This window comes from Physella acuta, unplaced genomic scaffold (assembly GCF_028476545.2).
Source record: "Physella acuta isolate Inbredline_101_S28 unplaced genomic scaffold, ASM2847654v3 ptg000007l, whole genome shotgun sequence".
NCBI classification, from domain to species: domain Eukaryota; kingdom Metazoa; phylum Mollusca; class Gastropoda; family Physidae; genus Physella; species Physella acuta.
The window spans coordinates 1437752-1509840 of NW_026731527.1; the positions used below are offsets into that span (position 1 = coordinate 1437752).

The 72089-nt window shown below is 34.0% G+C and overlaps 1 protein-coding gene and 3 long non-coding RNA genes across 4 annotated transcripts in view; all 4 read right to left on the reverse strand.

The window, feature by feature from the left end:
* Positions 1-33685: 33685 nt before the first annotated feature.
* LOC131946051 (fibrillin-1-like) lies at positions 33686-41685 on the reverse strand. Its single transcript, XM_059306723.1, has 8 exons — positions 41667-41685; positions 40837-40962; positions 40598-40723; positions 39402-39460; positions 38120-38267; positions 36239-36297; positions 34015-34162; positions 33686-33812 (listed from the first exon to the last, which is right to left on the reverse strand). Coding segments are annotated over exons 1-8 (687 nt in total). The 3' UTR covers positions 33686-33810.
* Positions 41686-41873: 188 nt separating this feature from the next.
* On the reverse strand, positions 41874-46090 carry LOC131949040 (uncharacterized). The gene is made up of 3 exons (XR_009388116.1): positions 46059-46090; positions 44067-44162; positions 41874-41964 (listed from the first exon to the last, which is right to left on the reverse strand). It is a non-coding gene; the product is annotated as an uncharacterized LOC131949040 (long non-coding RNA).
* A 10149-nt stretch (positions 46091-56239) lies between these two features.
* LOC131948932 (uncharacterized) overlaps positions 56240-72089 on the reverse strand; it is an 18799-nt gene continuing 2949 nt past the window's right edge. The window contains exon 3 of the long non-coding RNA XR_009388097.1: positions 56240-56299. This is a non-coding gene — a long non-coding RNA (uncharacterized LOC131948932). The remainder of the gene's footprint in view (positions 56300-72089) is intronic.
* Positions 69393-71370, reverse strand: LOC131948978 (uncharacterized). The gene is made up of 2 exons (XR_009388103.1): positions 71312-71370; positions 69393-69543 (listed from the first exon to the last, which is right to left on the reverse strand). It is a non-coding gene; the product is annotated as an uncharacterized LOC131948978 (long non-coding RNA).

Here is a 72089-nt window from a genome sequence, read left to right on the forward strand (position 1 = left end):
CCACAGCCACACTACAACTTCACATCCAGATCTCAACCCCCCACGTTCCACGTTCCACGTCCACAGCCACACTACAACTAACTTATTCACACACTAGCACACGCTCTGACACCCGTCACCTGACACACCTCACGTGAACACCTCTCGCTCCATGTAAACACACTCAACCAAGGGATACAACTATACACCAAAGGGAGGGTACCTGTCGTTCCAGCACACAACACACACACACACAAGCAGGGGACATGTAAGGGACGTAACAGTTATATAATTGTATTTTAAATTATGGCCGTAATTTTTATTCTGTTATTAAGCGTAGTGGCTATATTAAGCGCTTTTGTTGTTTTCAGTATTGCCCATAGAGTTTGCCTACCTTTTTTTTAGCGTTGTGCCATCCAGATATAGGCCTATATGTCTTTCTGTTTCGTGTATGTAGGCCTACTGCTTACATACTTGACATGTTGTATTGAAGTGTGTGTTTGTTATGTTGTTCCTAGTGATAGGTGTCGTGTTGTTAATTAGTCTGTATCCTATTTCTCTTACTTTTTTGTGATCTTTTTATTGTGAAGGTTTCTAATTGTATCGCTAATGTCTATAGTGTTGAAATCTCTGGTCCATTTTATCCTGCTATGTAAAGGTATTATTTTGTTTGTGTTTTACCCTGTAATGTTTCTGTCTGTTTTAAAACGTCTCGCTAGAAGCTACCTATATCTGTCCATCAGTAATGTTGTGTCATATTGTTTGTCTTTAGAATGGTGTTTATGCTATGGCCTATATCAGGGGTCCCCAAACTACGGTCCTCATATGCGGCCCACGGAGCTCTGTATGTCCACGAAAGAATCAATGTTTGTTTGAGGTAGCTGAGGAACTTTGCCCATAAAATTCTAAACAATTTGAAAATGTTGCTTTGTTTCAAATACCTTTGCCCGCTGTGTCGCAGACATTTGTGAAGATGGTGAATTTAATAAGGTCACATGGGCTCAGAGACATGTTCAAAGATACAAACAAGGTTTCAGTAGTGAGATTCTTTCGAAACTCATTTGAAGCAAATGAACTGCAGCTGGAGGTCGTTGAATTGCAAGCAAATTACCTACTTAGAGACACATTCAAAGAACGTCGGTGGGTCTTTAAAAGTTTTTGCCCAAAAGATTTTCCTAATATTAAAACTTTTGCATCAAAGTACCATTCAAATTTCGGAACAACATCCCTGTGTGAACAAACATTTTTAAGATTGAAATACGTGAAGAACAATTTGAGAACAAATTTGGACCTCGAGTGTGTTGTCAGCCCCCGACAATGTTTCTTTCAGATTTGTTTTTCTCCGGGGAGGGACACTTGAAATTCGTATATATTCTACATAATTATATTTCGTCGGGGGGTGGGGGGTAGACGCTCTTCGGGGGAAGGGGGGGGGGCTCAACCACCTCAAAGACATGTCTGTTAGAAGCTCTGGCCCCCGAACTGATATTTGATAGTTAATGCGGCCCTTGGGCTGAAAAGTTTGGAGACCCCTGGCCTATATAGTACTGTGCTAGTGGGCGGTAGTGCGGTTCTATTATAACTCCAAATCTTTTAGTCTGAAGGCGTTGTTTTCGTGTTAATATCGTGTAAAACTATCACCCCGATTTGTTTATTCTGTATCATGATTTGGTTGCCAATAATCCTGATTGTGTTTTTGAAAATGAACTCCTTAATATTTTTGTTAGTTTTTTTCTCTTGAACTTAGCAGGTAGCCTATTGTGTTTTTGTGGCTAAAAAAATGATCTGGGGTAATGATGCACGTATGAACTAAGGCTGCTCAAGAGAAAATCGTAGTGTTGTAATTTTTATAATTGTTTAGTTTGTGCGTAATTTTTCCCGTTTTTTTTTTTTTTTTTTTTTTTTTTATTTGTGAATTTTTTAATTTTAGTGGGATTTTTAGAATGTATTTTATAATTTGAAATCTACAAAGTGTCTTATCGAGAGATGTTTAACTTATTCATACGATTGGTACTCCGAACAGGCGTGTAGGTTAGTGCAATTCACACTAAAATGTTCAGTGGTCAGAACTATCCCCAGCCACCTTTGTTTCCCATATGTGTGTCACACACTTACTTTTATACTTTTGTATGTACCTACCTTTCAGGCTGAATTGTTGGTCTTGGTCTATTACTTTTTTTATAACAGGCTCAATCTTCTTCACTAATGTTTTTGTCAGTAGTTTAATAAGAGAGAGATGGGTCTGTAGCTAATTACTTTATTTTTGTCTAAGTCGGATTTTAAATAACTTTTAAATAACGTGGAATAAACAAATTCAAAGAAAATGTATCATCTTTCACAAACATTTTAAAAGTGTACAAATTACTTAACTTTTGTTTCATTTATTGCCGATTATTTCCCTTGATAAATCAGAACAAAATGTTTTACTTGCCTTTAAATAGAAACCTTAGATCGGGTAAAAAAAATTTTTTTAGATTGTTTTGTGGTTGGAAAAAAATAGTTATACAATCAGCGTGTATTGATAAAGTGCAGGGGGGTTGGCGTGTTCGAGTCGGTAAAGCTCATTGTTGCTAAACCGAAAAGTCTAGAGGTCGAACCCTCGGGCTGATGAGACTCGTTAGCTGGGGACAGCCACTCTTTTAGGAGAGAAAACTCCAAAATCAAACAACTGCTGCCTTGTAGTTTGTTCTTGGTTGGATAAAGGCTATGGAAACAAATCCAAAAGGAAAAGCAGGCTGAAATCGGTGTCAATGGCCTAATTGGCGCATAGCCAGTTCACACATATCCTTAATTGTGATGGAGGCTTGGTCGAGTCGACAAAAAGCCGAACATTGTCTGAAGACAACGGAAGTAAGCTAAGCGCAATCAAGTTCTTCATAACAGAATAAAAAGGCAATGTTAGCGCTGGTAAATACTCTCTAATAAAACAAAGCGAACATCTAAGCAAGCAAATGTGCTGTGCACATATTTAGCTTTGAAAGCTTTACTGATGTATTAAAATAAATCAGTACTTACATTTCACCATTAACCCAGTTGAAGTCGCAAACCAGCTGAAACTAAAATGTATTATAACTAACAAAATTAAATCACTCAATATGACAAAAAAAAAAAATAAAATGTATGAGTATTGGCCAAACATTCAGATAACATTACAATTACGTATTCTGCTGTTAAATAATTTATTCAAACAAATTAATTTAACATACTCTGTGACGTAATGTCTCATTTAGGAAAACAATATGGTGATCAAATGTCACCAATTCAAAGTTAAATACACCAAGATATTATGGTATTGAAGTATATTTTTTTTTTATCCAGCACTAATGTTTGACTCCCCAAATATTAGCTATAACATAATAATAATATCACCTGCATCAGGTGTTGGAGGATTAAACATACTAATGTAAGGTAATCACCTTTCTGATCAGACAACTGGCACACCCAATAATGTTATAGAAAAAAGTTTTGCTACAATAACTAAAGAAAAGTATGAAGAGGCGGAGAAATAGTAACATCTGTATCTGCCCATGGACATGCACATGCACTTATACAAGCACATGCCCATACAAATGCACATGCACAGCAAATACACATACACATACACATACACATACACATCCACATCCATCTGCATCTGCACCTGCACACGCACACGCACTTACACGTACACGTACACATGCACATACGTATTCACATGCACATGCACATGCATATATCCATGTACATGCACATCTATATGTACCTGCACACACACATGCACATACACATGAACATGCACATGCATACGAACATGAATATGTACATGCGCATGCCCTTAATCTTAAACTTACACTCACATTCACATTCACACACACACACACTAACACTCATACTCACACATAGATTCACTTTCACACACTCACACTCACACCCATTTTTATGCTATTACTTACACTCACACTCACAATCAAAATCGCAATCGCAATCACATTTACATTCACAATCACATTCATACTCACACTCACACTTACACACACACTTAAAATGATACTCATACTCACATTCACACTGTCACACACACATACACACTCACACTCTCAACCTAAACACACTTACACTTTTCTTCTAAGTGGTATTAATTGGTTTCTATCTCGAGTTATTTAATAGCCGTCGAAAAACAATTTTGTTTTTGAACTATTAAAAATAAACAATAAATGTCTCTAAAATGTCGCACTTTGTCACCTTGTCAGTCAGGGCACAAAGGCAAATTTTACAGCAGTTATTTTTTTTTACTTACACCTTTATAAAAAATAGTTTACTTTTAGTTATATAGGAATATTTATTTGATTGATCGAAATAGTTTTTAATATACAGAATGTTTTGTTTATTAAAAAGTTTGTTTCATAATTTTCGTTTCTATTTAAGTGAATAATGGGGAGAAGGGTGTTTACATTTTTGATACAGTTACATCCCTTTATAAAGCTGAACTGTAGAGCAGGATACAAATAGTAATAGCGATCGAGCGGGTCGATTTTAAACCCCTTAATATAACAAAATAGTTAATCAGCTAACTTGCTAGGTGTGTGCGTGTCCCTTAGTTTTTGTCACGTTTTAGTTTATCCATTTAATTCATGCAGTTTAAAAACTGTATATTTTATTAGCGGTTAGTCGTGGTCAGATTTTTATAATGTTTACATGAGTTTTAATATTTTAAGCTGTTTTGAACTCTTATCTGATGGTTTAAGAGTAAAATCTTTCCTCTAGCTTCATATTGACGTCAAAAACGCCTGGAGTTTCCCGATCTAATTTAGAATATGTTATTACATTCCAAAATCATACATTATTATACATTTTGTAGTGTTAATACGACTTGTAACGAGAAAAGGTGCTCCGTCAAAACGGACCATGACAAAACGACTCCTACAATGGACCCATTGTCAAAATTACCCTAGCACCATGTTCTTTGAAAAAAAGGGTTACAGAATTTAAAAAAAAAAAGAGAGTTACGACAAACTTGTTCAAGAAAGTTTGGTTCCAGAAACTAATGAGTAAAATACAGTACAGCTCAAAACTTAAAACAAAGAACAATTATAGGCCCCTTATTGTTATGATATTTGTTTGATCAAGCATGTTTGTGCAAAAAATATAATGAACGCATTAATTATAGACGCGGTACGCAAGAATTTGAAATTTCAGTGTAGGTTCGTTGTTGCCGGAAAGAAGTTTAGGGAGTCTTGTGTCGTGTTGTGTTAGGGTGAGGTCGTGAATGTAATCAAGTCTTAGTATCGTTTGTTCAAGTCGTCATGTGTAGTTATATAGTGCAATTAATAGTGACGTTAAATAATATCCTGTTGAATTATTGTTATGCGTTGATGTCGTCGTGCTTTAAGTCGAAACTCGAAACTCTAGGATGAATTACTGAATGATTTGAGAGGAACATGATGGTAGTATAAACCTTCTCACTGCTTAAATGCTGGATATATAGTCCCCAGCTATAACACGTATATGCTATACGCCCCTTTGGAGTTTAGCGTACTGTGCGAGTGCTATGCCGAAGGAGCGTATTGTGTTCTAAGCAATTTTTGGTCGGGTAGTAATGCGCGGAAGCAGCTTAATGTATAGAAAACATAATGTACAAGTAAAGTGCTTTTTTCTTTAAAAGTGAAATGTCAAAGAAGAGGGTACTCAGGACTGGCGGCGGGCGCACAATGAAATACAAAATCTTACTTTATGGCAGAAGCTAAACTTCTAGAAATTTATTCTGTCGAATCTTTCAAGAAATCGTGAGTTAACAGTTTTTATACAATTCAAGTTTAATGAACTGCGTGATTGTTTTGAAATCATTTGTTCAGTCACCTCTGTGACCTATATTGAAACGGCAAAGATACATTTTAATACCATAACTCTCTCTGTCCTCTCTCTCTCTGTCTGTCCCCCACTCTCTATCTGTCCCTCTCTGTCTCTCTGTCTCTCTCTATGTATCTCTCTCTCTCTCTCTCTCTCTCATACGACCACTACCTGCTCTAGCTAATTAGCCAAACAGACCTTAGTAAGGTTTAAATATTTGACATGTTACTTATGATCCATACCCAGGTGCATGCACGAATGAAGTGTAGCTCGTCTGTAGAGGGGGAGGGGGGAATAATGTCACGAATTTCAAACTTGGGTTTGGCAAGCAACCAGGCCATCACCATCTGTATGTAGAGCAGGGGTAATATATTTTTTATGTACTACTTACACCAGTTTAACATTGTTTTTGCCAATTTATTGATGTATTGATTGAAAAGACGCTTCAATTCAAATTTACTATGTTATGATTGACACATGTCCACTACTCTCTCTAGTTAATGCGCTGGATTTGACTTTTTATAGCCTCTCTAATGGTTTGAGTCTTGACAACATAACCTACTTTTTACAAGTTGCAACATTTTGGTCTTATGCACTTATCAAAAATACGTTTTCATTAACTATTGGAGCTTTAATAATCAAGTATAATTATATTAATTTTGAAAATGTATAATTTATATTTAAAAAGCAACACAAATTACGAAATGAACAAAAAAAGTCCAAATATTTTTTTAAAATTAAAAGCAGTTAGGTGAAGAAAAATAAATACTCTTTACAAGTGCACATTTATAATGCCTTTTATCTGCATATTCAGTTAAGTGACTCTTAATATCTTATCTATATATATATAAAGCAATGTATGTTTGTGTGTGTGTCTGTCTGTGTGTCTGTGTGTCTGTGTGTCTGTGTGTCTGTGTGTCTGTGTGTCTGTGTGTCTGTGTGTCTGTGTGTCTGTGTGTCTGTGTGTCTGTGTGTCTGTGTGTCTGTGTGTCTGTGTGTCTGTGTGTCTGTGTGTCTGTGTGTCTGTGTGTCTGTGTGTCTGTGTGTCTGTGTGTCTGTGTGTCTGTGTGTCTGTGTGTCTGTGTGTCTGTGTGTCTGTGTGTCTGTGTGTCTGTGTGTCTGTGTGTCTGTGTGTCTGTGTGTCTGTGTGTCTGTGTGTCTGTGTGTCTGTGTGTCTGTGTGTCTGTGTGTCTGTGTGTCTGTCTGTCTGTCTGTCTGTCTGTCTGTCTGTCTGTCTGTCTGTCTGTCTGTCTGTCTGTCTGTCTGTCTGTCTGTCTGTCTGTCTGTCTGTCTGTCTGTCTGTCTGTCTGTCTGTCTGTCTGTCTGTCTGTCTGTCTGTCTGTCTGTCTGTCTGTCTGTCTGTCTGTCTGTCTGTCTGTCTGTCTGTCTGTCTGTCTGTCTGTCTGTCTGTCTGTCTGTCTGTCTGTCTGTCTGTCTGTCTGTCTGTCTGTCTGTCTGTCTGTCTGTCTGTCTGTCTGTCTGTCTGTCTGTCTGTCTGTCTGTCTGTCTGTCTGTCTGTCTGTCTGTCTGTCTGTCTGTCTGTCTGTCTGTCTGTCTGTCTGTCTGTCTGTCTGTCTGTCTGTCTGTCTGTCTGTCTGTCTGTCTGTCTGTCTGTCTGTCTGTCTGTCTGTCTGTCTGTCTGTCTGTCTGTCTGTCTGTCTGTCTGTCTGTCCTTTATGCATTACTACACCTCTCATCACATCGCCGTGAAACTTTGGGAAGTTGTTGAGGTTGCTGCGAAAAAAAAATATTTCAAATTCGCGGGGGTGGCGCCCCTACAGGGCGCGATTTGTTTTTTTTATATACGTTATATAAAAATAAAAGTCGATTTTTGTTTGGCATCGTTTATCCGATAGCCATAAGACTTTGGGGAGTTCATTATACCCCTTTAGGGAAGGGTTCTGTAAAAAAATAATTTTTAATTTGATCATAATCTATCTAGGGTCAAATTTCTAAAACGTTGAACAGCCCATTGTTTTTTTTAGTTTAAAATTTAGTTTTGTTGGCAGTGAAGAAGAACAAAGAGGTCAGGTATAATTGTATTGCCTTCAATTTTATTATTCATAATGTGGGAAATATAATTTATACGATGTATTTTAAAAACGAAATCAATTTGATAAGGTTACTATAGGACGTGTTGTTCCCTTGACTTCATGCCCAGCATCTGACTAAATTTACGATCTACAGTAGTGCCTAAGCAGCACAATACGAGAAAAATACAATAGCTCATAACATTTTCAAATTATTTTATTTATTTATTTAAGTGCGATATGCAAAAGACTTGGGCTTCAGTCACGGACAGAGGCTCACGTGAAAACTGCGAACATTTTAATGTCACATCCAGCCATACCAGAGTTTCTTCCAGGCATCTCTTCGGGGGCGGGGGGGGTGGAGCCACCCGAATAAGGTCTACCGCCCCCCCCCCGAACGAAATTAAATATATATATATATATATATATATATATATATATATATATATATATATATATATATATATATATATATATATATATATATATAACATACTTTTAACAGTGTCCGCCCCTCCCCCCCCCGAAAATTTCAAGTGCCCCCCTCCCCGGAGAAAAAAGTCTGGAAGAAACACAGAGCCAGACTAGTGATACATCTACGCAGTGGCTTCATAAGAAGAGTGTCACCCGGTGGGGTAGCAATGTGTGTCATCTCACCCCCACTCCTACCAAAACATTAGCATTTTCAATTTGGTGACTAAACCCTGCACCTTTGTTTTATAATTTTAACATATTAAACGTAGCGTTTAAAATAAATTTTACGATTATTGGAATTGGTGTCACCCCTTGCGGATCATACCCACACCCCCCCCCCTCATCCGCGATCTGATACTAGTAGGTCTAAGCAAGACATATATAAATCGGTTCAAACAGTGAAACTAGATAAGATTTCATCATTACAAGAATTTTCCGCGACGCTTACATTGTGTAGTGGGTCAGCAGAAGTGACATCATTAACACAACACCTCATGCATATTTTTACAACTCTACAGTCACCTGTATTAAACCAAGCTTAACATTTACAAGAACTCATCTACTGCCCCTGCAGTTGAGAGAGACACGAATTTAAAATTTATAAATAAAATATAAATTCCTTCTCACATTTGCTTCGGAATTTTCAAATGTCCAACCCGCTCGAAAAGGAAAATATATCTGAAAGAAAACGTGCTTAAATTGACATTATTTACTTCACAAACTATATTATATTTAAAGCCGATTGTTACTCCGAATCCCCACATCAGCACATGCTGAATAATATCATAGGGTTAGGGTTAGGGTTAGGGTTAGGATTAGGGCTAGGGCTAGGGCTAGGGCTAAGGCTAGGGCTAGGGCTAGGGCTAGGGCTAGGGCTAGGGCTAGGGCTAGGGCTAGGGCTAGGGCTAGGGCTAGGGCTAGGGCTAGGGCTAGGGCTAGGGCTAGGGCTAGGGCTAGGGCTAGGGCTAGGGCTAGGGCTAGGGCTAGGGCTAGGGCTAGGGCTAGGGCTAGGGCTAGGGCTAGGGCTAGGGCTAGGGCTAGGGCTAGGGCTAGGGCTAGGGCTAGGGCTAGGGCTAGGGCTAGGGCTAGGGCTAGGGCTAGGGCTAGGGCTAGGGCTAGGGCTAGGGCTAGGGCTAGGGCTAGGGCTAGGGCTAGGGCTAGGGCTAGGGCTAGGGCTAGGGCTAGGGCTAGGGCTAGGGCTAGGGCTAGGGCTAGGGCTAGGGCTAGGGCTAGGGCTTGGATTGGATTGGATTGGGTTAGGGATATGGCGTAATAATTGTTCTCTTAAATACCCAATTAGAGTAGTATTAGTGCTACAATTTTTAACCGGCATCAGGGTTGAACATATATATATATATATATATATATATATATATATATATATATATATATATATATATATATATATATATATATATATATATATATATATATATATATATATATATATATATATATATATATATATATATATATCGTGTTTATTCTACGATTTGGATTTCTATCTTCTTACAACCAGCAAGACAGCTTGATGTAGATTTTATTGTTTATATATATAGTTTAAACCAAAAATAAGTATTATAGAAACTTACAATAATTTTAAATATACCGTTAATGCTAAACTATTATTTTTTCACTGAAATTAAAATTTTAAACATTGTTTACTATATGCGCATAAGTGACAATATAAACTAATTCTATTGTCTTTGACGAGGTAAAGCAAATACTATTTGAGAATCAATGAAATATTGTATACCCTGTGCACTTGCAGTACTTATTAGTGCAAAAATGTAGGTTGAGCTCAGGTTTATTTTTTTTACGATTATGAATTAATCTTCCAAATAAAATGTCCAGACATAGTGGCTTTTCGATTTGACTTGTAACTCATCGCTTGATGTTTGAAAGTGTAGACAATTAAATGTCATTATGAACGTCACAACTCAATCGTGTTTAGTAACGCTCATTTGACATACAATTGTTTGATAAAGTGAATAATACGAAGACCGCTATTTATTTAAAATGAACCCTATGTATATAAAGTATTGTTATACATTGTGTAAGATGGTATGTTTAAGGCAGTATATAAGTAAAATTTGGGAGAGGGAAGGCAGGAGGAGGGGAGGGGGAGCGAATGTAGTTATCACTTAGTTTAGCTGATAAGTTAAAAGATCCACTCTCCGAAATTTTTGGGAATATTTCTGAGAAAGCTTATTATTCTCCATCATTTAAAATACAAATGTCGGCATAAACACCTAGGATAAATAAACATATACATATACATATATATATATATATATATATATATATATATATATATATATATATATATATATATATATATGTATATATATATATATATATATATATATATATATATATATATATATATATATGGGTGTGTGTGTACATTAATTATTATTTATCCTGGGTGTATATGCCGACATTTGTATTTAAAATGATGGAGAATAATAAGCTTTCTCAGAAATATTCCCAAAAACCTATAAACCTATCTGTATATGAACATGGCTTGTGTGTTTGTTAAGCAGCATATACCAGGAATTACTTTTCGATTTAACCCAACCATAATTAACAAAAACCAAAACACACCAAAAAGACGCAAACATAACGCAAGCACAAACACAAACACAAATGAAAATACAAACACAAACGTAAACACAAACACAAACACAAGCGCAAACGCAAAAAAATCAAAAGCAATGACAAACACAAACGCAAACGCAAACACAAACACGAACAAAAATATAACCACAAACACAAACGCAAACACAAAGCCAAACACAAAATAAAAGAAAACTTTTAGTTAGCTTTCTTATCCATAGTTTCAATTTTAACAAGCGGCCAACGCTTTTATTCATAGTGATATAAATAGTAGTGCGTTAATATATTTAAAGAACGTAATTTTTTTAATATATTTAAAGTAATCGCAGATTTATTATATTTTTGAAAATTATTTTATATTTTATAACAATTGTATTATTTTCTTCTTTTTAGTGCATTTAAAAAAGCTTGTAATTTTAAACGTTTTTATGTATTTATTATAATTATGGAAACGATTGTTCTTACTTTAATTGTTTTACTCTCTTTGGCCATTCCGATTGACTTCAAGAGAAGTTGAGGGCAGTTTTTGAAAATATTTAAATTGATTAATCAAATTATAAACGGCTTTTCAACGGCTTATATTTGATACAAAAAAAATACAAATGAGTGTAATCGATGGTTCCCAAATATAAATATAAATATCATTGTTTTGTAGTTAGCTTAGTCCCCACCAAAAGTCCATCAGTAATATTGAAATCCATTGAATTGATATAATCTTTACAATAGCAAAATTGAAATGTAGAAAGGCGGTATCTACAACTACAACTACGGCGACCACTACAAATACGACTACGTTTAGGACTGAGACTGAGACAGACTGAGACAGACTGAGACAGACTGAATGAGACTGAGACTGAGACTGAGACCGAGACTGAGACAGAATGAGACTGAGACTGAGACAGAATGAGACTGAGACTGAGACAGAATGAGACTGAGACTGAGACAGAATGAGACTGAGACAGAATGAGACTGAAACTGAGAATAAGACTAAGACTAAGACTAAGACTAAGACTAAGACTAAGACTAAGACTAAGACTAAGACTAAGACTAAGACTAAGACTAAGACTAAGACTAAGACTAAGACTAAGACTAAGACTAAGACTAAGACTAAGACTAAGACTAAGACTAAGACTAAGACTAAGACTAAGACTAAGACTAAGACTAAGACTAAGACTAAGACTAAGACTAAGACTAAGACTAAGACTAAGACTAAGACTAAGACTAAGACTAAGACTAAGACTAAGACTAAGACTAAGACTAAGACTAAGACTAAGACTAAGACTAAGACTAAGACTAAGACTAAGACTAAGACTAAGACTAAGACTAAGACTAAGACTAAGACTAAGACTAAGACTAAGACTAAGACTAAGACTAAGACTAAGACTAAGACTAAGACTAAGACTAAGACTAAGACTAAGACTAAGACTAAGACTAAGACTAAGACTAAGACTAAGACTAAGACTAAGACTAAGACTAAGACTAAGACTAAGACTAAGACTAAGACTAAGACTAAGACTAAGACTAAGACTAAGACTAAGACTAAGACTAAGACTAAGACTAAGACTAAGACTAAGACTAAGACTAAGACTAAGACTAAGACTAAGTCTAAGACTAAGACTAAGACTAAGACTAAGACTAAGACTAAGACTAAGACTAAGACTAAGACTAAGACTAAGACTAAGACTAAGACTAAGACTAAGACTAAGACTAAGACTAAGACTAAGACTAAGACTAAGACTAAGACTAAGACTAAGACTAAGACTAAGACTAAGACTAAGACTAAGACTAAGACTAAGACTAAGACTAAGACTAAGACTAAGACTAAGACTAAGACTAAGACTAAGACTAAGACTAAGACTAAGACTAAGACTAAGACTAAGACTAAGACTAAGACTAAGACTAAGACTAAGACTAAGACTAAGACTAAGACTAAGACTAAGACTAAGACTAAGACTAAGACTAAGACTAAGACTAAGACTAAGACTAAGACTAAGACTAAGACTAAGACTAAGACTAAGACTAAGACTAAGACTAAGACTAAGACTAAGACTAAGACTAAGACTAAGACTAAGACTAAGACTAAGACTAAGACTAAGACTAAGACTAAGACTAAGACTAAGACTAAGACTAAGACTAAGACTAAGACTAAGACTAAGACTAAGACTAAGACTAAGACTAAGACTACGAATATAACTACAACAAACCTACACCTACACCTACACCTACACCTACACCTACATCTACACCTACACCTACACCTACACCTACACCTACACCTACACCTACACCTACACCTACACCTACACCGACACCGACACCGACACCGACACCGACACCGAGACCTACATTGAGACACTGGCGCCTACTTACAAAAAAATATTCTATTATGCTCTTCGTGCAATTAACGATCCCCATCATTCTTACGTAACTCACGCCCGAATAATTCCTGCACGAATCTACATTCTCACATGTGTCACTGGTACGGAAAGAAATCATGGGAACAAAGCAATGAGAAGCTGTACTTTATTCAATTATTTTGAAAAGAAGTAAGTCTTCTGAGAAGAATGTTTGAAAAATTTCCGGAGTCCGTTGTCCTTTGTTGAAATGAAATGTATAGTTGCTTTAGCCAGCTGCTTTTATTTCTGTGGTAAAACACAATTTTCATTTAAGATCATGACATAATAAAAACAAAATAAAACCTACAAAACATTGGATTACAATCTCTTTAAAAGTTATTTTATTTAATTAATCATGTTGGTAAAGAATTTTTAAAAATAAAACACAGTATGTGGTAAAAATTAGATATATAACATTTCAGGCTAATAATACTCACATTTTGCACAGTCTAGATAGAGATACTGATTAAGCGGTACATTTAGGTTGACTATAGTTCCAACAGGGAAGGTGAGTATACAGATAACACCTGCGATGTAACTATAGCCAATACAATGAGCATCGTCACGACAAGTGGTAAAACACGTCTGAAAGGGAATAGAAAAGATATGTCTACGAACAAAAAGACAACTTGAGTTATACCAAACGTTGATGAAAAGGACTTTCAAAGTCCATTGAGAAACAAAAAGGCGGAGCTGGATTGGGCACTCTTTACATTAAACAATTAGCTTGCATTGAAAGAAACTGTTTTGAACTGAAACCAATAGAGAAAGCGAAGAAATTATTTGTTCGAATATAATTGGTGATTGATTTTAGATAAGTAAAATTAATGCATGAAGTCTCAAAATATATTTAAAATCAATTATTCTAAAAACAATTTTGACATTGAATGATTAGATTTTATATTTTTTCTTGTCCTTGTGCCGTTTTCTGCTATTGTCCTTTAAAGTGAGATATATTAGCATTAAGATTTATATGAAATTTTGAATTCCTGGAACTCATTAATATTACCTTCAGATCTGCTGCGGCGGCTACAACATAACTGGCACTGTTGTATATATTACATTGTGCTAAATAGAAACAAAAACTATTTTTAAATTTTCCAAAACACATACGGCAACACGATTTTATTTGATATATTAAACAAATCAGACACAAAAATAGCAGTATATCTAATGATTCGCATTAAATATTTACTAAGCATTCCCCAAAACCCCCTATGGCATTCAATAAAGTCTAAGTATTCATATCTGCATTGTATATGGCCTCAAAGGCGCAAAACCGGCTGTCACGTATACTTAATTGTGCTGGATGGGATACCTTCCAACACTAAAAGAAGAGGATATCTGCATTGTTTTTGAACTATTTTCTATCTAAACTTAAAGCATTCATAATGCGGTTGCAGAAATATAGCGGGAGTAATCTCACCTAAACCTTCTCAAATATTCTTATTTAACACTACGGGGATGGCGACTCGGGATATAGACATGATTTTTAATCAATTTTAATTACTTAAACTTTTTAAAATAAAATAGATTCTCGTAGACAAAAGAATAGCGCACCAAGTGAAAGGTAAATAATATGTGTATAATAGTGCGGAATATTAATACTTTATAAATTCATATGCGTTTTTTGAGAAAACGGAAATATCGTAAATTGCCACTTCCGGTCAACGGAAATTACTCAAAATGTGAAAGAAGGCAGAGAATTAAATCTTGTACTTAGATCTTAAATTTTGTTTATCTATCTGAAACAGTACTCAGGTTGTAGGCTTTTGAAAAACCAAAAATAGATTATGTTCCACTTCCGGTTATAGGAAATGACTGAAAAGCTGTTACATAACTACACATTTAATAATATACTTATAAATGAAATTGTATCAACATAGTTTTAACGGTAATCAAGTTATCGTGATTACATACATACACAAATACACACACAGCCATACGGACAAAATATTTCCGACTCAAGGAGGTGTAAAACGTCGAGATTTATCGTGTCACGTCAATAAAAGAATATGGGTACGGTTACGGAACTCTATGAAGAGTACGGTCACACCGCGTGAGGTCACGTAACGTCACATCACACCACGTTACTCTACGTTCGTCTCATTACACAGCTTTAAATAAACCGGGAGTGATCTCCCCTAAACTTTTTCGAATATTCTAATATAAAACTACGAGGGGTGGCAACTCAGGACATAGACAATATTTGTAATCCATTTTTAATTACTTAAACTTTTTATAATAGAATGGAATCTTATAAAAAAAGGAATTGCACACCAAGTGAACGCCTAATCAAATGTGCATAATAGTGCACAATATTATGAGTACGTTATAAATTTACATGTTTACATAAATTTACAGTTTTTTGAGAAATCGGAAATAGCGTCAATTAGTACTTCCGGTCAACGGATATTACTCAAAATTTGACAAAAGTTAGAGAATTAGATCTTTTACTTACATGTGAAATTTCATTTATCTATCTGAAAAAGTACTCAAGTTATAGGCTTTTTAAAAATTCAAAGTAGAAAAAGTACCACTTTCTGTTATCGGAATTCGCTCAAAAGTTTATACGGAACTACGATTTTGATAAAATACTTATATATGAAATTTCATCAACCTAGCTGTAACGGTTCTCAAGTTATCGTGTTTACACACAGACACACACACACACACACACAGACACACACACACAGACATACGGACAAGATTGCAAAATTATGTGTTTTTTTTTTGTACCAGTGAGGTGTAAAACGTCGAGATTTTTAAAATCTCGATTTTTTTTTTTGCACAATTACAATACTTTCTCTATACTTCGGATATGCGAGAAAGTAAAAAAAAAAGAGAAAAAAGAAAACAATTACAAATACAAGCAGAAAAACTTACAAGTTTCGTTGTAGCATGATAAAGCGGATGCTGATGTTACACTAAGACTAACGTTTGCAACATCACCAACATACAGCTTGGTTGTACACACTCCATTGTAAAACTTGAACGTAAAGCAACGTTCTGCCCTGCAAGTTGCGTAGCATTCCTGTGGCAATATACATTGCACTATAATTAACTGTGTTAATATTTTTTTACCAGATACAAACATAAACATCATTTTACACACATACATGTATATGTGTCTATATATAAAACAAGGTAGGAGTATGTCTGAAACTTTGCGAAGTTGTTGAGAATATACCTGGAGAGGTTTCTGCGAAAAAAAGTCAAATTCGCAGGAGTGGCGACCCCTGCAGTGCGCAATTTGATTCCTCTCTATATACGGTATATAATATATAAACGTTCAATGCGGTTCGACGCCTTTCATCCGATTGCCATGAAACCTTGGGAGTTAATGAGAATACTCCAGAGAAGGTTTCTGCGATGGGCGGCGCCTGTGATTGTGCGATTTCTGTCAATTCACGGTTTGGCGCCCAGAGTTCCAGAGAGGCTATCTTAAGGCTTGGTATCCATTAATCTGGTATCCTCCATAGCGAGTAAGGGGTTCCACTATATTCAGCCTTAACACTTCAACAATCGCAGCTGCTGGCGCCCAGGCTATTGCGTAAACCTAAGCGCCCGGGGATATTGATTTTAAAGATACAGGGTGTGATTTAGCTCCCTGGTTTTCCCGTGAGCGCAATGGCGCCTACTTTCGTTTTAAACAGTGCAATAGACTATGCATTAAATGGGAATATAGAGACAAGAAATAAACATAAACATTCTCAGCGCCGGCACACCTGAAGGGTTATATTCGGCGCCCTGCGCTTTATTGTGAGCACTATGGCGCCAACGTTAGTTTTTACGAGCCCCCTACAATATTGATAAGGCGTCACACGACACTCGATGATTAAACTAAACCAGAGGCCCTACGCGGCGCACCTGCGGTAGTGTAATATGAGGCTAACGAGAGAAAATACATCCAATTTGTGTAACGTCCGAACAAAAACCAAACAGACAAGATTTTCTAACAATATTAATTTTAACTACGCCGTGCATGATTTTAAAAATATTTAATGGGTCTCTCGAAGACCTTTGAGACTTTTCTCGCTCGAGTCCATTGAAATATAAGTCCTTCGTTCACTGTTTCTCAGCCTCGCTTATTGAGAATACTACGGTCAAATTTTGAATTTAAAAAGACATTGTTATTTGATGTACGGGATTTTAGATTAGGCTTCGAGCTTTGGCAACGTCAAAAAAAAGAGATTTTTAACCACTGGTAAATTCACTGGGCAAATACAAAAGGAGACCTATAAAGGAAGAAATGGGGAACTGGAAAAAAATATAAAAACGATTGGATACTGCTATGAGCATTTGGAGAGACTACCCAAGAAAAGAGATGAGTGAAAAGCTCTTGTCCACGTCCTTTGTCCAAGGAAGGGCGATAGGCTAATATAGTATAATTAACTGTTCTCGAAGATATCACATCTGACCAAGTATCTGAGGCAGTGCTTGACATTTTGAATTTATGTAAAGTAAAGATATGTATTCGGATTGGTACGAATGTAGATCAAGATGCAAATGTGGATGCTATCCAGTAATGTAGTACGGATATAAATATGTATTTATATTACCTGGGCAGATGTAGACGGTCGAGTTTCCGTTATTCCGTTCGAAAACGGAACACATAGTGCTAAAAATAAATTAAAATTAGTTGTAGATGATATATATATATATATATATATATATATATATATATATATATATATATATATATATATATATATATATATACATATATACATACGTATATATACACATACATATATATGTGTATATATATATATACATGTTACATGCAGCTAGTTACATACAGGTGTTAGAAGGAACAGCCATTTTCATCAGCTTGATACAACATTTGGGTAATGTTTGATCAGATTTAAAAAAGCTGAGCATTTTCGACATAATACATTTCGGTGTCCCATAGCCTACTTGAATTTTATTTGCTATCAATGATCAACGTGGTCGGGTCGTGTAAAGTTCGTGGTCACTAAACCATAATTCCCGAGTTCCAACCCCCAGGCACATAATGCTAGATAGCTGGAAACAACAACACATCGTGGAGAGAAAACTCCCAAATCAATCAACTGCTGCCTTGTAAATCAGGCCTATAAGGCGCATAACATTTTGACACGTAATACTTAATTGATTATAGTTAAAACCTTCCAACATTACAATAAAGAACGAAGAAGATTTGATTTGAAAAAAAAACATTTGTGTTCAAAATTAAATAATTTATGAAAGATCGATATTATTTTTAAACGTTGTCAACTTTAAAAGCAAGAAATGTTGTGTTGCGTTCTAGTAATGACCTACCATCACACTTTGTTGGGTCTATGCTATTTACGGCGAATCCAGGTTTACATGAACAAGTGAAGCTTCCGTCTGTGTTGGTGCAATTCTGTTGACATGGGCTTGGCTGAGCGCTGCATTCATCGATGTCTAGAAGTTTTGTTAGGAGAAAACGCATCAATTAGCAAACTGATTTATTCATTGTAAATAGAATAATATTTCTAACGTTAAAACAATGTTTCTAAAGAAATAGAATAGGCTTGAGAAGCTGGTTCCAAATGGTTCCAAATAATGGTTGCCAGAAAGCATATTTTTCATCCAAAATTGAATATTTTATAACATTTGAAAAATAACTACAATAACTTTCGGTTTTATTTAGGCTTGAAAAATTTTCATACAAATTATTACTAGTAATATAACAGTAATTTGGCAAACACTTTAATTTTTAATTGGGATTAATAGAGTCAGTGTGTTGCGGTGATATGGGATGTTATATTATTTAATATAAATACAATACTAAGCTATACACCATAGACCACTATTGTGTATTTTATCATGGAAAACAGTTGTTGCAACTTTCATTGTTTTATTCTCTCGACCATTCCTGATTACGTCAAGGAGAGTGGGAGGGCATTTTTTTTTAAATGTATGAATTTTTAAAATATTCTAAACGACTCATCGGCTTATTGTCAATACAAAATTCGTACAGGAGTGTTATCGCTGGTTTGCAAAAAGAGTTTTCGCTTTTTTGAATATGTAACTATAATTTTATCGATTGCCATATTTAAAAAAAAAAGATTTTTTTAAAAAATAATTAGTGTTATTACATAGACTTTTCATATCTATTGTGTTAAATTCTGAGACTTACCATCACACTGTGTAGGGTCTATTCTACTTATAACGTATCCATCATTACATGAGCAGGTGTAGCTTCCAATGGTGTTGGTACAAACCTGTTCACATGGACTTGACTGACCATTGCATTCATCGATGTCTAGAAATTATATTTTTAAACAAAATGCATCATTTGACAGACATGACTCTGCATTTTTAGTCATAGAATATTTCCTAATTTTTCACAAGATTTAAAAGTAAATAATATTGTTTTTTTATTAGAAAAACAAGAAACTAACCTTCACATTGTGTAGGGTCTGTGCTACTTATGACGTATCCAGCATCACATGAACATGTGTAGCTTCCAGGGGTGTTGGTACAAACCTGTTCACATGGACTTGACTGAGCATTGCATTCATTAATGTCTGAAATATATTTTTCGCAATAGAAAACAGTGTTCATCAAATGATAAATGTAGTACTTTATAGTCTAAGCTGGTCTTTCACTCTTTCCGTTTAGTGCCATTCGAGCTAGCTTTAAAATTCTAAAACCTTAAGTTTGTTATGACAGCATTCAGTATCACACAATAACATAAATTAATTTTTTCTTCTTCTTCTTCTTCAATCTAGTGTTGGTAGTGATTCCCTCCAACACAACTCAGTATGACGTATCAACTTTATATGCGCCGAATTATAACCGTTAGCTCCGGTTTGAAGCTGTTCATTTTCTACGATTGGCTTTGTCCAACCAAGAAATAACTAGTAGGTTGCAGCTGTTTTATCATTGCAAGATTTCTGTTGGCGCATTTTTCAGTTTGCGCATATTTCTGTTTTCGCATTTTTCTTTAACGCAGTTTTTTTGCGCATTTTTCCGTTGCGCATCTTTCTAGGAATCGTTTCAATGACCTAAGCTTATGAAATAATATTTTGGTCAGCATGACTTCCTGCAGCCTTTACTTTCCCTAATGTGAGTCAGGTTCCCAGCAGAGTTGGGTGGACTCAGTAACATCGTTTAAACTCGCGCCCTATTGATTAACTAACCAAGTGCAATGTACCTACGTTCTTACCTAGACATTGAGCAGGGTTTGTGGGACTGACGACATACCCTGGCCTGCATGAGCACACATTGCGTCCTCTCACCATCCTCGTAATTTGTTGGCAGGGACACTTGGCTGAAGTAGAATTATGTGTAAATGTATATGTGTAGGTACTGTGGATTTAGACTAATCATAGAAGTACCTTCTCTAAAGGCAGTTTGTTCAAATGACTTGTTGCAATAATTATTGGGTTATGAAATAACAATTATTAAAAGTTTTATAGCCGCTTAGACAAAAGAACCGTCTACAAATCATTTTTTTCCAAAATAAAAATAAAAATCATTCAGCTATATATAAATCACGCTAAAAATACCCCACCTAAATTTTAATGTTACGAACATGATAAAGCATAGAAGGGACAGAGTTGCGTAGAGGTAGAGAGCTAGATTGCTAACCCTTGAGTCTCGAGCTTGAATCCGGGTTCAAATCAGTAGACCATCACTGAGTCCATCCAACTCTGATAGGTACCTAACTCGCATAAGGGAAAGTAAAGGCGACTGAACATACTGCTGACCACATTATCCCTTCATATGCCGAGGTCACAGAAGCAGATGAAATATAGTATTAGACCGTCAGGTTTGGAAGGGAACTTTTCTTATTAGAAATTGTTCTAAGTTTAGAATCATTCACGTTTTGAATTTTTAGCGCAAACCACATCATAAGTTGTTTTTTTTTTAAAAAAACATGGCTGCTTTTGTGGAAAATTATTAATATTTTCAAAAATTGCCAATATTTTGCCAATGCAAGCCAACTAGAATAGTAACCTGCCTAAAATCTAGATTAATTAGATGTCATGGAAACAGGGACATACGTACCTGATGTAACAAAAGCTAAACCTGTCACAACAACCCTACTGAGATCTTCAACAGTAAACTGAGCAAAAAACACTCGCTTTTGCGTATAAGAAAGTATTACTAATGTCTAGCAGTGAAGCCTCAGGAAAGGGAAATGTGTATAAATATTACTGAGTTATGTAGGAGACATGAAGACGAAATAATTTAATTACCTTTCTCCGTGATTTTCTAGGCAAAACAGCAATTGGTTTAAAACCGCGAGGAAATAACGTAAAATTAGAAGCCTTATTTCATTTTTATTTATAATTTCTGCTATTTTCTTCAACACACGTAAGTGGATGCTATTTACTCACCGTGTGCGTATGAAATGCAGAAGAGCAGTGCAACAGCAAGGTTTATTTTTGTAATAGCAACCTTCATCTTGTTACAACGTATAATGTGATATAAATATATCTGAGAATGAAATAACAATAAATGTAATAAGTACAGTGAATGTGAAATAATATTAACAATATGAACTGTATACAATCTTTTCCTGTAATTGAAGAAGCGACCCACGTTTTTCATTTTAGTTATTTTTTTAGCAGTAGTTAATTATTATATATGTATAGAAAATCATTTATTTTCTCCTTTTTAGGCATTAATACATTCGTTAATAAAACGTTTTAATGGAATTTTCAAAAAGTGTCTAAAATTTAAAAACAATGACCGATAAAAAGAAAGAAGAACAAGTTTTTAAAAAAGCTTGTAAATAAGGAAGATGCAGACAGTATTTCTTTCACACAAAAAAATTTGAAATTTCAAAGGAGGGGGTTTTATTGCAGATTTACTAAGCCGGAGGGGGGAAGGACATGGTTGAATATGTTTTTATAATAATATATCTATTATAATTACATATAGGGGGTGACACCAATACAAAAAGAATTGCAAAATATATAGCACAAATATGCTTTTTGTCCGTTTAATGAATTATTAATTAGAGTTAAAAAGTATTTTTGGAACAAATTGACTATCCCGACAAAGGTTGGGTGGGCTTGAGGGGGGTTTTGGGGGGTGGGGGGTGACACCCTAATATAACCAACTAACTAGAGAGAAAATAGTGCTACATCCAGCTATATTAATGATCGACCATAGATAAACATGTATTTACTATTAACTGTGAACCTTTCAAATATATATATATATATATATATATATATATATATATATATATATATATATATATATATATATATATATATATATATATATATATATATATCTTATGCTTTGTTCCTTTGGTAGGGGGGATGTTACACCATGAGTTACCGCACCGGGTGACACCCGACCTAGCGACGCCACTAAATGGAGGAGGGGCTGTGTTTTACAGGAACTGCGGACGAAGATTGCTATTGTTTCGTGTTTTCGAGTCCTTTCAGTAGTTGTCAAACATTTTCGACAGCTAAATTTCCTTGGCAATATTTTAATAAGAATTATTACTAATACAGTTTTCCTTCACACCCTCATAATCATCATTTAAAACGCTGTAGGTTAGAAGTGCACTTGAATTACTGTAGGTCATTTTTAAAAAGGATATTCTAATTTTCCTATATCTTTAAAATACTTACAAAATCTAATAAAAAAAAACAACTACATGTTTAAATTGTTACATTATTCTTTTTCAATAAATATTTTCAAGGTTTGTATTCAAATAAATAGTTTGAACGATATAGAAATTATATTTTAAACGTATAATAACATAACATCATTGAACATCGAAGTCTAAAGCGAAATGAACTCACCACAGAAAATCAACTGAGTTGTTACAAACAGCCAGGCAACTGTAAAAGTGACGCATCTTTGCTGATGTATGAAGTATACATAGAGTCCTCAGCCAATCAAATCACTTGAGTTAAATTTGTTTTCAATAAAACTCCAGGGTTGACGCCACTTACCAAAATAGTTTTTTTTTTAATAAAAAGAGCAGCACGCATTTCTTTTAAAAAATAAACCGGGAGTGATCTCCCCTTATCTTTCTCGAATATTCTTAAATAACACTACAGGGATAGCAACTTGTGATATAGACATGATTTTTAATCTCTTATTAATTACTTAAACATTTTATATAGAATAGAATCTCGTAAAAAAAGAATCGCGCCCCAAGTGAACGTCAAACAATATGTATATAATAGTATAATATAATTATATGTATATAATAGTGTGGAATATTATTAGTACTTTATACATTCATCAGCGTTTTTTTACAAATCGGAAATAGCGCAAATTACTACTTCCAGTCAACAGAAATTATTTAAAATTTGACCGAAAGCAGAAAATTAAATATTTTACTTATATAGTGAATTATTATATTCATTATATGTGCTGTAGTGGAAAATAAACTTTCGTTTTAAAACGACTCCGTTTAGAAAACAAAACATAGCTTGCATTAAATAACGTGTATTCTTTTGAGGTGATTAAATACTAAAGTACAAATGGGGTAAAGGGCAAATATGGATGGATTGGAAATACCATGCGTAAACCAAGCAGCCACATTACTAGACAGGCACTAGGTTGGAATCCCCAAAGAAAGAGGAGATTGGAAGGCCAAAATAAACATTGAAATGGTCGGGCAGAAGCACCCGTGGGCCCTAATTTGAAGAATCGCACATAACCGAGTACGATGCAGAGGCGTGGTTGCGTCCCTATAGTCTACACGTGTTCTACATAAATCATGGTGATGATCATGGTCCGTTTACAACATACACGCCTATGTGAGCTAATAATGATACTACACACACCAGGTGCACGCCTAAACCTTTCAATGACTTATCACAACATGACTTATGAGATCAATCACCACAATTCACCGTCTCATTCATGTCTACACACCGTGGCTTCTGAAGCTCAAGTGCGCATGTCATTACAATATCTATTGATTGAACATTCACATCGCTAGGTCGGGATTTATCAAGTAGGAAAACCAACTGCGAACCAAATGAACAGTAAAAAAAATGTGTGTTTAATAGTGAGCTTAAAAAGTAGGCATACTTTATGGAGAAAGCATTGATTAATGTTTTTAAATCATATAATTAATTAACATTTTACGTCTAATTTATTTTCGAGTCTTGACCTACGTAAAATTTTGAAATGTGTCGGTTCGGTAAAAGTGTTCAATACTTTGCTTGTAACTATTTGACAGAACCCAGAGAATGATATATTGAACTTATATATGAAATATAGAGAACTACAGATGTAAGATAGTACATATATATGGAATTTCGTCACCATAACTGAAACGGTACTCAAGTTATCGTGTTTACAGACACACAGACTTATGGACAAAATTGCAAAATTATGTTTTTTTTCCGAATCAGTGATGTTTAAAATGCGTAGATTTGTGAAAATCTCGATTTAAATCTCGAAAGCACATTTCCTTTATACTTCGTGTATGGCGACAATTACAAAAAAGCTTTTTACTACGTCTGATTTGTTAATTTTAAGATTCTATCCCAATAACAAAGACACCAACAAAAGTATCACAAGGTATCATGAATACAACAATATGTTTTTATTCATCCTTGAATACTTCCTTGACAAACACTTCAACAACACAGCTGTCTACCGCTCAAGACTTTCCCATAGATGTATTGAGTATGCGTGTCTCATGATCTTATCAAAGGTGCTCGGACCTTTGACCCATCTGTGGTCAAATCCCCGCTGTGAATAAACCCCATATGGTCAAATTCCCTATGGTCAAAGCTCCGCTGTGGTCAAACACCATACGGTCAAACCCCCTATGGTCAAAGCACCTGTGGTCAAAGCACCTAAGACCCTTATCAATATCCTGCGTATAGTTCACAGTAGAACCAGTGGCGTAGCCAGGATCGTCTCATGGGGGGGGGGTTGTCAAATTCAGAAGACGCAATAACAATACTATAACTCAGCAAACAGATAAAAGTACCTATAACATTACTTACCTACAATCGTAGTTCAAGTCTTGTTGGACTCTTGGCTAATTCATCAAGAATCTCATCCGCTAAAATTACAATTTCTCGATGAATATTTAATAATGCCAATCCATTTAGTCTATCCTCGCAAGTAGTATTTCGCAAGTACGTTTTTAGCCGTCTCAGAGTGGAAAAAAGCGTTCGCTAACGGCTGTTGTTACAGGCAATGCTACAAATATTTGCAGTAGTTTGTGTACTGTTGGAAATATTTTTAAGTCGCACTTAAAAAAGCTTGATGAGCATTTTGCGGTACATTTCCACTTGTAATAATGTGGCGCCACCACAGTTTCAGTTCTCCAATGCTTTCATCGATGACACTGCTGTTAATAAACGTTTATATTTTAGCATAAGTGTTATGGCATTCTTTTCCTGTACTTTGGAAAACCCGAGTCATTGGGCAAAAGACACATAAAACCTCCCACAACAGATTTATGTTTTAGCAATCTGTCTCCTATTTGACATATAACCGAATCAAGGAGAGGAATAAATATAGCTATTCTGTAATACTCTTCAGGCGTATTTGTCATCACATTGCAGCTTTGAATTTGTTTTCCAGCTCGACGTGGAATAAGTATATCTATGTCGAAGTCCTCACAAGTGTCTTTGACTTCATTAAATACGGTAGACAATTCTGATTCAGCATCCTTCCGCATATTCACTAGTAGGCTACTTGAATCTTCTGTAAATTTTAGAGCCGCAGATAGATCAAATTTTTCTGTTTGGAGTATTCTGCTGACAGGAAGTGTTATTGCAAAGATTTTTTAGATAACTCTAAGAGAAACTTGAAACTCAAGACTCCTAGATTTTTTAGATAACTCAAAAAGAAACTTGAAACTCAAGACTCCTAATTGCTTCTAAAAGTTGAACCGCTGTTGAAGAAGTTGTTGTATCGTGCCAGGATGACATAATTTCCAGTGCATCAACAGTTGCTTTTTGAAGCTGTATAAAAACGTTGACAGACTCATGACGCTCAATCCATCTGGTTGCGCACAATCGTTTAAGTCGAGATGGTGATGCTTTAGGTGTTAATTTCTCTATTAAATTTGCAAGCACAGATTGTCGTTTTGGTGTGTTAAAAAAGTTGTATATGATATTAAGGATTCCCATACAAATTCTCGCAGCTGGTAGTTAGTAGGCATCAGAAAGTGCTAGATTTAGGCTCTAATATGCGCAATGCAAGTAAAGCAAATTTCTCAGCAAACATATTGTTGCGCCCCATGTAGTCGACCACGCATTGCAGCGGCTCTATCATATCCTTGACCAATCATAAAATTACCGTCTATGTTTAAATTTGCTAGAGTGTCCATTAAAACATTTGAAAGTTCTTTGCCTGTTAGATCAGTTACACCTAGAAACTGTTGTGACCTACTTAGGTCTGGTAATTTTTATTTTTACATTTGTTACTTTACCATATATGGTCTGTGGTGCAATCACTGGTTTTTTCCACTGTCTTAAGAAAGTCTTAGACTCAGTATTTTTCCATTATGAGATGATTGGTTGACTCGGACCAGGTGAAACCCCAACCAATAGCCTTATGATTTGAAGGTGACCTTCCATGTTGCCTAAGTCGATAAATAGACCGCGCACACTTTTCTCTGGGCAGTTACTTGACCAGACATCATTGAGAGATAATAAGCCCTGTGTGTCGCCGTGTAGTACTAAGTTGTTTAAGCAGCATATTCTTATATAACTTGTTTTTAAGTAATACTTTATGCTTATAGCAGCGTTGTGTAAACTGTGGTGATTTTTCTGAAGTGTTAAACGCTGTGATAGTGTATCATATTATTTTTCCCACAAATTGTAAGTTGGGTTTTGTTCATTCTGTAAATCTATTTTATCCTGTATAAATCTAGTGTCATGCCACGACTTTGTACACTCATTAAAAGTTATATGCAGATTAAATGTATTGTTGGCATCAGTAGTTTCTCTAGTGTTTCCCCTAGACATCAAGGACGAGTCCTAGTAAACTATTGTGTTAGCTTTCTTTTATTTAGGCTTGTCGCCATCTGTGTATAATCATTTAAACGAATCCGGGAGCGTTCGCCAACTATCTGGCTGATAGAGTGGTGATCGTTACACTGTAGAAAATCCTCCCTTATTTTCTTTATGTCGTTATCATAGTAGCGAACACATAACGAAAATTGCTTCATACCAGCTATATCACTAGTTTCATCGGCTAAGACAGAAAACAATTTGACAGAAATAATTTACGCAACAATCTTTTGAACAATTAATTTATTGCACACATTTATCACTTCATTCTGAATGGTTGGACTTAAGTATCTTGCATGTTTTGAAGAATTTTCTAGATGATGTTTAAGTGTTTTGTCTTCACCCATGGCTTTGTATCTAAAAAGAGCTCAAACATTTCCATCATTTTTATAAGGATCCTCCAACTGAAAATTTAAGAAAAAATATAGTTTCTATTATGGGCGCTAAACTTAAACGATTTACTAGAATTTGTTGACTTAATGATGAGTTCAAGGCGATGTTTGTAGTTTCTATTTATTTCTCCATAACCGATTTACGATTTTGGGAAAGTAAAATTGCTCTTTTATGATATTCACGTTGCTGGTGCTCATTAAACTTGTCAGTTGTCTTTGTCCAGTTCGAGAATTGAATTTTCGATAACTTACCTAAAGGCTGACTACCTACACCACCATAATTCAAACTAAACAAAACACAATATTTGCAAAATGCGCCATCAAGTAATTTGGAATAAGTCAACCAGTTCCACCTAAGCAGCCACGAATATTGACTTTAAATTTCTTTGTCCGCTTGCTGGAAATTTAAAAAGTTCATCAGGACGCCAGATGTTTTCTAATAAATACAACCATGTATCAACTGTAATAACTCCTTTGATAAAATTGCCGATATGATTTGCATAAGAAACAGTCAAAGGTGCTGAATTTATGGAAATTCTTGATGTAATGTAGTTTCAGAAGCAATAGTACCATCTTTATTTTTATCATTTTCAGTTTTACTTTTCTTTGTAAAGAAATCAGTTAATAAAGTAGTTTTAATTTCCTTGCTTGAAGTAGTAAAAAGATACACATTAAAACACGACCATGCGAATAAGAAAATAAATAATTATTGGTCTTTCTTTTCTGACTGTCTAAAATGACTACTGTAGGTTTCTGGCTCTACATCTATATTTAACCACCTACGCAGTTTTTATATCTACCAACACTAAGTTTGTGTCAACAATTGTGGGTCAAGCCTACGCTTTCCTGCCAGTTGTGCATCCGGTAGTATTTTATAACTGAGACGTACCAATATTTAAACCCACCCTCACCCCCTGTCACACCCTTTAACTGACAACCTTGTGTTCTCTGCCATTTTTATCATTTTCAGTTTACTTATCTTTTTAAAAATTAAATAGTTTTCAGTTTCACTGTTTCATCCGCAAACAGAAAAAAGCGCAAACGGAAAAAAAGCGCAAACGGAAAAAAGTGCAAACAGAAAAAAGCGCACACAAAAAAAGCGCAAACGGAAAAAGCGCAAACAGAAAAAACACAACGAAAAATGTGCAAAAGAGAAATTTAGCAAAAAGACCTATACGGACTAAATGACACATTTATACATGACTGTGAGAGTGTCGTGTTTAATCACGTGATCTACTACCATTTAAAGCATACAACTACCACGTGCATTCCCATCACACAATGCCTATTATTTTCTTGGATAATATTTATTCAACTACTATTCTCGTATACATAAACATAAAACTATCCTTGATATCGACATTACACGAAGTATCTCTCACATTCTCCATAGTGCAAACTACCTAGCTTACATACCATAACAACCCGTTCCTATGGCAAAACTTCACTCTCTTTCATCCGCGTCATCAAACATGCATTCGTCATATCTCTCGCACCAACATTCATTCGCACCAAAATAACAATTATGCATTTAATATTATTTCACATCATGACGCACCTACCTACCGACCTACCTACCTACCCACCTACCCACTTACCCACCTACCCACCTATCCACTTACCCACTTACTCATCTACCCACCTACCCACTTACCCACTTACCCACTTACCCACCTACCCACTTACCAACCTACCAACTTACCCACCTACCCACCTACCCACTTACCTACTTAACCACCTACCCACTTACCCACCTACCTACCCACCTACCCACCTACCCACCTACCCACTTACCCACTTACCCACCTACCCACCTACCCACTTACCCACCTACCCAACTAAAAAGTATCGGCGAAGTTAGTTAGTTTCGTAAATTGCACTAGAAATCTTTTTTTAATGAAAATTCATTGACATCATTGACATATGTTACAAATATGTTATTTTTTGCGACAACCTTAATTATTGCGTTGGGCTTGTATGAAAACTCACTTCGAACTAACTCAATTACATGCTATTTATTTTAACATTAAACGGTAAGCGTCACCCAACTGTTGTGATGTGAGGTGAAGACAGGGTCGACAATAACTCAACACAAAAGTATGAAAGAGACATAGACTGCCTATTAGAGAATGGACCCCATAAATTTCATAATCCCACCATTTATTATACCCTACCTAACCTCTAAATTGTCTGCGCTATATGTCACTTCCCTCACAATCGTTCCTATTCTACAGAATTGTGTGTACTATTTATTTACATTCTTTAATCTCAATATAAATAAAATAGACTATTGTTTGAAGGGTAATGAAAACATGTAAACAAAAGGGACGCTACTCTAAATCTATGCGAATACTAACTTATATGTAACAATCCTTTGTGTTTTGTGTTTTTTGTAACCATTCCGTGGTTGTTTGTTTAATTTGTTGTGCGACACACTTGATTACCATGAGGGCGTGTCACTGTACTCACAACATACAATTGGCTGCACGGTGGGGAATCGAACCACTTGACAGTGGCGGTAAACCATCTTGTGACACCTGAGAACATACACAATTCGCGTCAAGCCAGTGTAGACGCAGTCCACGCTGGGATTATCGCTGTATTCTGTAGTGATGTACCTCATTTTTACTTTCTGGCATACGAAATATAGAGGAAATATTGTGATCGTGGTAAAAAAAAAATCGAAATCGATATTTTCACAAATCTCGTCGTATTACACCTATCTGAGTTGGAAAAACATAGTTTTACAATTTTGTCCGTATGTATGTATAGCAACTGCGGGAAATTTTCAGTCATTTTTTTTAAATCTTTAGACTTAACTCTTTTAGTCATTACTATATGCTAATTATCATAGCAATAGGTTTAGAAATTAGCCTTTTTTAAATTTTGGTTTTTATCACCCGCAAATGCCCTTAACAAAGGACTGCGAAGTGATTCTTAATGTAATTCAATCCCGGTAACCCATGGAAGTAACATATTAAGGGGTAACCCAGGATATTACACAGATTACATGTAAGCATGGAAGTCAAAATTAAGGTGTTCACTTGGATGTCACACAGATTAATGGGAACCCATCGAAGTCACAGATTAACACCGCGTTTACACTTACGACATGTATATTACACATTTCTAGAACACAAAACCCGCCAAAAGTAATTTTTATCTGGATACATTTTGTTCACAGAACATGTTTACCTTAGCGTTCACACTTACAGAACATGTTATAGAACATTTTTGAAAACAAACATGATCTTTGACCTGGAGCGTCTTTTATATAACCCTAGATATTTAAAAGAAAGAGTAATTAAATTAAAAAATAAATAAAACCACATGGATCTAGTGGTCACGCAGATTTATTATTTATAGGAAAAAGGTGTAGCCATGGTGCAACAATAAATTATCTAAAAATTAGAGAACATGCAACGTTTAAGAAATTTTATTGGAGTGTCAGCAACTGAGCAAGAAATTACGTTAGTTTTGTATAAAGAAATAATGTTAGTTCTGTATAAAGAAATAATGTTAGTTCTGTATAAAGAAATAATGTATATAGAAATAACTAGACTACCCGTTATCTAGTGGGTTTCGGGGGGGGGGGGGTCATCCATAAATGGCATCACGTCTGTCACTCAGAGGCGTAGCGACCCTTTCTTTTCGGCGCCCGGGGACAAACTTTTCGATTTCGACCCCCCCCCGGCAAGATTTTGATGTGCACCACCCCCCCCTCAAGATTTCGATTTGCACCCCCCCCCCCCTCAAACTTTCGATTTGCACCCCCCTCAACCTTTCAATTTATTTTTCCAACCCATTTTGGCGCCCCCTAAGGTCGGCGCCCGGGGACATATGTCCGTCCCCCCGCCCCCCCCCCCTTTCGCTACGCTACTGCAGTGTCACTTATCGTCACAAAAAACAGACCCCACATTCAAAAATATGTTTTTTATCTTTTAAAAACACCGAAAACACCGATTTCGAACTATCCCTTCATATACTGACGTCACAAGTGACTTACTCAACCCTACTACACCTGCCCATTATCCCGCCAAGTCTCAGACAACATGTTTTTATCGTTTAAAAAAACGATTCCAGCCGAGCATGTCTCTGACCAAACTATCCCTTCATATGCTTAGGACAAAGAAACAGATGAACTCTACTTCACCTGCCCTGTATCCCGCCAAGTTCAGATAGAGAACTTTATCATTCACATCTAAAAAATAAAATAAAAATTGAAAAACAAATTATCATTGACGTATTGGTCTAGAACCTGTGCCACCCGAATGTTTATACTATACTTTAATACTTTGAGTCTTCTTATGCAACTTGATTTACGCGCATAGATCTAGATCTAAGTCTAGTAGTAGTAACTTTCAAATTAAATTTTATCTTTAATTAGCCAAAGAAAGATACATATAAAATAATGAAGGTCTGAAATTATCTAGATCTAGATAGAATTATCTAGATCTAGATTCTACGACTCGTTTGCTTAAGTCTAGTATTTGCGTAACTATTGCTAGATCTAGATTTTTCTAGATCTAGAAATTCTAGATCTAGAATCTAGATCTAATCATTAGACCTATTCTAGCTAGATAGATCTAGATCTAGATAGATAAACCACAAAGATTCATATCAAGTATTTAAGGACTAAAAAATGTATTATAATTATAATATGGATTGTATTTTTTTTAATTTAATCTTTGGTATGTATCTAATTAATCTTTCGTTTGACCTAGATTCTAGATCTAGATCTATAAATAACTTACTTGGTCACATGATGTTTTTAGATCTATAAATAACTTTCTTGCACAGATTGTAGAGCTAGAGAAATTTATTGTAAAACTAAATGAAAAAGACAGTTGGAAATTTATATAAGTGTTGGAACGTAATAAAAACAGCAAACGGACGTATTGTTAAAGTTACGGCCGACAGAAAATTAGATTTAGAACGCGTTAAACTTTTGAATGGGCCTATGATGGAAGCCGCCATTTTATTGTACTAAAAAGTAAACAAAAACATGTGACGTCACTGTTTCGTCGAGTCTAGTGGTTGTTCTAATCTTTTAAAATAAATGTGGTTAATCTACCTATGAATAAATCAATAAATTAATTAACGTCTTTAACTAAATGTGTGATTAACAGTCTGTCTGCAATCAAAAATTGTTCTCTACCTACCTACTATTTTACAGCCCCCCATATCGAGCAGTTTCCTTACAGTACGAAATCAGACAAACAAATAAATATTCAAACATGTAAAGAAAGTTGAGTTTTAGTAGTATATAGATAAATAGATGGATGTTAGTTCTGTATAAATTACGTTACTAGTTAATAAAAATTACAAAATTAAAAACAAAATAAATAAAAAATTCAAACTAATAAATAATTTAAAAATAATTAAAAACAAGCAAATAATCAAATTACGTAACTAGTTTAATAAAAACTTTAATGCAAACTAATTAAAAATTAAACTAAATAAAAAGATAATTAAAAACAAACTAATTAAAAACCACAAATTAATTAAAACAAATAATCAAATTACGTAACTAGGTCACCGATGGTGATTACGTAACTAGGTCACCGGTGGTGATTACGTCACAAGGTCAACCCCTCACCTGACCCACTGACCCACTGACTTACTGAGCTACTCCCCATCCCCATCCCCCTGCGCCTGCGCCTCCTCCCCATCCCCATCCCCCTCCGGAGTATTTTACTATGTGATTGTACCTTCGGTCTGCGCCTGCGCCTGGAGTATTTTACTATATCTCGTTGAACCTGCGGCTCCCATCCCCATCCCGAGTATTTTACTATATCTCGTTGTACCGGCGGTGCCTGCGCCTGCGGTCCAAAAGGGACCTAATATACTACTTACATTTTGTACTATATAATTTGTGCATTTAACATTTTATATTATTCTTTCAGAACACACGCCGTCATATGACTTACACGAATTTATATTATCAAGAGTCTTACTGACTTACAGACAATAAAGAGGACACTACGTTCAGAATGTTGGGATTTATTCAATTGTTTTGACTAGGAAGACAAGTCAACTAAGTTATTTTTAAACAACCCGTCAGTCCGCAGTACTTTGTTGCTTTTGGTGTAGACTTTTCTCCAACTGCTTTTTCTGTGGTAAAACACAATTTTCATTTAAGTTCAGTACATATTTCTCGAAACCTTTAAAACATACGCTTAAAATTTTAAAGGGGTTACATTCGAAATAATATTTTTCATTTAATCAAAACAGTTCGTAATGCGTTCATGTTTTAAAACTAAAAACAACTTTTGTTAACATTATGATAGATACTATTTGTGCAAATAACACTCACATTTATCACAATCCAGAGTGACAAATGTATTAACCGGAAAGTTGTTTATGTCAACTGTGGTTCCACCTGGAGCAGTGAGCATACACATGCCGGGCATATAAAGATAGCCGATACACTCGGGATCGTTAAAGCAAGTGGTAAAGCAAGTCTGCAGAAGAAGAGCAAAATCGTATCTACAATCGATTAATTGTTAAATTAATGGAGGCCGAAAGGTATTCGAGAGGCCCATTAAATATGTTAAAAATCATACACGGCGTAGTTAAAATTAATATGAATATAAAATCCTGTCTGTTTTTTTTTTCGGACTACAGATTGGATGTATTTGATGTTTTTAATTTTTTTCGGTAACTAATTTTTTTTTAAAAAAAAAAGCAAAAAGTTTGGTTTTTAAGTGTAATGGCGACATACACAATGACATCCTGCTATTCGATAGGCTAGCAGACATTTTATTGTACACATTGTAAGCGAAAAAAAAAGGGAAAACTAAGAAATATGGTTTAAATTTACATTGTTATTTAAAAACTTTTGCATTGTTAATTAAAAAACTTTATCTGCAAACTTTTGTAAACAAATAAATAAAGATCGCGGAATTCCTGTACAGCCAATCAATGTTTGTCTTACGAAAGTGAACGTCGGGTTATAACTTATGCTTGATAAAAATAAATAGAAATGTAGCCTTAAACTCAACAAATTATTTTCCATTTCTCTGGATTTACAAGTTTTATAACATTGATTCTAAAAATATTAAATATCTTATTTATTTTGAGGCTAAAGTATTTATTTTTCATTATTTTTTCCGGTCGATTTGATTGCAAAATCTAAAAAAGCACGTTTTTAATCCATGTCAACAACATGATGGAAGGATTCTCGTCAACTCGTTCGCATACATTGTGAAGCTAAGATTAACATTTTCAACTGAAGATAAGATAACTCAAGACTACACGTACATGGTATATATATATATATATATATATATATATATATATATATATATATATATATATATATATATATATATATATATATATATATATATATATTTCTAAAGTCACATTTGTCTACAAGTTTGTATTGGTATAGTCTGTTCAGTTACACGTGAGCATCTGCACTATGTGTAGAACTGTAATATACGTACTTATGTAAAGAATAATTTACTTTTTTCCGAAACTGTTAAACACAAATTTCTTTTAAAAACTTGAATTAATCTATTGATATATTTTGTCGTAATAACAAATCTTTAATTATAAAAGTAAAAACAGATGACTTCATTTTCAAAGAAAACTAAAATATTGCACCGGCTTAGTGAAGTCACTTGATGTTAAAGCCAAACCAAAATAGTTTTACATCTGTAGTTTATATATATATATATATATATATATATATATATATATATATATATATATATATATATATATATACATATATATATATACATACATATATATATATATATATATATATATATATATATATATATATATATATATATATATATATATATATATATATATATATATATATATATATATATATATATATATATATATATATATATATATATATATACATAATATATATATATATATATATATATATATATATATATATATATATATATATATATATATATATATATATATATATAATATAAACTACAAATCAAACAAAAAGTAGGCTGAAGTCCGAGTCAAAACGTAGTTATGTTGGAGGAAATCCCGTCCAAAATACAATTAAAAACGAAAAGGAAAAGGGAACGGCATCAGGTGTTTTTTTTCTTTTTCGTTCTTAATTTTTAATGTTGGAAGAGATTCCCTCCATCACAATTAAGTATTGGTTTCAGCTTGTTTTGCGGCTCCGTTATGTCAACCATCGTCAACGAGCTTCCAGAGGTCAGGATCGGAGTGAAATAAGAAATAAATAGTTGTGCTGGACTAAACACAATGTACAAAAACACTAACAAACAAAAGGCAAGCAAAGGAAAATTGTAAAAGTATAATTGGTAATTAATTGGAAAATAAGTAAAACATAAAACCTCAAAATATACTTTTAAAAAATCAATTATTTTGGTATTCAAAATAATTAACTGACATTAAAGGATTAGATATTATATTCTTTCATTTCACTATACAGTGTTCTGCTATTACCAATTAAAATAAAGGTTTTAAATATCAAATTTTATATGAAAATATGATTTACATGAATATCAAAAAGATTCTTCTTTTACCTCGTGATCCGGCGCATTGATCATATAATTAACGTCAGGGATTTTCAAAGTGCATTGTGCTACATTGAGAAATAAATTACATTTTAAATGCACATACAATGATTTTATTTGATTCATTATGTAAAAGATCAAGCGAAGAAATGGTATCTTATATAATAGGCCATGTAAATATTTACTATGTATTCTAGTAACACACCAATAGGCTTTAAATTAACGCAGCCAGAGTCGAGTACTCTTATTTGCACTTTGCTTTTAATCACTTTTGATTAAACTCTGGGTCGGTGTGGTCGAGTCGGTAAAGCTCATGGTTGCTAAGCCAAAAAGTCTCGAGTTCGAACCCTCGGGCAGATGAGGCTCGTTAGTTGGGGACAGCCACTCTAGGAGAGACAACTCCAAAATCAAACACATGCTGCCTTGTAGCTTGTTCTTGGTTGGACAAAGGCTATGGAAGCGAATCCAAAAAGAAAAGCAGTCTGTAATCGGAGTGAATGGCCTCAATACCAGTTGAAACGTATCCTTAATTGTGATGGAGGCGTGGTCGAGTCGGCAAAAGCTCATGGATGATAAATTCGAAAAAAAAGTCTCGAGTTCAAGCCCCCTTTTTTTTAAAAAAACATTTGAGAGTTTGAATGGTTAATTAATTAATTAATGATTGGCAGGTATGTGGAGTGCTTAAGTTTAAACCATCATGTTAATTTTAGGGAAATTGATATAATTTTCGCAATTTATTACTTAAAAGGTAATTAGAACTACAGAGGGTCCTTTAAAAGTATAACTCATAATTTATATTACATTGACTTTTAGTATCAATTTCTACATTTAGTTACGATACATAATTTAATTTACAGCTTAATTAATTTTTTTACTAGAACGAATGATATACTACGTCATTTCCTGTTTCTTTTTAAAGGTATAAAATGTTCTGAAAAAGAATTACATTAGAAAGTTACCTCCCTTGACGTAATCTTTGTTAACTTTTTTTTACAAAAACATCGGTATGCATACATAAGAAAACACGGCGTCTGGACAAATTTAACGGCCCTAACGGATGTTTTCAATGGGCATAAAGATTGTTTTTTACCCTCTAAGATCGGTCTACAACCTCGCAAAACATCAGGGGGGTGGGTGAGGAGTTCGTTCGGCAATTTTTTTTCCATATAGCCAATAAAAGGAGAATTTCACTCGTGGTCACTTGTTATCCCTTGCCGTGCGAGCAGAGGCTGATCGATAATTTATCCTTAAAGCCGATTCATTTATCCAGTTTTTTTTTAAATTAGCCAGATGTACAGAGCCAAAGTTCCTAAACATTGTTTTAGATATAGACATAGTTTTTCACCAAATTAACAATGTTTATATAAGGAATTTGGACAGGTAACTTCTAAAGCCGTTCCGGAGATCTACAGAATTTATCATATTTTTTTTTGCTACCCTTCGAGGGTTGGTCTACGACCTCAGGAGTTATAAAGAGTTTCCTGCGTGGTAATTTCTTTTCGATGTATAGCTCATATAAGACTCCGGTCAGTTGAGGTCAGTTTTGATCCCCTCATCGTGGACATTGCGGCCGACCGGCACCGGCCTCCGTGTTCTGTCGGCTAAAAGCAGGGGCCCGCCAAATTTGTAGCACCTGTGGCTCCGGGAAGTTCCAGATCGAGCACCAGAACACTTTGCTTAGTCTAAGACTCCGCGAGGCCTTGCATTGAACACCAAGATTGACAATTTATACTCATTTATGAGATGGTTGCTACGGGTACGTGTAAGATTACGTTAAGTTAGGTTCGTCAGGTCATGTCAGGTTGGCTCGGGTTAGGTATAGTTAGGTCATGCCAGTTTCGGTTTTTACATTACGCTTAGCTAAACCAATATACACAAGGAAAAACTTACTACTATCATTGTAGCATGAGAAAACGGAATATCCAAGTACATTTTGACTGACATTTACAACATCGCCAACATAGAGCTTCGTTGTACACACACCATCTCCAAACTGGAAAGCGAAGCAATGTTCTGCCCTACAAGCTGAGTAGCATTCCTGTAGCAACACATTTGTACGAAAAACATGTTTTATGTAGACACAGATACAGCAACACATTTGTACGAAAAACATGTTTTATGTAGACACAGATACAGACGCAGATGCAGATGCAGACGTAGATGTAGATGTAGATGTAGATGTAGATGTAGATGTAGATGTAGATGTAGATGTAGATGTAGATGTAGATGTAGATGTAGATGTAGATGTAGATGTAGATGTAGATGTAGATGTAGATGTAGATGTAGATGTAGATGTAGATGTAGATGTAGATGTAGATGTAGATGTAGATGTAGATGTAGATGTAGATGTAGATGTAGATGTAGATGTAGATGTAGATGTAGATGTAGATGTAGATGTAGATGTAGATGTAGATGTAGATGTAGATTGTAGATGTAGATGTAGATGTAGATGTAGATGTAGATGTAGATGTAGATGTAGATGTAGATGTAGTAGATGTAGATGTAGATGTAGATGTAGATGTAGATGTAGATGTAGATGTAGATGTAGATGTAGATGTAGATGTAGATGTAGATGTAGATGTAGATGTAGATGTAGATGTAGATGTAGATGTAGATGTAGATGTAGATGTAGATGTAGATGTAGATGTAGATGTAGATGTAGATGTAGATGTAGATGTAGATGTAGATGTAGATGTAGATGTAGATGTAGATGTAGATGTAGATGTAGATGTAGATGTAGATGTAGATGTAGATGTAGATGTAGATGTAGATGTAGATGTAGATGTAGATGTAGATGTAGATGTAGATGTAGATGTAGATGTAGATGTAGATGTAGATGTAGATGTAGATGTAGATGTAGATGTAGATGTAGATGTAGATGTAGATGTAGATGTAGATGTAGATGTAGATGTAGATGTAGATGTAGATAGATGTAGATGTAGATGTAGATGTAGATGTAGATGTAATTTTGGTTAAAAAAACTATAAATTCTTGGGCGAGCATATGGGAAATTGGTTTGTGTTGTACAGTGCTGTTGACAGACCATTTCCGAACTGAAAACTAGGTCGTCTAGCATAATATACTGAAATGCATTCAGATACCTATGAATATGTTTGATGAAGAAAATATTGATCTTAGTAAGTACGACAGTATAAAGTCTAAATATATTTACCAAGGGTGATGAAGCGTTTCGGGTTTCTATTAATGGCGTTGATAACGGAACGCAGAGTGCTATAAAAAAATACAAGATATTTTGTTATCAAGTTATTTAAGACGTGTATCATAAGGAAATATATTTTTATACGAAATTTAGTTTAATTTAATGTAACTATAAATATATATGACAAGGGAACAGCGTATGTCCATTTCCAATACAACTACTAATTAAATTAAAAATATTTTTTAAAGAATTTTAATATACAAAGTAAAAAACTTATAAGTTAAATAAAATGATCTAATTTAACGATAAAGCATTATAGTTCAAAATACATGAAATTAAATTTTATATCATTTAGATGGTCATCAGTTTCGTAACGTTAAATTATATTTTATTGCATTATCACCACAAACATAACACAACATAATTTTTTAATAACAGTTGTCTAGCTCACAAAGATAGAATTAGTTCTCCATTATAACCAATCTTAACCACCAAATTGCGGAGCTACCTTTTTTCTAATGTGTGTTTTCGTTGCCCTTCCATTACAAAAAAAAATCTAGTGTTGACCGCCTAATGATTGTCTCATGTTTGGCAAGCATCAAAATTGTGTTTAAACCTTCATGTATAATTTTGCAAATTACAATAATATATAATTTAATATAACAAACGTATCTTTCGTTTTTAAAATAAGTCTCTATATATTTAAATATTTTGCCGTGGGATATTTTGTCGTATGTTATTTGTCTATGATAAATATTTTATTCTGAGATAATTAGAAATATATATATATATATATATATATATATATATATATATATATATATATATATATATATATATATATATATATGTGTGTGTGTGTGTGTGTGTGAGTGCGTTTTTGTGTGTATATGAATGTGTAGATGTGTATACATTTTCGGATTGTATAGAAACTCGAGCTGATTTTAAAAAGTGCTTTTCAATCATCAATCCATTTTTTTGGTGCCTGCTTTATGTGCTATCAAAATACAATTTTCTCTTATAAAACGATGTATACGATATCAGTAAAAAAATAAACACCCATTAATACTAATCTTACGTGAAACGCAGTAAACTGTTTCTTTTATCATTTTGTTTTTCATTTTACACGAGATTGATACTTATTATATAATTATATTGGCCGAATTTAAAAACAAGAAATGTTGATTTGCGAATATTAAATGACCTACCATCACACTTTGTTGGGTCTGTGCTATTTACGGCAAATCCAGGTTTACATGAACAAGTGAAGTTTCCGTCGGTGTTGGTACAATTCTGTTGACATGGGCTTGGCTCAGCACTGCATTCATCGATGTCTAGAAGTTATGTTTGTAAGCAAAATGTATCATTAATCTGAGTTAAATATGCATTTCAAAAAGTATAATTTTTCTAATGAGGAAATATAAATGTGTTAAATTCTGAGACTTACCATCACACTGTGTTTGGTCAGTGCTACTTATGACGTATCCATCATTACATGAGCAGGTGTAGCTTCCAATGGTGTTGGTACAAATTTGTTGACAAGGACTTGGCTGTGTATTGCATTCATCGATGTCTGAAATGGTTGGAACAATAGAAAGCGTGAATTTACATCAAATAATAAATACACTACACTTGTATATGTTATACTTCATTCTATCAGCCGGTCAATCACAATTTTTAACTAGTATAACACGCAGAAAATGAACACGCCTTTAACATCTAAAATATTGAGTTTTAGTAAAGCTACAAAAAGAACTATCGCGATTATTCAGTAACACACATTAGTGAAATACGTTTAAAAGATATTTCATTGTAACATTTTAAGTATGTATTGTGAAATTGAAGAACGATGTTAGAGATATTAAGTTTTATATAAAGCCATTTGAGACATTGATTCATTAAAGATATACATTTTTTTTCAAACCAATAAATAATTATGTTTTATTTTTAATACTTATTTGTATTCTGATGTGTGGAATTTGTTGATCTACTTACTTATTTAGTTTTGGCTTGTTGTCACCATTATATATTACAAAAATAATCCTAAACAAAGCAACGAACACACGATAATAAACGCTTTAAATCATTACGTAGCTCATTTGAAAACGTTTTTTGTTTGTTATTAAAATCACGAAGTTTATAACCATAAGGAAGCAAAAAGTATTTGATTTTAAAAAAATTGTGTATATATATATATATATATATATATATATATATATATATATATATATATATATATATATATATAAGTAAGCGACATTTTAAATCAATCAATACCATGTATAATACGACTCATGCATTAATTAACAATACATTTTAGCTGTCATTTATGTTTTTTATTATATTAACATCTTTTTTCGTGAACTTCAGCTAAACAAAGCAGGTCATTTTCTTATAAATAGGGACCAAATTATTTTTGTTTACAAACATGTTGATTAATTTATCGATTTTACATTATCGACATTCTTACCCAGACATTTAGCAGGATTAGCTGGGTTGACGATAAAGCCTGGGTTGCACGAACACACATTTTGTCCATTGACCACCGTGGTAATTTGCTGGCAGCGACACTTGGCTAAAACAAAGTAACATTCAGTGTTAATGACTGTATAATATGTCTCGATACTATGGGTTTATTTTGCTATTAAAATAATCTAGTATTAAGTTGTTGTTTTTTTTTTAATATGTGGCTGATTTTGGACGAGCGCTTAAATTGTTTCAACAGCACCTCTCTTTTTTTGAATGCATGCCGAGAGGGAAAAAAAGCGAATACAGGTTTTATATTAAGCTATGGAGCTTAAACTTATGAATAAACTCCCTAAGAAAGGGAATATTTTATCTATAAGTGAGGCCCTAAGCTATTGAATTAAATCATACCATCATATAGCTTTAGTAAGGTTACAATAGCCTAATTTGTTTTCCCTTTTTAATGCATTTAAAAAAAAATAATGTTTACTTTTTTTTGTATACGAAGTATTGAGAAAGTGTTGAAAACAGTTTTGCAATTTTTTCCTTATGTTTGTGTGTGTATGTATGTATGTGTATTTGTGTTTGTTTGATGTCTGTCAACACGCTAACTTGAGTACCGTTACAGATAGGATGAAGAAATTTCATATTTAAGTATTATAACACATTTGTAGTTCTGTGTCAAATTTTCAGCAATTTTCGGTAACCGAAAGTGGAACTTATTCTACTTTTGGTTTTTCAAAGGCGTATAACTTGAGTACTGTTTCACATATATAAATGAAATGTCTCTCTGAAAGTAAAAGATCTAATTTTCTGCCTTATGTTACATTTTGTGTAATTTTCGTTAAACGGAAGTAGTAATTTAGGTGTTTCCGATTTCTGAAAAAAAAACGCATTTGAATTTATAAAGTACTAGTATTCCGCACTATTATACACATATTGTTTGCCGTTCAATTGGGGCTAAATTCTTTTTTTTCTATGAGATTCTATTCTATTTTCAAAAAGCTTAAGTATGTAATAACTGATTTAAAATCATGTCTATATCCCGAGTTGACATCTCCTTAGTGTTATATAAGAATATTCGAGAAAGTTTAGGGGAGATCACTCCCGCTTTAGTTATTTTTTGTGAATTGTGAATATTATTTTTTTTAAATGTTTTTTTAAAATAAACAATGTATGTGGGAATTATTTTCCATGTGTTAGTTATTCGTTTTAAATTAAGTTATCGCAACATAAACTACGACCAAAAATATGTGCGTTACCAACTTGAGTTATCAGCCCTCTTTTAGTTTGTGGTCTACGATAAGGCACCAAATATGCCAGTCGTGAAACCAGTTTACCCTAGATTTCGCATTGATCAAGCGATCGTTAGTAAGTAAAATTAAATTTCCCTTTCAAACCTGACGGTCTATAGGGCAAGTGAAGTAGAGTTCATTTGTTTCTGTGAACTCGGCCTTTGAAGAGATAGCGTTGTCATCACTATGCCTAGCCGCCATTACTTTTCCTAACGTGAGTTGGTACCCATCTACTGACGCTAAAATTCTGTTTAATTATTTATTATCTCACCTTTCAGTAGTAATGTTTTAAATTAAACTTTAAGACTAGTGTGCTATCTTACATTGTCATTCAAATTCTACCACTGTGCAGAATTTCACTTCAATCGGAAAATGAGAAAAAGGTTAAAGTTTTATTCAACGTAATAAAATCCTTTAATAACAAGCCTAAAATCAATCCCAATCCACAACTGCAAGCTGGTATAGCAATATGGTCTATTCGCGTCAATAATTGAAAAGCTAAACTGAAACAACAATAAATGTCTAACAGCTTAACATAACAGCGGGTGGTGAGTTTGAATATTAACGAGTATAGAAATACAAATGCAAACAAAACAATCGAATGGACTTTCTTGATGATTTTTAATCAATACAGAGAAGACGTTAATACCGCGAGGCTACAACGTTGAATTGGTTACTTTTGTTTCAGTTTTATTTAATATTTCAACTATTTTTTCAAACCGTGTAGGATCTTACTAGACCAGTATTTCTTCAGACTTTTTTCTCCGGGGGAAGGGGGGGGAGCACTTGAAATTTTTTTAAGGGGGGGCGGGCTAAAATTTAAGGGTGGGGGGCGCACACTGTTAAGTATATATTTTCTATATCAATTTCATTTCATTCGGGAGATGCCTGGAAAAAAACTCAGTACTTGACTCACCATGCGCGTATGATATGCACATAAGCAGTATGGCTGTAATGTTTACTTTTGCAATCTTCATCCTGATACAGCTTATATATTGATATAGATATATACCTGTGATTGAAAAAAATAGTAATAACAATTAAACATAATTTACATATTTTTAAATACATATATCACGGAACAAATAAAACTAATATAAACATTTATTTTATGATTTTGGTTGCGCACCAAGAATAGGTAGTGTTATATCAAACATAATTATTAAATAACTATTATCAAATGTTACCAATGTTCAAAAGAGGCCCAACAATATAAATAAAAATTAACACAATGTGTCTGATATCAGTAGTTGTTTTTTGTTTCATTTCAAATAGTAAAATCCATAATAATATATATAATCGTCAGTAGTTACACTAATGTGTTAATGTGATTTCCTTTCTGCAGTATATATTGCTTAAATAATTCTTAACTAGTTGTTTTCGACTATTAAGAATTTAAAAAAAACAAGGAGGACGAAAGCTGTTAATGTTTTGTATTTTCTATAGATCTACCGTTTAGCGATATTCCAACATTTTAATAGCATATTAGTGTTTTAATCAGAACTTCTCTTCACAGTTCTTCCATAAACCTCATTATCATTACGTAAATTGCTCTTATTTAGAAATATTTTGACAATACATTAGCACATTTGTAAGAAGCTGATTTAATTATTTTTTTTCTGCAGCGTTAGTCTAAACATAAAATACTATGGTTGATTAAGCTATAATGATTTGAATTTAAATACCCTTTGATGCGTAGAATCGTTTATTAATCTTTATCAAAAATTCACAACAATAACTTATTTGATTCCTCGTAGTGAATCTCAACAGCAGTTTTACTATTATTTAAATAAAAGCGTTATTAATTACACGCGACTAAATATTAAGTAAAAATCTGATTGCAAAAAAAAAATTGAGAAACGAAATTTTTAAGCCAACGTAAGTCACGTCATTGCATACGAGGGATGTTTAGGATGTGTGGGGCGCGGAGGTTGAATATGGAAGGGATGTGTATTTTATCCTGCTGGTAAAAGATTTATACTTATTACAAATTGTTTAAATTAAGTAATGCACATAAATAGTCTGTCAGTGATCATGAAATAATGAAGATGCAGTTACATCTTTAAAATTTACTGAAGATATAAACCGCGTACTACGTTTGTGTTTGAATCGATAGACTAAAACGATATAAACTAGCTGAGCGTTCGATCAATCATTCATGAAATGTTTAGCGAGTTTTATTTTTTGTTAACGTATAGTTTGTTTCAATGATGTAAATACTTGCTTGAATCTTGACTGAAAACATTATATAAAACCAAAGTTTTATTCAAACAAGAAATATCTCCCAATGACGCAGTCAGAATCTATAACTCGTAAGATATCTACTGGTCTGCCACGATATTTAATTTTTATTTTGTTCAAAGCTACCTCATTATACAACGAAGTATCAATTAAATAAAATAAAATACATTTACTGATTGTCGTTAACATTGCAAATACTTATCTGCTTAATATTTAAATTAAGACTGATTGTCATAATTTAAAATACATTTTTAAACCGATGCAGTATTGTAAAAAGTCTGATAAAAGTTGTTATTAATATATTAACATAAGCCACTCTAGACAAGTAAATGAAACGATTAATATTACATCTAATGTCGGCAATATAATCACTCTAATTCGTCCAAACTTACAATTAAAAAAAAAAGCATCAACTAATGACGGCGCTTCAAGATTTAAAAAAAAAATATGATTCTCAAAATAACTTGTTTCTTTAATAAATATCTTTAAGATTTCTATTTTTGTTTGCTACCTCTAGGGTAGTTTTCTAAATTTTGATTATATCATTCAATTTCTTGGAAAGTTACAATCATGTTTAAAAATGATCAGAACCTTAAATTTAAGAATATAATTCTAAAGTTTTATCATTATAAAAATAAACATTAGAAAGACGTCGCTTAAAACTCACCAGAGTGGAAGCTTTTTGTTTCAAACTGTCAGTCACGACAAAAAGTGGTGTATGTTCACTGATGTAAACAGTATATATTGACTAGTTAGCCAATCAAAATACGTGTTGGAAATATTATTGCTAGTAATGAAAATCCAAAGGCGAAGCCTCATACTGAAACAATAGAGAGACCATCATGCAGGGGCGTTGCGAGGGGGGGGGGGGGGGGCGGGGGGTGCGAACCGCACCGGGTGACACCATTTAGGGGGGTGACACCAAGGCAAAAAATAGCAAAATATATAGAGAAAAACTTGAGGGGGGTGCAAATCGAAAGTTTGATAGGGGGGGGGGGGTGCAACGCGAAAACTTGAGGGGGCGTGCAAATCGAAAGTTTGAGGGGGGGGGGGTGCAAATCGAAAACTTGGAAGTTTGTCCCCGGGAAGGGTCGCAACGCTTCTGGGGGGGGGGGGGGTGACACCATTAAGTGCCGCACCGGTTGACACCCGACCTCGCTACGCCACTGCCATCATGTATTTGTTTTCAATGAGAAAAAGATATTTAGTCTGCTGTAGCGAAAAATAAATTGCGCAAGCAAGTTCTATTTTTTAAAAATCATTACTAGTTTGGGGTCAAATATTAAAAGAAGAACGTTATAGTAATATTCAGTCTTGAGTTCAAATCCGGTTTCAAGTAAGAAGAATATTACTTTATTGGGTACTTACCTCAAGTTAGGTAAAGAAGAAGAATGATAGTGCTGAGCACATCATCTTTTCATATAACGAGATCATGGAAACACGTAAACTCTACTTCACTTGCTCCATGGACCGTCACATTACAAAAGGGAACTTTAAAAAAAAAATACACTTTTAAAGTCACCGAAAAGAATACAATAATGCAAACTTGCTTTCTTTGATTCCATAATCGATTGCTATGTAAGAGATCTGATAAGCGACACATGCTTTTATTAAAGAAAGAAACTATTAATTATTGTATTTCCAGTGCACTTAAAAGCTTATTATTACAACTTTAAAAAAATAAACCTCTTCTTTTTGATAATTCGTTACCAATTAATGCATCCCAGAGAACAAGACTAAAAATATGTCCTTTAAAATCAGATCAATATCTTGCGATCTGTAAAAGACACGTATCTGTTATTTTTAGTATTTTGTACCAGAAAAAAAGCAAACAATCGTACCCAAAAAGTTTACCTATGGTAGCTAACCTAGTATCTATTCGTGTTAGCTTCGCTTTTATTATTGAAAAAAAAAGTAGCCAAATTAATTAGATTTTAAAATATATTTTCTTGCATTGCCGTTGCAAAGTTGGAATACCTTCGCTGTATTAGAAGTTAGTTGTATATTCTTATTTTAGGCGCATTGAAAAGCTTGCTATTATAAAGGTTTTTTTTTTAATATTTGTTTTATTTTCAACTTTTTAGTCATTCGTCAAAGGCTACTTATAAAATTCTTGCGTTAAAACTAAAACCCGAACAATAGCTTTAAAAGACAATTAGCTGCCCTTAGTTAGTGGACGACACTCAGGCAACCAACAGAGACCAAACAGGCGTTAACTACAGCTCAGCTGACTGATAGGGCGTTCGCGTCAAACTAGTTATCTCCCCTTTTATTATTGAATATATTAATTTTTAAATGAATATTCTGATGTCCAATTAGATAAAGAAAAATGTTTTTGGTGTGTTTTTTAAAGGGGGAACGTATCTGGAAAGTTTGAAATAGATCGTTGCATCAAAAAGGGGTCGAAATAAAATTACAAGATTAGCCAATAACCCAAGAAGCAAAAGAAGTTGTGAAGTAAAAGCTTGTAAAAAGCTTATAGTTATAAAAAAAAAATATGCAAGAGTGAATAAATTACGTGAATCCCATCATGTGTTAAAATATACACGCCCATGTGAGAAAGTAAAGATTCAGCACACAACAAGTGCAAGCCACTCCCTTTATTCTACTTATTCTAGCGTGACTTTTGTCATTAAACGTCGATATTGACCGGTTCAATCATGTCTACACATCTAGACTGCAAGTGCTAATGTTCTTTCAATAGCTACACATTGAACATTGGCGTCACCATGAAGAGTTTCACACTTCTGCCCACACACACCCGCATATATGTATATATATATATATATATATATATATATATATATATATATATATATATATATATATATATATATATATATTTATTTATTTATTTATTTATTTATTTATTTATTTATTTATTTATTTATTTATTTATTTATTTATTTATTTATTTATTTATTTATTTATTTATTTATTTATTTATTTATTTATTTATTTATTTATTTATTTATTTATTTATTTATTTATTTATTTATTTATTTATTTATTTATTTATTTATTTATTTATTTATTTATTTATTTATTTATTTATTTATTTATTTATTTATTTATTTATTTATTTATTTATTTATTTATTTATTTATTTATTTATTTATTTATTTATTTATTTATTTATTTATTTATTTATTTATTTATTTATTTATTTATATAAGTATATAAAGTGCTCTTTATTTAAATTAACGATTTAAAAATCTAATATTGAAGGTGTTTAAAAACAAATTGTATTTTCAAAACTTATAGTGTTAATTGACGGCATGTACATTAAATAAAATTAAAGAAAATGTATCACAAAAATTCTAATTTTGTCTGAAAATTATTTTCATTTAATCCTTTAGCACTAATTACTTGCCTTGATGAATTATTTTCTTTGATTTCGTTTTGGTTGGTTGTGGTTAGGGTTAATTCGAAAAATAATATATCTTCTAGCCCGGGCAATGCCGGGTATATGCTGATTACTATACACCAAGTAATGGTCCTTTACAGATAGGTTTGCATAGAGGCAAGTGCAGGGCCTGGCCCTGATAATTTATAAAGTTCAAATCAGAGTTTCTTCTACGTATCTCTTCGGGGGGGGGGGGGGGGGCACAACGAACTAAATTGAATTTATATAGAAACCATATATTTATACCTGTGTCTGCCACCCCCCTGGAAAGGAAAGTGTTGTCCGCCCCAGCCCCCCACCCGAAATATCGCATATATATATATATATATATATATATATATAAATATATATATATATATATATATATATATATATATATATTTATATATATATATATATATATATATATATATATATATACACATATATATATATATGTATGTACGATTATATCTATCATAGTAAAGTTTCTTTATTTCACCGTTTGTTAAATTTGAAACGTGCAAGAATAAAAAATATTAATCTCTGATAGAGATGAGATAGTATGGTTGTGATCAAATTTGACAAATCTCCTACCTAGTTAGCATATATATTTTTGCTAATTATTCTTGCTTCTTAAATGTATGATTGACACACCTATACAAAACTTGAAGCGTACATTAAGAGATGAAATTAGTGGCAACTCCACTGTCCCTCTCCTTCGATTTTTATCCATGTGTAGGATTTCCCAAAGATAGCGTGAACACAAATCGAATCCTATGATTTAAGTTTGATAAAACAGAAGTCTGTAGGCGTATGTTGAACAATAATCTTAATTTAATAACTTTTATATTGCTAACTAGACGATAAAAATCTCTTTGTAAGCAGCATTTTAATAATAAAATGTTGTAGCAATAAATTTGTAAGTCAAACACCGTAACGTATAATCCCATTGATGTCAAAGAAGTCAAAGACGATGTTGTTGATGTGTATGTTGAGGACGTGTGGGCGATAGCGTGGGTCACAGTAGGGTGGGGGGTGCCAGAACACGTGCGGGATACTTGAGAAACTCGAAGGTTCCTTTATAATACACAGGTACCCTTGCGTTTTAAAATACACGAAAGTGGCAATATACATTTTAGTTGTATGTGTATATACATTCTAAAAAACAACTATGTAATAATAATACACGTCTCTCTATCTTTTACAGGCGAAATGGCTCAAATAATGCTTAAAATACATGCTGATGGAAACAGGATCAAAGAATTGAGCCATACTTACCGCCAGTAGATCCGTTGATTACCGTCAGAAACTTGTGTAAACAACTAAAGGTAACAGCTGTGACCGCCTTCGATATGTTTTAAAAATTTGAATTTCGTGTTGTTCTGCTACCTTAATTCGACACTAGAGATTCCAACTGAGAAATTTTTCAATTGTACTGGATCCAGTCTTAATGATTGTGTGACAACATTAATTGGCGTTCCCCAAAAAGCAGTATTTGTTCTACTGACTTTTACACATTTTATCGTTATTAAGTTAAAAATTTACGGTTCCTATATTCTTGTTTACTAGCACTTTTACTGTTTCGCGATTTACTCCGCAGCTAGACATAAGGCTTTCCTTTAGGGAATGCCTGACTTTTGACTGAAATATATTGTTCCCTGAATAAAATTTGATCGGGAGCCTTTTCGCGGATGAACATTTTCCGGAATGCGGTAGTTCATGTATGGACGTTTCGCCGAATGCCACAAAAAAAAACGAATTCACATTTTCACAGGGATAGAAATCCAACTAGCTAATGACAACAGCCGAACTAGTTGGGAGCTGAAAGCTTTAATGAGTAGGAGGGTGAAGCAATAAGCTAGCTGGGGACGACAGCCAAACTAGCTGGGAACTCAAACCTTTATAATGGTTAGGTAGAAGCACTACAGCTAGCTGGAGATCGACAGCAACACTAGCTGGGAACAGAAACCTTTATACATCTAGCTGTGGATAACAACCCTTCTAGCTCCTTGCAACCACCCATCTGCGTTGGAACAGCATTCATTTATTTTTATTCATCTCAACTCCCTTTCTATTTCGTAACTTGCTTACAACAACACATAGCTGTGTAACCGCTGTGCCTGAGTCGTAAGGTTTACGGATCAAAATCAATGAGAATTTGTGTCATAACTTAGGTGTATTTATCGACTTTGTCATGTGGTTTGCTGAAAACATTTGTATTTTTCAGGGAGGAGTAGAGACAGACAGGTCGGGTGTCAGAGCTAGTGGTAGCTAACTAAAGTCCCGAGTTCGGGTACCGGGGCAGATGAAACACTGGTCGCATTTGTAGATCATACAGACTAAAGGTAGAGCCTACTTCTATAAAATAGACCCGTTTACTACTTTTGGCCGATAAACCTCACTCACGCAGTGGTTTTTTTTTCAGACTTTTTTTTTCTGGAGGTGTGGCACTTGAATCAATAAAATTCTACTGGGCGGGTGTGGCCGACATTGGTAAAAGTATATTTTTTTCTATATAATTTTATTTTCGGGATGGGGGGGGGGGGGAGGCTCGCAATCCACTATTAACATTAAACACATGAATTAGGCGGTAATGTCAGTGTTTTTATTATAGAGTATCGATGACGTCATTTCTTTTTAGGGGGTGGCGGCTTAGACCTCTTCTGGGGGGGGGGGGGGGCTTTGCCCCTACACAATGAATTGCTTGAAAGAAACTCTTCACGGATACCACTTTTAAGATTAGAAAGAATTGGCTTTTAATTCATAGTTTACTCGAGAATCAATGACCTCATATTACTGTGTGTAGGCCCTCTTTTCCGGCTACTGGCTATTTCATACTATATGTTCCATGTGACGTCACGTTTCGTTTTTCCAATTACTTTGCATGTTTTTACTCTGCTTGTCTTTTCTCTATAGCGTTCTTGACACATACACAGATATATACATACACAGACAGTGAAACTATTATTATAGACGAGATAAATGGCCCGTTGAGGGAGAGATGCACGTCCGCTAGGCTGATAGTGTTGTCTTTTCCTCTAAATCGAAACTAAAAAAAATCACCACCTCAACTTTAATTTAAACAGGAAACGAAAAATGTCATTGAAAACGGATTTCTGACCAGAATCGGCATTAAACCCGAAATTATAACCGGAATTAAACTTGATCTACGCGTAGTTATTGCGTATTGATACTAAACATAGTCGAAGTCATACCCCTAAAAATTGCACCTAATCTCAAACACAACATAGGTCGCATTCAGGGGGGGGGGGGGGGCCGGGCTGGGGGGCTTCGCCCCTACCTGAAGAATTGTATGAAAGAAACTTTTCACACAAACCACTTAGATTAGACAAGATTAGCTTTTTAATTCAATGTTTACTCGAGAATCAATGACGTCATATTATTGTGTGCACACCCCCGGCTTTAGAGTATTTTCTACTATATGCTCTATGTGAAATCGTGTTTCGTTTTCGTTTTACTGTGAAAGTTTTTATTCTGCTTGTGTTTTCTCTATAGCCGCTTTCGACTCTTTACAACTATATGCTACATGTGACGTCATGTTTCCTTTTTGGTTTTACTGTGAAAGTTTTTACCCTGCTTGTGTTTTCTCTATAGCGTTCTTGTCAGATAGATACACAGATAAATACAGACAGCGAAACTATTATTATAGATACAGAACGGAGAAGAAGATAAGCCATACGTAAAGTGTCGATGTGGTTTGTACCCAGATACGTTACTGCAATCAGCTTACTTCCCAGGAAACAAACACAACCATTAGTATTATTGAATCCATTTTATTTTTATCATTAATTCATAGCGGAACTGAAAAGTGGAAAAGAAGGCATCTACCCTTTTATAGCGGAACTGAAAAGTGGAAAAGAAGGCATCTACCCTTTTACATAACTACACTTACACCTACCCCTACCCCAACCCATACCCCTACCCCAACCATTACCCCTACACCTTGCGAGTAGACCTACATTTACATACACAAAGACACGTACCCAAACAGTTATTTACCCACATACAACGACATTGAACATTATTCTGCCTGCATATTTCGTATAGGAATCTATATTCTATAATTTCCTAAAGACTCGCAAACCGATAAAGAGGACACTACGTTCAAGGTGCGAGGATTTATTCAATTGTTTTACATAGGAACACAAGTCGTCTAAGAAGTAAGTTTGACACATTTCGACAGTCCGCAGTACTTCGTTGCCTTCAATGTAGACTTGTTTCCCCAATTGTTTTTTCTGTGGTAAAACAAATTTTTCAGATATTAAGATAATACATATTTCTCGAAAGCTGTACAACATATGCTTACAAATTTAAAATGGGTTACATTTAAAAAAATAATTTTCATTTAATCAAGTGTTGAAAAAGCGTTTATTTAACAAAAAAAAAGGAAAAACAATATGAGCTAATATTACGATATATACTATTTGAGCCTATAACACTCACATCTATCACAATCAAGATAGACAAATGAATCCACCGGAAAATTGTTTATGTCAACAATGGATCCAGACGGATAAGAATGCAAACAAAATACGCCAGGGATATAAAGATAGCCGATACATTCAGGATCGTCACGGCAAGTGGTATAGCAAGTCTGTAATACAGAGCAAAAATGTCGTCATTTGATGAAGAGTTAAATCGAATGTAAATCTAAGATTATCATTCCGAACTAGAGAAAAGTTAACTGAAGACAATGCGTTCATGGGCATATAAAGAAGAACTTTCTTATATATATATATATATATATATATATATATATATATATATATATATATATATATATATATATATATATATATATATATATACTAATTATTTAAAGATTTAAAATAATGAATAAACTTTGATTGATAAGATAGTATGTTGTTTTATGCAAATAAACAGTGTTCTGTTTTAATTCTTTTACTAAATGAAGTTCTTAAACATATAGATTGATATTAAAATACGAATGTCCTAAAGACATGACACTCACCTCGTGATTCTGTAGAGTAGCTGAATCGCTTTTTAAAGTGCATTGCGCTATACAGAAACAAAAGTTTAATTGTAAATGCAAACAGTTTATGTAAAAATCTCTTTGAATATTTACTCTGCATAGGCCTACTACAAAACCTCCGGTTGGTACGTTGGTCAAGACATGAAGACAATAAAACGTAACATTAAACTTGAATTAATTTTTTACCTAACTATTTTTTATGACCCACGTACCAACTGCGAACCGTATCTGTCAATTAGTAATGCCCGTAATTTCGCTCGGCCGTTTCGATCTAGACTGACGACAGACGTACTGTCGACAGAGACAGTAAGTAAAATAAAAGCTTGTACAAATGTTTTAATCACAAGCAGTTAATAAAAATGATAATGCACTAAAAAGTAGAAAAACAATTATAAACTACTATTTAATTAATTATAAAGAAAATCGTTTGTCTCTTCCTAAATATTAGTATAGGTATCCAATAGACACATTTTAATTAAAAGCTTGTAATTAAGTTTTTTGCAACGGTGTCCACAAAGATTCACAATGTATATAAGACGTTGTGTTAACGGAAATGAATACGGGCACGATTTCGTTGGGTTAGGTTTGCTAATATCAGGCCAGGTCAGGCCATGTTAGGTCAGGTCGTGTCTGGTATGATTAGGTCATGCCAGTTTAGTTTTTCACATTACACTTAACAAAACCAATTTACACAAGGAAAAACTTACTGCTGTCATTGTAGCATGATAAAGCTGATCCTGCAACTACATTTTGGCTAACATTTACAACATCTCCAACATAGAGCTTGGTTGTACACACACCATCGGCAAACTTGAAAGAGTAACAATTTTTTGCCCTACAAGCTGAGTAGCATTCCTGTGGCAAAAAAACGTTGTACTATAATTAAATGTTCTATTTGGACGCAGACGAAGAAAAATACTCAGATACAGATACAGATACTGATAAAATATAAATACAGATGCAAATACAGAGACGTAGACAGACATAGCCAAAAAGGTAGAAATAGACGTAAATGTGGATGTAGATGAAGATTGTAGATGTAGATGTAGATGAAGATTGTAGATGTAGATGTAGATGTAGATGTAGATGTAGATGTAGATGTAGATGTAGATGTAGATGTAGATGTAGATGTAGATGTAGATGTAGATGTAGATGTAGATGTAGATGTAGATGTAGATGTAGATGTAGATGTAGATGTAGATGTAGATGTAGATGTAGATGTAGATGTAGATGTAGATGTAGATGTAGATGTAGATGTAGATGTAGATGTAGATGTAGATGTAGATGTAGATGTAGATGTAGATGTAGATGTAGATGTAGATGTAGATGTAGATGTAGATGTAGATGTAGATGTAGATGTAGATGTAGATGTAGATGTAGATGTAGATGTAGATGTAGATGTAGATGTAGATGTAGATGTAGATGTAGATGTAGATGTAGATGTAGATGTAGATGTAGATGTAGATGTAGATGTAGATGTAGATGTAGATGTAGATGTAGATGTAGATGTAGATGTAGATGTAGATGTAGATGTAGATGTAGATGTAGATGTAGATGTAGATGTAGATGTAGATGTAGATGTAGATGTAGATGTAGATGTAGATGTAGATGTAGATGTAGATGTAGATGTAGATGTAGATGTAGATGTAGATGTAGATGTAGATGTAGATGTAGATGTAGATGTAGATGTAGATGTAGATGTAGATGTAGATGTAGATGTAGATGTAGATGTAGATGTAGATGTAGATGTAGATGTAGATGTAGATGTAGATGTAGATGTAGATGTAGATGTAGATGTAGATGTAGATGTAGATGTAGATGTAGATGTAGATGTAGATGTAGATGTAGATGTAGATGTAGATGTAGATGTAGATGTAGATGTAGATGTAGATGTAGATGTAGATGTAGATGTAGATGTAGATGTAGATGTAGATGTAGATGTAGATGTAGATGTAGATGTAGATGTAGATGTAGATGTAGATGTAGATGTAGATGTAGATGTAGATGTAGATGTAGATGTAGATGTAGATGTAGATGTAGATGTAGATGTAGATGTAGATGTAGATGTAGATGTAGATGTAGATGTAGATGTAGATGTAGATGTAGATGTAGATGTAGATGTAGATGTAGATGTAGATGTAGATGTAGATGTAGATGTAGATGTAGATGTAGATGTAGATGTAGATGTAGATGTAGATGTAGATGTAGATGTAGATGTAGATGTAGATGTAATTTGGTTTAAAAATCTTAAGTTCTGGGGCGGGCATATCGGATATTGGGTTGTGTGCGCAGTGCTGTTGACACACCATTTCCTAATTGAAAACAACGTCGTCTAGAATAATATACAGAAATGCATTTAGATACCTGTGGATATGTTACAAAAAGAAAATATTGTTGTTAGTAAGTACAGTAGTAAGAATATATGTATGAAGTTTAAATATATTTACCAAGGGTGATGAAGCGTTTTGGGTTTCTATTAATGGAGTTGATAACGGAACACAGAGTGCTTTAAATAAATAACAAGATAATTTGTAATCAAATTATTAAAGATCTGCATTATAAGGAAATATTTTTTTATACGAAACTTGATTTTATTTAATTAATCTATAAATACCTATGACGACGGAACAGCGTATGCCCATTTCCACTTTCAACCACTAATTAAATTAAAAATCTAATTTTAATCATACAAAGTAAAAAAAAACATACTTTACATAGAAAATTTAAAAATAAAATCATCTAATTTATCGATAAAGCATTGTTGCACAGGTATGTGAAATGTATTTTTAATATCATATAGCATATAGTTTCGTAACGTAAAATAATATTTTATTGTGGTATCACCACAAACATAACACAACATAAACGTTTATTACAGCTGTACAGCTCACAAAGATACAATTAGTTCTCCTTTATGAACAATCTTTACCATCAAATTGGGCAAATAACTTAATACTACTGAGAGTTAAAAATAAATTAATTAATTTCCCTTCAATCAAGTTTTGTCCACCTAAGAATTGTCTTATGATTGGCAAGCATCAAAAATGTGTTGAAATCTTCGTGTATTGCATTGCGAATAACATTTAATGTAACAATATCTACAAACTTACCTAGACATTTAGCAGGATTAGCTGGGTTGACTTTATAGCCTGGGTTGCAGGAACACACAATTTGTCTATTGACCACCGTTGTAATTTGCTGGCAGCGACAATTGGCTAAAACAAAGTAGCGTTCGTTGTAAATGTCTTTGTAATTTATTCTACTTCATAAAAGCACCTTCTTTGACTACAGTTTGATCATAAGACTATTAAATTTATTTTAGCTTTTCGGAAGTACCAACTATCTAAACGTTGTACAGCCCGAAAGAACCGTATATGACACACAGCAATAGACAAAAAACAACTTTCCAATACAATAAACCATTTTGTTATAGGAAAATCACGCTTAATATATCTTCCCAAAAATGGAGGATTAAGAACTTGCGACGTTCACTAAAGTCAGCAACCAACTGAAAGAGTTAACGGAAGGCTGGTTTTATTAAGATTTCTTAAAGCTAAATATGTAATATTTGGTTTAAAAATAAACTACTTTTATTTTAATGTGTCTGCTTCTGGTATGGCTAAAGTATGGCAATCGACTGGCCTGATGAAACTACACCTAATTCTGTCTCAATGTAACTTTGATCCTGCTGGTAGCGCCAATAAGACGTACTTGATTTTTAAAAAATAAAAAATAAATCTCCCCTAAATTTTCTCCAATATTTTTATATAACACTACTGGGGATGGCATCTCGGGATATAGACAATATTTTAAATTCATTTTAAAATACTTAAACTTTTAAATATATAATAGAATCTTGTAGATAAAAGAATAGTGCAGCAAGTGAACGGCTAACAGTATGTGTATTATATAATACGTTGTCAATTTATTATCGTTTTTTTATTTTTTTGAGAAACCGGAAAATAGCGTTAAATACTACTTCCGTTAAATGGAATTTTGTTTTTTAAATTTGACAGAAGACACGTAATTAGATATCTTAATTATGTGTTAGATTTCGTTTATCTATATGAAACACTACTTAAGTAATTGGCTTTTGAAAATCCAAAAGTAAAAAAAAGTTCCATAACCGTTTTCCGGAAATCGCTGAAAAGCTTATACAGAACTTCAAATTTGATATAACACTTATATATCAAAATTTCATCAACATAGCTGTAACGGTTATCGTGTTCACAGACATACACACACATTCACACATACACACACATGCGTATAAAATTGCAAAACAGTTTTTCCGACTTAGGGGGTTGCAAAACTTCGAGATTTTTGAAAATCTCAATTTCGATTTTTTGCACTATTTCAACACTTCAAATTATACAGAGAGGATTTTAATACCGCGAGACTACAACGTTGAATTGGTTACGTTTGTTTCAGTTTATTTTACTATTTTAACTATTTTTCTAACCGCATGTGATCGTAATAGACTCACCCTGTGCGTATGATATGCACATAAACAGTATGGCTGCAATGTTTACTTTTGAAAACTTCATCTTGATACAACTTTTAAGGTGATATAGATAGATATCTGTAATTGAAACAAAATTAGTAATAACCATGTAACTTGATTAACATAGAATTTGTTTTTTAATAAACTAATCACAGACCAAATAAAAGGAACACAATTACGTGTTTAATGAGCTTGGTTGCCTTAGCATGAATACGTAGCAATCAGTTAAGAATAATTTTTTAAAATCATTCTTAACTGATTTTTTTCGAATATTAAGAATAAAAAAACAATGAAGGGCGAATGCTGTTATTGGTTTTTTTCCTAGTCCGTTCAGCGACATTCCAAAATTTTAATAGCATATCAATATTTAAATAAGAACTGTTGTTTTCACAGACAGTTTTCCTTTAAACCTCATTATCATTACGTATATTGTTCTTGTTTACAAATATCTTTATATTAATATCTTGATATTACATTTGGAAATTGTGTAAAAAGCTGATTTTATTTTGGTAAGCAGCGTTAGGCTCACATAAAAAACTATAGCTGATACATGTTTGAATTAAAATATCATATGCTCCGTGGATATTTTTATTAATCTTTATCAATAATACAAGAGAAAGAACCTATCCCAAGCCTCGTAATGTATCTCAACACATGTTTTGATTATTTAAAGACAAGTGTAGGCCAAAAAATAGGCGCACATCGGGTAATAGATCTACTAATCTATCATCATTTTTAAACTTCATTATAAAACTGCATGTCATTAAATATTACAAATACGTATTAGCTCAATAGTTAAGTTTTTACTGACTGTCATATTGTAAATACATTTTTAAACCGATAAAATCTGGTAAAAGTTGTAAATCACTAATACATATAGTTATACTATTGTATGTGTAGCGGTATGTAGTAAATAATATGTAGGCTTAGTATGTAGGTCTATGCATATATTATTAATTTTCTTGAATAATAGTTATTATCATAATTTCTAAGCTTATTAGACCCAAACAGTGTCTATATATAAGAATTAAATGCAAGATATTCTAAGGAGCATCTTGTAAACTTTAGTCAAATACTAATTTATTATTGTTATTATTTATGACACATTTGTTTCTTCAAAGTAGCACCACACTGCACAATTTTTCTTTTATAAATTACATATAATTTTATAAAAATATGAGAGAAAAACAAAAATAAGCTAGTAAAAGAACCAAAATGCAACTAGAGTCTACCATCTAGAAGTTTGAAATTGTTCTGTGAAGTAATTAATATACTACAGAAAAGGCATTATACAGTACTTTCAGTTAATGTCGTGGTCAATCAGTTGCATGGTGTATTAAAATTGCTGCAATTCATAATTGGATATTATCAACACAAATATAATATATATATATATATATATATATATATATATATATATATATATATATATATATATATATATATATATATCTTTATATATATATATATATATATATATATATATATATATATATATATATATATATATATATATATATATATATATAAACAAATTATGTGTTGGTACAATTACTCACCTGGCATTAGGAAATATATTTTTTCAAGAAGAGAACCGCAGTCTGTAAATTATATTTATTTTCACATAAAACACCTAAATTGCAGCTGTCCGCCAGTTATAAAGAACGGAATCAAATTCGAACTGTGTGGTACGAATCACACATACAGTCATTTTTAGATATGAATTTGAGTCAAAAATGAGAATGGCATATTAAAACTCAGAGAGATGGATGGACTGAAGGACGCAGTATGATAGCTGAGTGGGCGGGTCGGTCGGGCGGTTAATCGGTCGGTTTTGGTGTAGGCGTAGGCGTTGTCGTGCAATCTACGTCTGGTCAAATTATCTGTGATTACACAGCCCGTTGTTACCAAACTGCCTGTGGACAAGCATTTGCTGTCGTCAAACATATGGATCAATTCGTTTTGGTCGAAGCACCTTCGCTCAACAGAAATGAGAATGAAATATATGTTAATGTATACACAGAAAAACATACAAAAATGAACATGCAAGCACGAACACACACATTGTCATACTCATAATTGCCGAAGGATCTGTGTATTATTTTCTGTGTGTGCATTTGTATATGTACGAAAATTTCTGTGTTTGTTTTATTTGTGCGGAAATTTCTTTTGTGCAATTTTCTGTGTGCGGAAAAATCTTTTTGCGTAATTTTATGTTTGCTCATTTTTCTGTGTACAAACTTTTATCTTTACGCATTTTTCTGTTTGCGCAAATTTCTCTGAGCGCATCCTTGCGTATTTTCCCGTTGCGCATTATTTGGTTCGCAGTTTTCCGTTGCGCATTGCAGCTTAAGACATATTAATAATTTTGTTCTATTTACTGTAGACAATAAATAAATAAGACAACGTTGTGGTGCCTCGAAAATCACAAAAAAAACTTTAGTTTCCTTACCTTGTGTTAAGCGTTGATTAGCGCTTGGTGGATCAGAACACGGTATCCGAGCCTCAGTCGCTGGCTCTTCCTGCAGTCTACGCTGTCATAATACAGACTTTTCAATTTGAATTTTATTTTATTTCGTTTGAAATAAAAATGGCATAATGGCACTCTGCCAATAGAAACACAGTAGCCTACTCCTCCAACAATTTCCAAACTTTGTAAACTAGAAACCGCCATGATATAAAAATACAACTGCGCCCCTATTATACAAGATTTTGAGTTTCATTCACTAGAAAAGCAATGTGTGATAACAAAGCAATTCAGACTCGCTGTTGTACAATTCATGTTGACTTTAATCACTGATGGTGCAGATAGGAACAGCATATGTTGTCGAATACCTAGTCGATTTGTCACTTTGGGAAAACAACAAGTCAAGTGTTATATGCGCGGACTCAGCAGACGACAGGTGTTAAAAATAGACAGGTGTTAAAAATGCGTAACCCGCCAACACCATTGAATCGAAATCGTCAGCACTATAACAGTTTGACCGTAAAAGTCACCCAGCTGCCCAAGGGACTTCACTCGTTTCTAAACAGCAAGGGGACGCAGCTCTTGGGTCGGTTAGAATTCTAGTCCTCTAAGGTTTTAAGGTTAGGGTTTTGTTAAAATTTGTGGGGGGGGGGGGGGATTATTCATCTGAAACGATTACTATCAACTCGTTATGATCTTTTGCCGCATAGCCAAGTGAATAGTTGAGGAACATAAAAAAACTACCAGATTTACAGAGCCTAATTTGTCTAAAACTTGCTTTAAAAATTCGCCGAGCTTTTCACAAGCATTTTCAATGTTTATATAAATAATTAAAGCCTCTCTTAACGGCCTTCCGTGGTTTTGCTGACGTCAATGTTGATGTGTGTGCGTGTGTGTGTGAGTGCGTGCGTGCGTGCGTGTGTGCGTGCGTGTGTGTGTGTGTGTGTAATCGCCGGAGATTTTTCCAAGACCTCTGGCAATATTAGGTGATTTTACCGTAGGAAATTTCTATTCATAGCTCATATAAGACGCTGGTCACTTGCGTACAGTTTTGATCCACTCGACGTGCAATTTTTTAGCCCATCATCATTTTTCTGAGACATTTGACTGACGCGACGGCCTGCCTAATTTTAAATAGCCGATATATATATATATATATATATATATATATATATATATATATATATATATATATATATTTGTTACAATATGTTAGAACAAGCCTTTATTTTACTGTTGGATTGATGCTCAGGTATGCGTTATATTTCACTTGAACTAGAAAGAATGTTGGGTTTTTACACTCGGTCGTGTGGGTGATTTATTCTTATCGACATGCACACAACATCTGATAGCCATTCATCAAAAGTACTTGAAATTTTCCTCATCGTGTTGCACGCTCATAACTTATTTCCAGCTGCGCAAGTTGTTTTACATAATGTTTGTCTCAGCATACGGAAATAAACACATAGATAAACTCAGTATACAATATTATATATATAAATAAATAAATAAATAAATAAATATATATATATATATATATATATATATATATATATATATATATATATATATATATATATATATATATATATATATATATATATATATATATATATATATATATAACTTATAGACATGATATACAAACAATTTTAAAAAGTAGTAATATATTTATCGATAGAATGTTAAATATGTTAAAATTTTGTGTTAATGCACATTGACAGCTTGATAACAATATAAGCAGAAATTATATAAAGCGGTTGTTACCTCTCGTAAATTTTGTTGTTTATTTTTATATAACCAGCGTCCGTTTTTTGGTTCTTGTGCACTAAACGGTTACCAGAAAGATGCGCAACGGCAAAAAACGCAATGGAAAAAAAAGCGCAAACAAAATGCGCAACGGAAAAAAAAGCGTAAACAGAGAAAAGCGCAAACAGAAAAAGTGCAAATAGAAAAAAAGCGCAAACAGAAAAAAAGCGCACACAGAAAAATTAAAATTCAATGACATATGTTACATCTCTTGCGACAGCCTTAATTAGTGCGTTGGACTTGTATGAAAACTCTCTTTGAGCTAACTCAATTACATGCTATTTATTTTAACATGACAAGGTTAGCGTTACACAACCAAGATATGTACTATATAACAGAAGAGCTATGGTTGTAGATATCATTTTGCATTCGTCTGGTTAACATTTTCAGAAAAGACCTTTAAAAAATGTATAAGGAAACAAAGAGAGTTTTATTATAACATCAGGATTTGACTTAGACCTACTCCAATGGCGTCTACATAATTAAACGGATCAACTGTTTAATGTACGGCTTAATTGGCTCAATAAACAAAGCTTACACCAAATCTGTTTAAAAGTTCGAGTTATTAAGCTAGCAAAATGAAAATGTGCATAATCTATTACATCTACGCAAACAATCAACCACCTACATAACTACCCATCCACACATTCTACCCACTCACCCACCAAACAACCTACCTACCCACCCACTTACCCACTTACCGACCCGTACGTACGTACTTAGGTAAGCAGGTAGGTAGGTATGTTTGTACGTAGGTAGTTAGGCAGGTTGGTGCGTCATGATGAAATAAGATTATATGCATCATTGTGATGTGTGTTTTATCAGGGTATTTTGGTGCGAATGAATGTTGGTGCGAGAGATATAACGAATGCATGTTTGATTACGAGGATAAAAGAGAGTGAAGTTTTACGATAGGAATGGGTTGTTATGGTATGCAAGCTAAGGAGTTCGGACTAGGTAGAATGTAATAGATACTCCGTGAAATACCGATATCCAGGATAGTTTTATGTTTATTTAAACGAGAATAGTAGTTGAGTAAATATTTAGCAATAAAAACAAAGCTTCCCTGAAAATTTCAGCGCACTAGCTAACTGGGAAGTGCCCGAAATTTCGATCGCATGATTTGATTGGAGAACCAAACAAACAAACAAACAAACAGACGCGAATGCAAGTTAAAGAAAACGTGGGAAAATAATAGTAATTGTGTCAAGCGGTTATTGCCTGTATCGTTGTGATGTGAATGCTCATGGTAGTGGTGTTCTTTAATATGGTAGTAGATCGCGTCAGGTCAAACACGACCCTCTCACAGCAGCCATAACAATCATGTATAATTGTGTCATATAGTCCATATGGTCTTTGTGCTAACATTACTCGTTGCGCATTTTTCTGTGATGGTAGTAGATCGCGTCAGGTCAAACACGACCCTCTCACAGCAGCCATAACAATCATGTATAATTGTGTCATCTAGTCCATTTGGTCTTTGTGCTAACATTACTCGTTGCGCATTTTTCTGTGTAAACAAATATCTGTTTGCGCTTTTTTCTGTTTACGCCTTTTTCTGTGTGCGCTTTTTTCTGTTTGAACATCTTTCTGGTCACCACACTAAACGGCAGGCTGCAATTTGGGCCGCGGGCTTTTTAGGCCGGTAATGTAGGTAAACCTGTGCCTAATCCCAGTGCAGGCATTGTTTAAATTAAAAACTTTGCAAGGGTGAATAAATTACGTGCATCCAATCATGTGTTAAAATATACACGCCCATATGAGAAAGTAAAGACTTAACAGACAACAGGTGCAAGCCACTCCCTTTATTCTACTTCTTCTAGCGTAACCTCTGTCATTGAACGTCGATATTTACCGGTTCAATCATGTCTACACATCGAGATTGCAAGTGCGCCTGTTCTTTCAATAGCTACAAAACGAACATTGGCGTTACCAGGTAGTGTCACACTTCTACCCACACACACACACACACACACACATATATATATATATATATATATATATATATATATATATATATATATATATATATATATATATATATATTTGAAATAGACTGTTGTCCTCTGTATGTTTTTGGAGGACATGTATAAATAAATAAATAAATAAATAAATAAATATTTATATATATATATATATATATATATATATATATATATATATATATATATATATATATATATATATATATATTGGTGTATGTGTGTAGTTTTAGTTTAAAGTTCGTTTTTAATAAAATATGACAAAATCTCCTTTCTTGTAAGGTTATATTTTTGTTTTGCTCATTATTCCCAATAAATACATGATTGAAATAACTATAGAAAACAGGGAGCGTACGATTTTTATCCATGTGTAGGATTTCAAAATGATATCGTAAACATAAATCAAATCCTATGAATTTTGTCTGATAAAACATAAGTCTGTAGCAATAAATTTGTAAGTCAAACACCGTAACGTGTAATCTCATTGATGTCGAAGAAGTCAAAGACGATGTTGTTGTTGTGTATATCGAGGATGTGTGGGCGTTAGCGTGGGTCACAGTAGGGAGGGGGCGAGGATACAGCGAGAACACGTGCGGGGTACTTGAGAAACTCGAAGGTTCCCTTATTATACAAATAGACCCTTGCGTTTTAAAATATATGAAAATTGCAATATACATTTTAGTTGTATTTGTATATATGCCTACATACAGGAAAAAAATCTGTTTAATAATCATATACCGCTTTAGCTTTTACACGCGAAATGGCTCGCTCTACTTAAAAACCATGCCGATAGAAAAGGATGAAAGAATCAAGCCATTCTTATAGGGGACCGTCAGAAAATTGTTTAAACAAGTAAATGCAATAGATTTGATCGCCTTAAGTATCTTTTAAAACCTTGAATTTCTTTTTCGTTCTGCTTCGTGTAATCGACAAAAGAGATTCCAATTAAAATTTGTTTCAATGGTACTGGATCCAGTCTTAAAGATTGTGTGACTAATGTATATGGCAACCCCAAAAAAGCTGTGGTTGGCATTCTGACTTTTTACGCAAATTATTATCTAGTTGAAATTAGAAATATACGGTTTTTTTTTTTTTTTTTTTTGGTCTAGTGAAACAATAATTTCCTCTACTTTTTATCCAGCAGATTGATTGAAAATTTTACTTAAGGGAAAGCCTGATTTTTGACTGAAAGAAACTAATCTGAATAACATTTCACAGGTAGCATTTTGCGCGGATGAGCATAGCTAGTGACAACAACCAAACTAACTGGGAACAGAAACCTTGGACGACAGCCAAACTAGCTGGGACAATAAACATTTATAGAGGGAGGTAGGGTAGAAGCAAAACAGCTAGCTGGGGACGACAGCCAAACTAGCTGGAAACAGAAACATTTATGCAGCTAGCTGAGATTAACAGCCCTACTAGCTCCGTACAACCACCCACCTGCGTGGGGACATAACTCAAATTAATTCGTTTATTTTCAGCCTATATTAACTACCTTTCTATATCTTAGCACGCTTACAACAGCGCAGAGATGTGTAACCGCTGTGTGTGAGTCAACAGGTTTGCCCAACAAAATCAATAAGAATGTGTGTTATAACTTTGGTACAATTTATACACTTTGTCGTGTGGTTGCTGAAAATTACTTTTAAATAGGCAGTGGGGTCGGCCTGGTCGAGTGTCAGAACTCGTCGTCACTAACTGCAGAAGTCCCGGGTTCAGATACCGTGGCAGATGAGGAGCATCAGCTTGTGACAGAAACTCATGTAGCGGATTGGAAGTAAATCAAGAAAACATTAAGGTATACTTGATGTTGCCTGCCAAAAAGCAAAGATCACACGCCTCATGCCGAATGTTCCTCGCTCACGGGATCCGTACAAAAGGCCGACATGGACAAAAGTCCGACAAGACAAAAGGCCGACAGCAAAAAGGTCAACATCTTGAAGGCCGACAAGACAAAATGCCGACAAGACAAAAGACCGACATCCAAAAGGCCGACAAGACAAAAGGCCGACCAGTTTTATAAAACAAAAATCTACAATTAGAGACATGTTTAATATCTAAAATATGTAATTATATACGACTGTTTAAGTTTCTCATTAATATTCTTAAGTACATAAAATAGGATAAAATAAAACACACGATGTTATCAATTATTTGTTGCCGTTATATTGGTCCATATAGAGGGAAATCAGAGGGGCAAGTTTACACAAAAAACAAAAATTAACTTATTAATTTTGGCACACTTGTACCACAATCACAAAAGAATTAATGAATCCAGCGAATATAGTATACAACGTTTTTTTCACGCAATTCACAATTGACGAAAATAAAATATAATTCAAAGTTTGTCGGTATTTAAGATGTAGTCCAGTCATTGCACGTGATCGGTCTACTTCATTTGGTTTCTTTGATCTGTTTATCCTTTGTACACTCCCGTCATCTCCATCGTCCACCTATAAGGATCGCAACTAGCATTGTCACTTGGCGTTCCACCTTGTTGCATGTGGGCGATGATGCCGGTGGCTTTTGAATTGGTTCTTTGATGATTATCTCACCTCGTTGACATAGAAGGAGCTATGAAAGACAGCAGTGACAGCATTTCGCAATATTTAGGTGTTGATCCTTTGTGTTTAAGACTCTCCCGTATTCTCCAGTCGCTGGACCAAATGGTTCACCTTATAAGGTTATCAACTAGCACCGTCTCTTCTCTTAAACGTTTCACCTTATTTCATGCCTTATTTCGATGGTAGTCAAGATAGGAGCGATACAGTAACATATATTTTACGATATTAGTATTTTTTATGATTGTCGGCCTTATGGTTTGTCGGCCATACGGTCTGTCGGCCTTATGGTCTGTCGGCCTTTTGGCTGTCTGCCTTATGGCTGTCGGCCCTATGTCCATGTCGGCCTTTTGTCCGTGTCGGCCTTTTGTCCTACACCCCTTGCTCACTTAGTATCAGCGTGGTTCTCATTGCTAATTAATACTGGTACCCCCGGATGTCTCGTGACAACTCTCGTACCCCCGGATGTCTCGTGACAACTCTCGTACCCCCGGATGTCTCGTGACAACTCTCGTACCCCCGGATGTCTCGTGACAACTCTCGTACCCCCGGATGTCTCGTGACAACTCTCGTACCCCCGGATGTCTCGTGACAACTCTCGTACCCCCGGATGTCACAGGACATACAGGATTACATCTCGTTTCGACATAACTTGTCTTATAAAAAGATATAAAGGTATTTACTACGGCATATGACATCGTAACCCTGCCTGATCCTCAATCAAAGATATTCTCACGGCTATTTCCCCTTACATAATAACACTTCCAGTATAGCGTGTTACACATGTTTTTTGTTGTTGTTGTTCGATTGGATAACAGACAGTTATTTTAACATTAGCCTTGACCGGGGCGATGTTACACACTTACCTAGGTCACCACCCTCTCTGCATTGTGTATCAATATTTATGTGTGCTTTTGTCTTCAAGCTCAGACTACGTAATTGCACATCTTAATCGTCAGTTTGTATGGTCGTTTTAATGTGTATTGAATGGTTAGCTTGTCTGCGCTAGGCTGATTCATAAAGGGATAAGTAAAAATGGAAAACAAATGAATACTATTGTATTACATATAGACTCCTGCGGAACTTGTTTGTGTAACTTTAAATTATTTGAATATATCGCGAAATAAAATATTTAAAAGAACTTAAGTAAATTGTAAAGCTGTTGAAAACTCTTAGACCAATTTATTTCCAACCTTAATATGGTCATAACTAAATTAGCGGTTAAATAAGCTCGTAAAGCTGATTTCTTCGACTGGGTATATTTCAGTTATTTCAGCTCCGAATACGCTTTATTCTTTAACCCCTTTGGCGCTCCCCTTAGGGTCAGCGCCCGAGGTGGCCGCTCCACCCGCCCTACTCTAGCTACGCCTCTGTGCGGCATAACAAGTAATACTTAATAGTGTTGTAGGGAATCCCTTCCAAGATTAAAAATTAAGAACGGAGAAGAGGAAGAAAAACCATCCGTGTCGTGTCGACAAACAACAGCATCAGAGTGTGGTTTGTACCCAAGTCAAGTTACTGCAATCAGCTTACTGCCCAGCAAACAAACACGCCAATTAATAGTATTTAATCAATTTTATGTTTATCATTAATTCATAGCGAAACTCAAATGTGGAAAGGAGGCATCTACCCCTTTATATAACTACACTTATACCTACTCCTACACCAACCCCTACACTTACCCCGACCACTACCTCTACACCATACGAGTAGCCCTACATTTACATGCACACTTACACGTACCCAAACAGTTAATTACCCACATACAACGCTGAGATATCTACCTACACATACACATATAGTAATATGTAATATTTTGCATTCAACATTGAACATTAATCTATAAGAACACACGCCTAAATATTTCGAGTGGGAATCTATATTTCCAAACTTCTTAAACACCAGCAAACCAATAAAGAGGACACTAAGTTCAAGGTGCGAGGATTTATTCAATTGTTTTACATAGGAAGACAAGTCGTCTAAGAAGTTACTTGGACACATTTTGACAGTCCGCAGTACTTCATTGCCTTCAATGTAGAATTGTTTCCCCAATTGGTTTTTCTTTCTGTGGTAAAACACATTTTTCAGATATTAAGACAGTACATATTTCTCGAAACTTGTACACAATAGGCTTACAATTTAAAAAGGGTTGCATTTAAAATAATAATTTTCATATAATCAAAAGTGTTGGAAAAGCGTTCGTTTTTTTAAACAAATGAAAAACAATATGAGCTAATATTACGATAGATACTTTTTGAGCCAATAACACTCACATCTATCACAATCAAGATAGACAAATGAATCCACCGGAAAATTGTTTATGTCAACAATTGATCCAGACGGGTAGGAAAGCAAGCAAAATACTCCGGGGATATAAAGATAGCCGATACACTCGGGATCGTCAAGGCAATTGGTATAGCAAGCCTGTAATAGAGAGCAAAAACATCCTCAATAGATTAATAAAAAATAAATCAAATGTAAATCTAAGATTATCATTCCCAACTAAGGAAGAGATTACTAAAGACAATGCGTAAATGGATACATAAAGAAGGAGAAAGATATATATATATATGCTAGCCGTCCCGGCCAGGCCCTGCACTGGCATCTCTGAAAAACGTATCTGCAAAGGACCATAACTTGTGTGTTTAGTAATCAGCATTTATTCGGCATTGCCCACCCTAACCACAACCAACCAAAACACACACAAAACGCAAACATAACACTAACACAAAACAAACACAAACGAAAACACAAAAACAAACGCAAAGACAAACCCAACCACAAACACAAAGAAAACACAAACACTAACACAAACAAAAAGCAAACGAAAACAAATCCAATCGCAAAAACAAACCCAACCACAACCAATCAAAACCAAAACACACCAAAAAAACAACGCAAACATAACACAAACGCAAATACAAACACAAAGAAAACACAAACGCAAAGAAAAAAAGCAAACGAAAACACAAACGCAAAGAAAAAAAGCAAACGAAAACAAACCCAAATCCAAACGCAAACACAACCACAAACGCAAACCCAAACTCAAACACAAAGAAAATACAAACGCAAAGATAAACTCAAAGTGTCCACAGTCTAGCCCGGGGCGCCAAATCGCACCATGACGACAACTTATTCATAGTCTTTTGAACTCACTTACACGAACGTAGCTAGCATAGCGTACACGGGAAGGCCTGGGGCGCCAAATAGCACCCTGTCGGGGTGCCGGAGGACGCCCGGATTTGATTCGTTTAAAGACTATAGTAACCTTTCTTATCCATAGTCTATCGCACTGTTTAAAACAAAATTATGCAGCATAGCGCTCACATGATAGCCCAGGGCGCCAAATCGAACCGTGCAGGGGTGCCGGCGGACGCGCCTGTTTCAATTTAGTGAAAAACATTATAATACTCCAAGCTTATCCGTAAATAGAAAGAAATAAACACATAGGATTTGTAGGACCTGGCTTATTAAATGTTATTGATTTTAAAAAGTAATTAGTAAACAGTATGTTCAATATATAGAATAAATAAAAAGCAGTATTAAAAATACCAACGAAATTGCACTTAATCAGTCCCCGCTAATTATGTTATTTATTTATTTTTATAACACCAAAACAAAGTAATAAAAAGTAAATTCTTTCTTCCCCCGATTTAATGGTTCTTTATAGGGAAGTAACTGTGTTTTCCAAATCAAGGGACGTTATGAGAACTAAAGGACAAAGTGCAAATACATTTCAGACACAATTTTAGAAATTTTATAAACGTTGACACACTTTTTCTAATTTTATGTAATGTTCATAATTAAAAATTATTATTCTAAGTACATAAAATGATAATTGTTTTTAAAGACTTTCAATAGTAAATTTTTAACTCATAAATTTAGACCCTGAGCACTATAATAATCTAACACTTAAATCCATTGAAGTATCCACGACAAACATTTTACAAACACGTTACATACTTAATTGAACTTTATATATATATATATATATATATATATATATATATATATATATATATATATATATATATATATGCCTTTATACACCACATGTACCAATTGTTTTAAATTTTGAAATAAAGAATAGACTTTGAATGATCAGATATCATGTTATCTCTTGCAAATGTGCAGTGTTCTGATTTAAATCGTTTAGTTAAATGACTTTCTGTCCTAAAGACATGACGTTTACCTCCTGATTTGTTAAAGTAACTGGTACGTCTGTTGAATCGCTTTTTAAAGTGCACTGTGCTACATAGAAGAAAAACAAATTACTATTGTAAATTCATACATTAACAAAAATAATTTTGTTTGATACATTACCAAAAAGATAAAGAGCAGATACATGAAAAAGCAGTTTATGTAATAATCTCTTTAAATATTTACTATGCATACAACAAAACCTTAGATTGTTGTTAAATAAAATCGATTCAGCCAGAGTACTCTTATTTGTACTTTGTTTTTATCCACTTTTGATTAAACTCTAACGCATATGAGAAAGTATAGTAAAATAAGAACATACCGAACTATTAAAACTATGCTTGATTATAAATTTGATCAAATCATCTTGGAGGAAATTATTATACCAATCGCATTAAAAGACAAATATTGTATAGTTAAAAAGTTAATATTTTTAATTCAACAGGTGTGTAATCTCGATAAAATAAACCGGGAGTAATCTCCCCTAAACTTTCTCGAATATTCGTACATAAAACTACGGGGGTTGGCAACTCGGGATATTGACATGATTTTAAATCCATTTTTAATTACTTTAACTTTTTGAAATAAAATAAAATCTTGTAGAAAAAAAAAAGAATTGCGCACCAAGCTAATGGCAAACAATATGTGTATAATTGTGGGGAATATTTTAGTACTTTATAAATTTATAAGCGTTTTTTAAGAAACCGGAAATAGCGTAAATTACTACTTCCGTCCAACAGAAATTACTCAATATTTGACAGAAGGCGGTT

Excerpts from the sequence above, each read along its gene's own strand:
- LOC131946051 (XM_059306723.1), bottom strand. Across the intron at positions 39,461-40,597 it reads AGACCCAACAAAGTGTGATG|CACTCTGCGTTCCGTTATCA; the intron begins GTAGGTCATTTA and ends ATTTTTTTATAG. Across the intron at positions 34,163-36,238 it reads TCAATGCGCCGGATCACGAG|ACTTGCTTTACCACTTGCTT; the intron begins GTAAAAGAAGAA and ends CTTCTTCTGCAG.